At 31.1% G+C, this 72,089-nt stretch overlaps 3 protein-coding genes and 1 pseudogene across 3 annotated transcripts; all 4 read right to left on the bottom strand.

The window, feature by feature from the left end:
- Positions 1-3,309: 3,309 nt before the first annotated feature.
- On the bottom strand, positions 3,310-12,380 carry LOC148202532 (uncharacterized; annotated as a pseudogene).
- A 17,955-nt stretch (positions 12,381-30,335) lies between these two features.
- On the bottom strand, positions 30,336-39,250 carry LOC148202531 (uncharacterized). The gene is made up of 12 exons (XM_088109644.1): positions 39,056-39,250; positions 34,010-34,113; positions 33,793-33,895; positions 33,493-33,616; positions 33,350-33,399; positions 33,130-33,204; positions 32,141-33,035; positions 31,831-32,024; positions 31,451-31,732; positions 31,129-31,329; positions 30,955-31,043; positions 30,336-30,753 (listed from the first exon to the last, which is right to left on the bottom strand). The coding sequence occupies exons 1-12, from the start codon at positions 39,248-39,250 to the stop codon at positions 30,537-30,539; spliced, it is 2,529 nt and encodes an 842-aa protein (XP_087965770.1). The 3' UTR covers positions 30,336-30,536.
- A 6,682-nt stretch (positions 39,251-45,932) lies between these two features.
- Positions 45,933-57,244, bottom strand: LOC148202530 (uncharacterized). The gene is made up of 13 exons (XM_088109643.1): positions 57,135-57,244; positions 49,720-49,771; positions 49,519-49,622; positions 49,302-49,404; positions 48,991-49,114; positions 48,848-48,897; positions 48,628-48,702; positions 47,640-48,534; positions 47,330-47,523; positions 46,983-47,231; positions 46,575-46,775; positions 46,401-46,489; positions 45,933-46,199 (listed from the first exon to the last, which is right to left on the bottom strand). The coding sequence occupies exons 1-13, from the start codon at positions 57,242-57,244 to the stop codon at positions 45,983-45,985; spliced, it is 2,463 nt and encodes an 820-aa protein (XP_087965769.1). The 3' UTR covers positions 45,933-45,982.
- Positions 57,245-59,865: 2,621 nt separating this feature from the next.
- LOC148202529 (uncharacterized) lies at positions 59,866-63,816 on the bottom strand. Its single transcript, XM_088109642.1, has 12 exons — positions 63,805-63,816; positions 63,604-63,707; positions 63,387-63,489; positions 63,076-63,199; positions 62,933-62,982; positions 62,713-62,787; positions 61,725-62,619; positions 61,415-61,608; positions 61,035-61,316; positions 60,659-60,859; positions 60,485-60,573; positions 59,866-60,283 (listed from the first exon to the last, which is right to left on the bottom strand). Exons 1-12 carry the CDS (start codon positions 63,814-63,816, stop codon positions 60,067-60,069), a joined length of 2,346 nt encoding a protein of 781 aa, XP_087965768.1. The 3' UTR covers positions 59,866-60,066.
- Positions 63,817-72,089: the final 8,273 nt, after the last annotated feature.

Genomic DNA, 72,089 nt, shown 5'->3' with positions numbered 1-72,089 from the left:
TAAATTTAAAAAGTTTAAATATATCAAAATATTACTTCATTTAAATATATAAAACTTAAACAATTCATTTCAAAAATAAAAATAGAAAACTTTATAAAATAATAAATTAATAAACTAAACGTTAAAATATATTTTATGAATAACTGTAAAAAAATTAAAATAATTAAGGAAAATATTCGTTGAGCCTTCAAGGGATACCCATATCCGTCGACAGATGTTGATATTAAAATATTTTTTAAAGATAACATTGTGATAATAGATCCAGACCCTATAATGGACAATACGTTAGATACATTAACGATATTATCTATCTCAACGGATTTAGGACCTAACAATATCCAAGAATCTCACATTGTTTAAGAATAAAGACCAACTACAATTTAATCCTTTTCGAGGTTACAAGTTTTACAAATTTGAAAGTAAACAATGTTTTCAAAAAGATAATTTGCTATTTCATTATACTTGAAATCAAAAGAATCTGATGTTCTTAATTCATTTAACGAATGTGATGAGAAAATTGTCTTTCTCTAACTATCATGGTGCATATTCCTTTATTTTGTGAAGGAATCAGATTTTTCTAAATAAATTTGCAATTTTGATTTTAGGGCTTCTTACCGTGAGAATTTGAATGTTTTCCCTAAATTTACTTGCGTGTTGATTCCTTAATCATTTTCTTAACTTAAGTTCTTTTTGTAAAATAAAACAATAAAGGATAAAGATGGAATACATTACACATTTTAATTACAAAGTTTTGTATTAAACTAAGGTAAAAAAAAATCTTAAATAATTCCATTCGATTTTCTTAATCATGATTTATACCATGAACTTTTATAATATATAGATATCATAATTTAAAGTATTATGTAATAGTTTAAATATTTTCACTTTTGATCCTAGTATATTTGACGTAAACATCTTTATTGACATTGACAGTTTACATGAGTCAATGAAAGTATGAATGTTTATGGTTAAAAAATATGTCACCAAATTAACCAATGTCTGGATAAAATTTACAAACTGAATATAAAAAAGAAAACTCCTTTTGAAAAATATTATTTTTAGCGGAAGAAATTAAAGTGACAATGTTTTAAATATTAAGTAGACATGTATAAAGAGTATAATTATGTGAAGTTATTTGTTTATATTATTTTGGACATTAATGCATTTTTATGTATCTTTTAAGTTTAATTAATCAACACAAAATACCATTACATGATACTTACATTAAGATTAATAATATACCCGTTACAAGAATTTCCATAATTATTGATGGAATTGTTATAAGAATTTTTATAATTATTGATGAAATTTTATAAAAAAAGATCATTAATAAAACTAAAATTATTAATAATTTTTATTATTAACAAAAATATTCGTGAATAACATGTTCAATAAATTAAAATTTGAATTTTTGATGAATAATTTATCTATTGGTAAATTTTATAAATAATTTATATCTTTTATTACGGATAGATTTGTCTATTGGATAACATTTGTCTTAAAATTCATTAATAAAATTTGTTGAAAATTTATAATTATTATTATGGATGAATTTTCTATCAATAAATGAGTTGGTAAAAGAACATCAAATTATTTGCCCATTTATTTTCAAATTATTTTCGATATTTCTCATATAATTCATACTTTATAGTTTCATATCAATATCAAATTTCCAGACTTTATACAAATCATATTAATCCTTCATAATCATACGTATCAAACATGATCATACATCACAGCCAACATATACTCTTATTCATTCAATTCATCATCAATCATACATTTACACTCATACTATACACATACATTCATTCGTTTATCAACAGGCATGCATTATCTTCAATCATACAACAAAAGATGAATTAAATACATAAGCTTCCCTTACCCGGATCAGTATGTGAAACGTCCTAAAGCAAGGGTATGGTGCGTCCTCTAACAGCGTTCTACTCCAAGATTCACTTACTAACTTTCACTTAATCTATACACCAAAAATCAAAAATAACTCAGATTTCACCCATGCATGAACCCAGAACCTGGTTTCCAGAAAAACCTAAGGACGAGCTACTGAAGGAGAACTTACCAGTTTCAGTTCTTGAAACTGTTCGGTCCAATGTGTAGCTCTCAGTTCAGCGCACGCTCCTACGGTGCTGAAACGTGATCGGAGAAAGACTTGGTGAGTTTACAGTAGAGAGAAGTCGGGAGATTCTAGAGAGAAGGTGGAGAAAATGGAGGTTTGAGCTCAGAGGAAGATGAAGAGTGCGTGCAGGTGAGAGAGAGTTTTTCGAAAAATCCATTTTTGTTCAATCCACGTTCGTTTGGACGAACGTCTCCCAAGCCGACACCTGCACACCCACTTCTGAATTGGAAGCTTCTCAAGTGACACGTGGCGTGCGTGCATGCGGTGCAAAGTGCGCTTTTAAGGTTTCTGAACCGTGAACGTGGGTGCATTAACGTGATGTGACAGAGGTTATTATTACTAATTATTTAGGGTTTCACATAAAACTAAAATTATTAATAATTTTTATTATTAACAAAAATATTCGTGAATAACATCTTCAATAAATTAAAATTTGAATTTTTGATGAATAATTTATCTATTGGTAAATTTTATAAATAATTTATATCTTTTATTACGGATAGATTTGTCTATTGGTTATTATATGTCTTAAAATTCATTAATAAAATTTGTTGAAAATTTATAATTATTATTATGGATGAATTTTCTATCAATAAATGAGTTGGTAAAAGAACATCAAATTATTTGCCCATTTATTTTCAATTTGTTAGTAAAATTTATTAACAATCCTTTTACTTACATATGTTTAACTTGAAGTAATTTGTGAAAAAAAATTGCTAGGTTTCTTGAACAGGAAAACTATCTAACTCTTCTCACATAGAGTAAAAGAAGAAAGAAAACTGTATATTTCTTCTGTAACAATGTACACACCAAACCTCCAAGGGAGTACTCCCCTCCAAAGGATATAAAATGTCCTGTCTATGTAAATGAATTAACAAAAACCAAACTCTTACAAGAGTTCCTCACCCTCTTATATAGACTCCCATCCCTACTAACTAACTATTATTAGAATGTTAACAAATTTTTTAAAATGTGTTGGTTTGCACACTGTCTTTGAAAGACATCCATAGGCAAATTATTTAAACTTTAAATCTTCTAATAAATGTTGGCAATTATAAACAACAAATATCTTCCATATATATACCAATTGATTTTTAGAAAATTTCTTTGAAAAGTTGTGTATTAGACTGAGTGGTACCGGACTGCATCTTATATTAAAGCAAGATTTTATGCTATTTGAATCTTGTGAATGCAAAAAAAGTAATTGAAGGAAGAGTTTATCAGAAATAATCAGTCAAAAAATTTGTATATATATATTATCAAATTCGGACAAAACTGATTGTTTTGTATCAACTTGACTCTAAAGCTATATTCTACTGTGGAGCTGTTGAAGACATGCCTTGCAAAAAAAAAAAGTATATGATTGATCTATTCAAGCCATGACTTCAGTTCGATAATTTTCCCACTCTCCATATATTGAGCTAAAAGTTTCTCCTCCAAAGGTTTTTGCACACTCAAGAACTGTTTCTCTGGCACAACGTTCCCATGACATTGCTATATCCTCAAGTGACCATGTCCGATCCAAGCATCTCAGAAAGCGAATCAGCTTTGATTTTGCTATTGTTGATAGGTCTTTATGGCATTCAGTACTGTTGAAGTTGAATAAAAGGAATCAAGGGAGATTTAAACTATCGAGATAAAATTCTTGTTGATGAAATATGAAACTTAATATTTATAGGATCCAATATTTCTGACATTCAAATAGTTTCATAGTCATAATTTTACAAACATGACTTAATGAATAACTGCTTAAGAATATAAACAGAAGAAAATCATCTTAATATCTAACCTGACTTCTGACAGCTCTTTGTCTACAATAACAGGCAAAGAAGTTGGATAATTTGTAGGAACGAACAACCTTAATGGTTTGATTATTGACTGCATCACAAATATTCATGGTTAATGTAACAGAACACAACAAATCAATGTGTGCAAAGTTCATAACAGAATATAAAGTATTCACCTTTTTATCTGCAAAAGTATGAGATTCTACGTTCATATTGAACGATACTGCATTGAAAAGGAATTCGATAACCAACCCTTCACTATCCTCAGCCGCTACTCCCGACGCTTTAAGAAAGCTGACATTTTCTCCAACAACAATCACACTGTCTACCAATCGATGGTTGATCTCCTTTAATTCTTCTAAAAGAGAAGAATTTTCCTGCTAGAGTTACCAATGCTAATGTTAAGGAATGCATAAATTAAGAAACAGATACCTAAGTAGTGCATTTAGAGTTGAAAAAAAAATTAGTGGAAAAAAACTAGAATGAAGGTATATTACCAAAATTCTTGGCTTCTTTTTTTTATATGCGACCGAAGTCCAGTCAGGTTCCTCAGCATCAGACAACTGGTTGAAACTGTGGCTTCGAGACCTTTTCCTACCAGGTTGTGAAAATGCCTCACTTTTCTCAGTTTGTGCAATGAGGTCCGGTTGGTTTTGTTGTTGAACCATCTCTCGTGGTTCATCTAAGAACTCTGAAGTTGCCATCACATCATTCAAATAGACTGCGTCTCTCATTTCATTAACTGATGCGCTCAATGCTTCAGGTGATATGACGGCTAACTAGAAGTATATCACAATAATAGAATTTAGGACAACCACTTTTTATGATTTAAAGAAATGCAAATAAGAAGCATGGAAACCACAAGTTTTAGACCAACCACTTTAAGAATGCGCTTCACTTCATCACTTGGCTCATCAAAATTCAGCGTAGATTTATCAGAAAATTCTTTAAGCTCATTGTAGTTTTCGGTCAAGGGTGAAGCTGATGTCTCCAGACTGTTTACACTGACCCTCAATGCTTCACTTGCTTTCTCTGAACCTTGGGCTTGCTTCTGTACGGCATTGTCAGGACCTGAGTTTGAAAAATTGTAAAAAACATTTTCCAGTAAGCACAGATAACATGGAAAACATAGCATAAAAATGTACAACCCTAACTGATTAAAAAAAAACCTGAATTAATAGATGTACCTTTCATGATAGACACTTGATCTACATGCTGTGGGAAATTGCTATATTGTTTTTCCACTTGCTGCTCTTTTAAGCATGGCTTGTTCTGCTGAGAAACAAGGTTCAATATACTAGAGTTCTGTGGTCCCAATTGTTGTGTTGATGGTTTCGCTTCTACTATTTTTAATTGCTGCTCCTTTAAGCATGGCTTGTTTTGATGAGAGACATCCTTCCATATACAGGAATTCTGTGTTCCCAATGGTTGGGGTAATGGATTCGTTTCTATTATTTTCTCTTGCTGCGGCTTGATTTGCTGAGAAACATCCTTCCATATTTGAAAATTCTGTGTTTCCAATACTTGAGTTGGTGGATTCGTTTCTATTATTTTTTCTTGCTGCGGCTTGGTTTGCTGAGAAACATCCTTCCATATATAAAAATTCTGTGCTCCAATACTTGAGCTGATGATTTCGTTTCTGTTATTTTCGCTTGCTGCGGCTTGGTTTGCTGAGAAACATCCTTCCATATATGAAAATTCTGTGTTCCCAATACTTGAGTTGATGGTTTCGTTTCCATTATTTTCACTTGCTTCTCTTTTAAGCAGGGCTTGTTTTCCCCAGAAACATCCTTCCTCATATAGTAGTTCTGTGTTCCCCATGCTTGTTGTGATGGTTTCGTTTCAATTATTTTCAATGGAGAAATACTAGAACGTGATGGACCTTGATGATGGGAAGAAACATTCTTTGGGAAAAATTAGATTCTACAAACTTTTCTGCTTCATCTAGAATCTTCTTGGTATCGGTGGTTATTTGGCATTTCTTCAATTTGAAGAGTGCCAAAACACATCCTGTTTGTTTCATTTTCTTCATCAGTTTTTCCAAAAGATCTGTATTTGATCCTTGAGGAAAAGACGCAAGCTGAAGAAATTTAACATAAATATAAAAGATTAGTGGTAACAAGAAAAAAAATGTGTAAATCTAGGATCATAGTTTGCTTGAATCAATCACCAACCTGTTGAAGCGCCTTATTCATCTCTAGATAAGAGACATAAACTTTTGAAAAATAGGCACTATTCATCTTTTGAATCTGCAATTAAAAGGACCAATATACAGTTACAAAAAATGTATATCTTTTGCCGTGCACGTTAGAAAATTTAAAAAAAATGATGGAATATGCATTCAATATCAAGATAGAAGGAAAAGAAAGTGAAGAGAAACAACTTCTTCATTACCTCTTGGTAAACCTGCTCCTTCCAATCCGTATCTGCAGATTTTCCAGTTTCTGAAATAGAATAGGTAAACATGATCATTAAAGCTAGAAAAAATCACACATGCTGGGAGCATCAAAGAGAACAAGCCTTGCACATCTCAATACCTTGAGCAGGGAAGACTTCCCCTGAGGCATTAGAGTTTGAGAGACAAGGTTTGGATTCAGCATTCATTGGTGGTTGTGAAAATAGTTCCTTTGTCTTTTTAGATAACCAATGACAGTACTCAGCCTGCAAATAGATGCAGATCACGAACTCGATAAGACTATTATAGTTTTCAAAACGAATTCTTCACATGGAATTAGAATACGACAATGAGATGCAATGAAGAAATTATCAATTTGAAAGTGAATTCTTTCCGGATAACAAAAATTGTAACTTTGTTCCCACAATCCCAAAATATACCTCATTGTCCGCAGCACCATTCAGTTTCAGCTCAAATCTTTGCAGTTGTCGAACAAGCCCAGATGTCGAAGGTCCATCACTTTGATTCACTACACCTTCCAAGCTACAACAATTAACAACTTGATAATCAGTTAACGTGACACACAAGACAGGGCTAAAATAATTGAATGTAACACGAGAAATTACAATAATATTCTGGTATTGGTATGCATCTTACCATTGTTTCATAAAACGTTTACGAAACTCTGGCAATTTCCATCTTAGAGTTTTCATCTTGGTGTTGGTGTCCCATAATAACACAGGCAAAAGGTACTCTATATCCCTGAAAAGCCATAAAATAAAATGCATTAGAAAACAGGAATGGGTGGAACATTTATAATGTGAAATGTCTAGTATTTTCTACAACAGTCTTAGCATACGCAATTACTCATGGCATCAGCATTCATCAAAAGCAATATGGTATTTGGATGGCTAAGCCAATCCAACCCAATACTCACTTACAAATACCAGATAAACTTCTGGATCACGTCTCACTAGTGCAAATACCCACTGAAATTTCCCAACCACGCTTCAATTCTTAACCCCTCTAAGCATGGGTTTAAATACTGTTTATGCCGATATTTCGGCCAAAACAAAAGGCGGCAACTGCTACTACATCATCCATCACATTTATTCACAGAAGTTTCTTTTATAAGTCTTAACAGTAATCATCACCCAGCAAAATCTTGAAAAACCAATTATATCACCTAGAAAAATTAAATTCAAGACCTTAACAAATCAACAACATAACAAATCAACGTAACAAATTACCTTAGCCAATACTAAGGCTTTATCTACACTCTCAAGGATCACAAGAAATCTCCCTTTGCACTAAGTTTTTTGTACGGTCAATCCTTTTCTTCTTTCTAAGAACGTTTCTCTCTCTCTCTTTATTTTCCTAATAGCCAGAATTTCTATATATTTAGGAGGTGTCTAATATAATGACAACTATATATGATATTAATTTTTCTTATGTGGAATATACACATAACTCTATTTATAATAAAGGCCCATAACTCTACTTATAATAAAGGCCCATAAGGAGTATATATTTATATAATATCTTTTTATTATATTCCCACATTGATATTTAGGAGGTGTTTAATATAATGACAACTATATATGAGATTAATTTTTCTTATGTGGAATATACACATAACTCTATTTATAATAAAGGCCCATAACTCTATTTATAATAAAGGCCCATAAGGAGTAATATATTTATATAATATCTTTTTATTATATTCCCACATTGTTTAATTTGTATTCTTTTTCTCTTTACACCCCCTATTTTAACTTGTTGCAGCTAATTAATAAAAGGTAAAAGGCATTTTTTTTTTCTATAACTTAGCAATCATGTTCTAAAATAAAAGGTGTGCACTAAATAACACTAACCTCTGAACAAAAACACCAAAGTTACAAGACTACCTTATTTCTAAGATCTCTTCTCTAAAGAATTTTTTACCCCGAAAATTGCACTTATAAGGAAACATACACCATTCAAAACTTGAAATACTCTCCAAAAAAATTACAAATTTTCATGATACAATAACAACAATAATTTTTTAAAAAAACTACAATCTATTCACAACTATAGATAGCAAAAAGACTCTACATATATTCTCATCGTGCAAACAACAAACTACCTAGATTCAAAATAAATTGAATTAGTTCTAGAACAATTCACACATGGATTACCAAATCGTATACAACATTAGATTCCTTCACAAAAGTCTTAAAACCAATCCACACATTCATATATACACATGCAATCCACACAGTCATACATATACATACACATGCATTCCATACAATCATACACTTATGCATGCCTTAAAGTCTTACAACAAAAGTTAGACGAACTCACTCATCAAAAGTCCTAAAAGTTTTTTCAAAAATCTTACTCTGATACAAAAAAGTCACATCCAAGGATGCCACAATTACGATTGAAAAGTAAAAATTTTTAAAATCATAATATCGTTACGAAAATCCAAAATCAATAAGTATGTACAATTCAAGAAAAATGAACCAAAACTCCAAATTAATTATAAAGTAAAACTCTACATAAAATAGTTTTTTCAAACAATCATAAATTCTCCAATTCTCTTATTCCATTTTTCGCACTATACAACATCTGAACCGACTACATCATTCATTCTTAACCCTTCTAAGCATGGGTTTAAACACTGTTTATGCTGATATTTCGGCCAAAACAAAAAGCTATGTGATGGCAACTGCTATTACATCATCAATCACATTTATTCACCAAAATTTCTTAGGATGTCAACCATTACAAACAGAATATAACTGTGACATAAAACCTAAAATACAACCATGCCAAAGTACCCTATTCTATGATCACAACACATAATACCAATCCACTTGTAACCCTTAACATTAATTATCACCCAGCAAAATCTTGAAAAATCAAGAACTTACATCACCTAGTAAAATTAAATTCAAAAACCATACCTTTGTTAATGGACTATTGACATAGAGTGAAATAACAGTTATGTAATTTGTAAAGCATGCAATATGGTGTGTCACGTCTCTTATGCAACCGTGCCCCCCAAAGCGATATATTACATAACATATCTTTTGTGAAAATATTTATTATTATTAAAATATAGAGTATTATTAAATTATAAAATATCTTTTGTGAAAAGATAATTTTAAAGATAAATCAATTTTATCATTTTAATATAGATAATTATTTAATGACGCAGATGATTTTTTTTTATTATGACTAGTTATTTATGTAACATCCCAATATCTCACACTGGATAATTCATAATATATGATTTTTTTTTATTATGACTAGTTATTTAAGTTTAAGAAGTAGATACTTAAATGATAAAATTAAAGGAAACAAATTTATATACACTTACAAAATAAGAATGTCTTTATTTTATTATATAATATTAAATCCAAATATAAAAGTAAAATTATTTACATCCAAGCTCATTTAAAATATTATACATGTATGAATTGTAGGGATAGTAATAAACTTTAACGTGAGATTGTAGAAATTTTAATAATTTAGAGAAATATATAAATTTGGTTAAATATTTTAATTAAAAGATAAAATGGTTTGTTACTTATATTTAAATGGTTTAATTTATTTTAAAAGATATATTTGAATATTGTTATATACTATATATATTTACAAATTTAAAAATTATCTCAAGATATCACCAGATATAATGAGTTTTGGCACTTGCTTAGTGAGTTGTTAGCTCACCCAATGAGAATACATAATGAAAAAGTCATGATAGATTGATGAGAAACACAATCACACAACCAAACAAAGACAAAAGGGTAATTTAATTTTACCAAAGAATCATCCATAAAATTGAGTTATAAATATCACAATTAAACACAAATAAAATCAAACAAATTCTAAGCATATCAACATTATCTTTGGACTTCACTATCCGGATACATGTATTGATGTCTGACTCTAGGAGTCCAACACTTGTGTGTGGTGGGACAACTTGTTTACTCAAGCTGCCATAGACAAGGTTAATCCGTCAAACATCTATGGCCAAGGAAAAACAACTAAACTAAGGATCTCCTGCTACTGTTCAAGACATACCCCACCCTTCTTTACTTGAGACTAGATGGTTATTAAAGTGACAGGATGGTCCCGAATACGGAATCCCTACATACACTAAATAAAACCATTACAATAACTTTTCCTTGAAATCCTTCTCACATCGCAAGTCATACATATTCACAGTCATATTACAATAAATCATTCCCAATTCCAAATAAACATGCATTGAATTCATTTTAAATTATTTCAAACAACACAAAAAAATTGAACACAACAAATTTGCACTAGCTTTGAGAGAACACATAGAGAAGATATGTTTTAGATAATAAAATTCGCAAACTAAACTTTTATTTATATTTTTTAACTTTTAATATTAGAATAAGAAAGTCTCATTATTTAGAACATCCTATCAATGTTCTATTTTCTAGACCTTCCCAATATCAAAATATAATTGCAAGACACCAATAATACACATAATTATTAAAATTTATTAACATAATTAATTATGAATCTCTTGATGATTAAATTTCAAATTCCTCTAATAATAACTTATTTCTCAATAATTATGAAAAAGAACTCCATTTACAAAAAATAATATAACAATTAATTATTCAAATTCTATATCTAGAGACATTTCTGATTAAGCAATCTAAATCAACACTAAAAATCAATTTTCGGTTTTCTTTAAAATCTAAAATTGAAGTTACTATTTTCCAAACATCAATTGTTTTTCAGTTGGTACATTTTAACAATGTGTATCGGGTTTTAGTAGACAAAAATACCCTCATATATATCATGTATTCTAAGTTTTTATAAGGTTAAAGGTATTTAAATAATTTTCATTCTAAAAAAAAAACCCTCAAACCCTTACCTACCTACCGCTCTCATTCCTGTGAATAATTTCTCCTTCATCTCTCTCACTCCAACCTTTTCTTTATCATCCATACTCTAACTCCAATTTAAAAAATCGGAAACACTTGCCTAACCCTAATCCACCTTTCTCACTTATCCAATTTGTTTCTCTCTCATCTTCATACTCTCCCTCACCCACACACAACCCGCGACATTGCAATGTGTTGTTCTTGCTCTATTCGTTCATTTATTTTTCACTTTAATAACAAAATAATTGATGATGTTGATGTTGATTTTTTATGGAGAGAGATGAAAGAGAAAGTGTTGAAAGGAATGAGAGACATGAGTAATGCGTTTTTTTTTAGTTTTTATAATGAAAATTATTAAAATACCCTTAACCTTAAAACTTAGAATCAATGATATATAAGGGTATTTTTGTCTACTAAAACCTGGTATACATTCTAAAATGTACCAACAGAAATATACATTCCAAAATGTACCAACTGATAGCAAAACCCATGATATATATAAGGGTATTTTTTTTTTTTTAATCATCCATGAAAGATATAATAAGTCAATATTACACATAAGAAAATGGAAAAGTATGAAAAAGTCTTCGATTGTTGCTGTCTAGCTTCCAATGCTCCTCGAATGATAGTCCCTCCAAAATGTAAATGGGCAAAATTCTACAAATATTTATAAAGATTTTTTGTTATTTGTAATCACCGATTAACTTTCAATCAGTTAATAAAATTTATTAACCGTCATTTTACTTACATATATTTGACGATCGAGCTTTAGTAATTTGTCAAAATAATGTAAATTATCAACTAATATTGGTTATTATCAATTAATTTTAAAGACATCCATAAGTAAAAACTTTAAATATTCTAATAAATTAGTCTTTGCTCCTAAGTCTTGGCAAGCCATTAAGAATAAATATCTTCTAATAAACATCGTCGTTAGAGACCTCAATGAACAGGAGTCTCATAGGCCTCATACGTCTGCTCCTCAAAGGCTCGCTCCTCAACAATATGATCATCCTCAATAGAAGCTACGTGCTTCTCCGAGCAAAAACGGTAAGTCTTCTCCTACCTTCGCGCTGCGCATAACTCTTTCCTCGAGAACTCGCATCTCGAGAACTAATTAATGATCCACCGCGTGTTCTTCCCATTTCTAAAAAGTCAAATTATTACATAAAGCAAAATCACATAAAATATTGTTTGAAATATAATTAGTAAACTATAAAAAAAATTTCAAATTAAAAAAATTAAACTAATAATAATTAATTTATTAACTTCAATAAAATTAAATAAAATAAACAATTACGCTAACTAATTCTAAAAAAATTTAAAAATTAATTTCATAATTTATTAACTATAAAAAAATTAAATTAAATGAAATTACGTAAATAATTACAAAAAGTTTTACTAACCGTTAACATTCAATATAATAATATTTAATTCAATAAATTTGAAAAGTTTAAATATATCAAATATGTACTTCATTTAAATATATAAAATTTAAACAATTCATTTCAAAAATAAAAATTGAAAACTTTATAAAATAATAAATTAATAAACTAAAACGTTAAAATATATTTTATGAATAACTATAAAAAAATTAAAATAATTAAGAAAAATATTCGTTGAGCCTTCAACGGACACCCATATCCATTGACAGATGTTGATATTAAAATATTTTTTAAAAACAAAATTGTGATAATAGATCTCACATTGTTTTAAGAGTAAAAACTAACGACAATTTAAATGCATATTTCTCCTTCTTGGATGTAGGTTACAAGTTTTACAAATTTCAAAGTAAACAATCTTTTCAAAAAGATAATTATAACTCTAAAAATGCTATTTCATTATACTTGAAATCAAAAGAATCTGATGTCTTAACTCATTTAACGAATGTGCTGAGAAAATTGTCTTTCTCATTTAACTTGGTAACCTATAAAAGAAAAAAAATCAACAATACAATTGCAAACATTTAGCTCTTGGAATTTGCTATGAAAATATGTTGGAAATAACATGTTAAATAGCTTAATTTGATTGTTAGTTAACTTGTAACAACATCCACATTCTACTAATAATCAACTCATTAAATAGAGAAACAAGAAAAAATTAGAACAACTTTATTATCAATTTTTTCTTATAAGCTAGCTCCATAAGTTTGTCTATGATAACTTGTTAAAAGGCTCAGCACACAACATATATTAGCTATTGTAATGGTGCATAATTTATAATTAACGAAAGAAGCTACATAATTTTGAATTTAATTAGTATTATTGTTCTATTTCTCTCTCTACTACTTGAATAAGTTTCATAAAGCATTATCTCTTTTGACTTGTGAAATTGATTCAAATAGATTATCCATAATTAAGGAAATAAATGAATCAAGAATAACTAAAGATCATAAGCAAATTCTTCTCTATAGACAACTAACTACCATATGATTTAGCAAACATATCAAGCATAAAACAAAATAATCAAAACATGTTGGAAGAATTCCTTCTACAATTGAATAATATCTTGATTGATAGCTTGACAATCTCTATTAGAGGCTTTATAAGACACCAATAAGGAGATTAATTAATAATTGAAGTAGTTGTGTCAATGACATGTGTTACTATAGGGCGAGAGCTGACGGATCAAATCCAGTAGTTGTGTCAATGAACGGTCAGCTTAGCATGTCCACATTCATACTTTACCAAATCCATTATTCATACAGGAGTCGTTCCTCCCTGGAACGCTCGTTCATATTCCACAACATTTTCAAATCACATTTTCTCCATCTTTCATAAATAAATATCTCAGTTAACTATCTCTTACAAAGATTCCAATAAACTTAAAAATAACGAACGTTCAACCTGAACTGAGAACAAGATCGAACACGTGGAGCGAACACGAGATATCTCAAATTTTGAACTAGATTAATATCAAGGGTTGATACCGAATTGAGAGATAACGAGTACAATAATATATTCCAAGAACGAATGAGCCGAACATCAATTTCAACGTTGAGTCAATTAGATGAACTGACTCTTGAGAACTCACTCAGAACATTAAAAGACTAAACCAAGAATATGGACTCTAGGGTGAAACCAATGAATAAAGATATTTCAAGGCATTCAAAAACTGGTACTTAGAGTGATTCACCGGAAGAAACCGAACACTTGTGTTTAATTGAGTTTAGTATCAAGAAATCAAAATGTCATTCAAAGACTGAACACTATAGAGAGCGAACCCTAGAGGGCTTAAACGAACGCTCGTATTAAAATTAGCTTAAGGAAATGGAACGAGTGCCTGGTGTAAGACCGAGCACCCATAAACTTAATTAACATACAAAGGCTTGATAACATAGTACGATAACATTGAAGTAGTGTTTACGAACAATAAAATATACAATTACATATATACTTAGATTTATAACCGAACGTTAATACCCAACTGTGCTTGGCCGAACGCTCATGCACAATATTATGAAGTGCAGACGCTCGTCCTCAACCAGGATTCTTCCCAAATGAAAGAATCCACTACAAATCCAAATTCACTAGAAAACCGAACGGTTAAGGACCGTTCAGTAACGTACGTACTCTTTCTTAGGGAAATTTCATATTCAAAATTCATATATATTCAAACTCATTTCTTGACATATAACTTCATAACTTTCCACATTCATATCATAATCACTTTCATATTTCATAACATCCAAACATAGAGATTTCATATATTTCATGCATCAGAACATAGCACAGCCATATTTCATTTCCAGTCATCAAATCAACGAACGTTCATACAGCACAATAAACATACAGATTAAATTAAATAAGCTTCCCTTACCTGATACGTGAATGAACGTCCTAAAGGTAGGTTTTGGTTCGTTCGACTACAAATCTTTCTACTCTCAACGATCAACATCTCTTCAAACTAAACCAAACAACATGAAACCAAAAACAACTTAGACTACATGCCCGCATGCAACCAGAGCTTGGTTTGCATGTAGCGGAAGACGAACGACTAAAGACAGATACACTTACCCGTTCAAACTTGAAACTTGTTCGGTTCAAAATGAAGCATGAGACGCCAGAAGTGCTTCCACGGTGCCTGAACAGAGATCGGAGTAGAGAAAGGGTGAGTTTTGGTAGAGAGAAGGGCGAAATTCTAGAGAGAAGAAGGAAAAATTGAAAGATCAGGTTCTGGGGAAGAAGGTGCATGCAGAGAGAGTGGGACGGATTTTCAGAAAATCAGTTTTGCTTCCCACGTCTAAACGAACGTCCGCTCGTCTGCTGACACCTGCATTCCACTATCTGATTTTCGAATCCTCGTTGATTGACACCTGGCGTCCGCGCAGAGGGGTTTTGGGTGCGTTTTTAATGATTCTGACATGAGGGGTTTGGGTGCGTTTTTTCGAGGCTGACAGAATGGCAGGACAACCAGCCTTAGTGGAGGAGATGTAGAGGCAGATGCAAGCCATGCAGGCAGAGATTGCAACCTTGCGAGCGGAGTGTGTTGTGGGGTAGAGAGAACAGTCAAATTAACAGCCGGTGGTGCTTGCTCATGCTCCTACAGTGGAGCTTGCTCAAACTGAACCCGAGGGAGCTGCTCAAGAGGAGAACAGTTCCAGGACTAGTTTGGTTCACCCGACTAATGCTGGTCGGGCCGGTGCGCTTCACCCGTTCACATTGGCCATTATGGAAGAGCCAGAGAAGATGCCTCCAACGATTATCAAGTACGACAAATCGGGGGATCCGAAGGAGCATCTGAGATCATTTGCGGATGCCATGGCGATATATTCGCCGAATGACTTAGTTTGGCGCATGGTATTCTCCCTATCACTTAAAGGAGAAGCCCTAACGTGGTTTCATTCCCTTCGCCCTCGTACCATAGACGGTTTTGGTATGCTAAGAAATTTGTTTGAACAATAGTTTGCTTCCAATCGAGCCCAAAACCTTACTTATATGGAGCTAACGAAAATTAAACAAAGAAAAGATGAAATCCTGATGGATTTATGGACCGATACAAACGGTTCATTTGACAAGTAAAGGACGTCGACAAAAAATTCATTATGAGCACTGTGGCATTATTGACCTAGGGAACGTTCTAAGCGAACTCCTAGAGTCCACCGCTCGGTGAGTAACGTTCTCGTAACTATCACCTTAGCATTCCTAACCTAGGGAACGTTCTAAGTGAACTCTTAGAGTCCACCGCTCGATGAGTAATGTTCTCGTAACTCTCACCTTAGCATTCCTATCCTAGGGAACATTCTCGTAACTTTCACCTTAGCATTCTTGACCTAGGGAATGTTTTAAGTGAACTCCTAAAGTCCACCGCTCGGTTAGGAACGTTCTCGTGACTCTCACCTTAACATTCCTCACCTAGGGTAAATTTAAATCTCTCTTGAGTATGACTATTGCCAACACTCTAAATATGAACCTCCCTTAACCTTCTCAACTAATTATTTTCATCTACATTATTCCAACAAATAGAGTTAGGATGATCTCAAGTTTTCTCATGTCGCCTATACATCACACTAAAACACATGTGTAGTTTTCCTCCTTACGAAAGACTACTCTTTCATTTACTACACTCATGTCATACCAAAAGTAAAATACAACCACAACAAAGCACATATGAATTTGATACATCGTTCATACATCACATCCTTATACAATCTTAAATCATCACGCATCCTTTAATTCAATTAACATTAACAATACATAATTCATTTTCTATTGCATTAGCATAATAATGACTTCCAACATTTCCATTAAGCACATCAAAAGAAGGAAAAACACAACTCAACCTATAGACCTCTAATCAAAGATCCCAACCGTGAAAAAGAAGATTTATATGTTTAAGACAACAAATTGTCAAAATTTCAGCTTGATCCAACGATTAACACAATGAAAATAAAAATTTTCCCGAGATGACTCGGACATGAAAAACTAACTTGCCCAACGAGAGATTGTCCTGCCCAACGAGAAGGCCTCTTTTACTCTCTACCATAATCAGTTTTGGCAATTGCTTAGGGAGTTGTTAGCTCACCCAATGAGAATGCATAATGAAAAAGTCATGATAGATTGATGAGAAATACAATCACACAAACAAAGACAAAAGGGTAATATAATTTTATCAAAGAATCATCCATAAGATCGAGTTATAAATATCACAAATAAAATCAAACAAATTCTAAGCATATCAACATTATCTCTGGACTTGACTATCCGGATACATGTATTGATGTTAGACTCTAGGAGTCCTACACTTGTGTGGTGGGACACCTTGTTTACTCAAGCTGCCATAGACAAGGTTAATCCGTCAAACATCTATGGCCAAGGAAAAACAACTAAACTAAGGACCTCCTGCTACTCTTCAAGACATACCCCACCCTTCTTTACTTGAGACTAGATGGTTATTAAAGAGACAAGATGGTCCTGAATACGGAATCCCTACATACACTAAATAAAACCATTACAAGAACTTCTCCTTGAAATCCTTCTCACATCGCAAGTCATACATATACAGTCATATTACAATAAATCATTCCCAAATTCAAATAAACATGCATTGAATTTAAAATAAAAAAGTCTCATTATTTAGAACATCCTANAATACTCTCAAAAAAAATTACAAAATTTTCATGTGAACAATAACAACAATAATTTTTTAAAAAAACTACAATCTATTCACAACTATAGATAGCAAAAAGACTCTACATATATTCTCATCGTGCAAACAACAAACTACCTAGATTCAAATAAATTGAATTAGTTCTAGAACAATTCACACATGGATTACACAAATCGTATACAACATTAGATTCCTTCACAAAAGTCTTAAAAACCAATCCACACATTCATATATACACATGCAATCCACACAGTCATACATATACATACACATGCATTCCATACAATCATACACTTATGCATGCCTTAAAGTCTTACAACAAAAGTTAGACGAACTCACTCATCAAAAGTCCTAAAAGTTTTTTCAAAAATCTTACTCTGATACAAAAAAGTCACATCCAAGGATGCCACAATTACGATTGAAAAGTAAAATTTTTAAAATCATAATATCGTTACGAAAATCCAAAATCAATAAGTATGTACAATTCGAAAAATGAACCAAAACTCCAAATTAATTATAAAGTAAAACTCTACATAAAATAGTTTTTTCAAACAATCATAAATTCTCCAATTCTCTTATTCCATTTTTTTCGCACTATACAACATCTGAACCGACTACATCATTCATTCTTAACCCTTCTAAGCATGGGTTTAAACACTGTTTATATGCTGATATTTCGGCCAAAAAAAAAGCTATGTGATGGCAACTGCTATTACATCATCAATCACATTTATTCACCAAAATTTCTTAGGATGTCAACCATTACAAACAGAATATAACTGTGACATAAACCTAAAATACAACCATGCCAAAGTACCCTATTCTATGATCTCAAACACATAATACCAATCCACTTGTAACCCTTAACATTAATTATCACCCAGCAAAATCTTGAAAAATCAAGAACTTACATCACCTAGTAAAATTAAATTCAAAAACCATACCTTTGTTAATGGACTATTGACATAGAGTGAAATAACAGTTATGTAATTTGTAAAGCATGCATATGGTGTGTCACGTCTCTTATGCAACCGTGCCCCCCAAAGCGATATATTACATAACATATCTTTTGTGAAAATATTTATTTATTAAAATATAGAGTATTATTAAATTATAAAATATCTTTTGTGAAAATAATTTTTAAAGATAAATCAATTTTATCATTTTAATATAGATAATTATTTAATGACGCAGATGATTTTTTTTTATTATGACTAGTTATTTATGTAACATCCCAATATCTCACACTGGATAATTCATAATATATGATTTTTTTTTATTATGACTAGTTATTTTAAGTTTAAGAAGTAGATACTTAAATGATAAAATTAAAGGAAACAAATTTATATACACTTACAAAATAAGAATGTCTTTATTTTATTATATAATATTAAATCCAAATATAAAAGTAAAATTATTTACATCCAAGCTCATTTAAAATATTATACATGTATGAATTGTAGGGATAGTAATAAACTTTAACGTGAGATTGTAGAAATTTTAATAATTTAGAGAATATATAAATTTGGTTAAATATTTTAATTAAAAGATAAAATGGTTTGTTTACTTATATTTAAATGGTTTAATTTATTTAAAAGATATATTTGAATATTGTTATATACTATATATATTTACAAATTTAAAAATTATCTCAAGATATCACCAGATATAATGAGTTTTTGGCACTTGCTTAGTGAGTTGTTAGCTCACCCAATGAGAATACATAATGAAAAAGTCATGATAGATTGATGAGAAACACAATCACACACCAAACAAAGACAAAAGGGTAATTTAATTTACCAAAGAATCATCCATAAAATTGAGTTATAAATATCACAATTAAACACAAATAAAATCAAACAAATTCTAAGCATATCAACATTATCTTTGGACTTCACTATCCGGATACATGTATTGATGTCTGACTCTAGGAGTCCAACACTTGTGTGTGGTGGGACAACTTGTTTACTCAAGCTGCCATAGACAAGGTTAATCCGTCAAACATCTATGGCCAAGGAAAAACAACTAAACTAAGGATCTCCTGCTACTGTTCAAGACATACCCCACCTTCTTTACTTGAGACTAGATGGTTATTAAAGTGACAGGATGGTCCCGAATACGGAATCCCTACATACACTAAATAAAACCATTACAATAACTTTTCCTTGAAATCCTTCTCACATCGCAAGTCATACATATTCACAGTCATATTACAATAATCATTCCCAATTCCAAATAAACATGCATTGAATTCATTTTAAATTATTTCAAACAACACAAAAATAATTGAACACAACAAATTTGCACTAGCTTTGAGAGAACACATAGAGAAGATATTTTTAGATAATAAAATTCGCAAACTAAACTTTTATTATATTTTTTAACTTTTAATATTAAATAAGAAAGTCTCATTATTTAGAACATCCTATCAATGTTCTATTTTCTAGACCTTCCCAATATCAAAATATAATTGCAAGACACCAATAATACACATAATTATTAAAATTTATTAACATAATTAATTATGAATCTCTTGATGATTAAAATTTCAAATTCCTCTAATAATAACTTATTTCTCAATAATTATGAAAAAGAACTCCATTTACAAAAAATAATATAACAATTAATTATTCAAATTCTATATCTAGAGACATTTCTGATTAAGCAATCTAAATCAACACTAAAATCAATTTTCGGTTTTTCTTTAAAATCTAAAAATTGAAGTTACTATTTTCCAAACATCAATTGTTTTTCAGTTGGTACATTTTAACAATGTGTATCGGGTTTTAGTGACAAAAATACCCTCATATTATCATGTATTCTAAGTTTTTATAAGGTTAAAGGTATTTAAATAATTTTCATTCTAAAAAAAAAAACCCTCAAAACCCTTACCTACCTACCGCTCTCATTCCTGTGAATAATTTCTCCTTCATCTCTCTCACTCCAACCTTTTCTTTATCATCCATACTCTAACTCCAATTTAAAAAATCGGAAACACTTGCCTAACCCTAATCCACCTTTCTCACTTATCCAATTTGTTTCTCTCTCATCTTCATACTCTCCCTCACCCCACACACCCGCGACATTGCAATGTGTTGTTCTTGCTCTATTCGTTCATTTATTTTTCACTTTAATAACAAAATAATTGATGATGTTGATGTTTGATTTTTTATTGGAGAGAGATGAAAGAGAAAGTGTTGAAAGGAATGAGAGACATGAGTAATGCGTTTTTTTTTTAGTTTTTTATAATGAAAATTATTAAAATACCCTTAACCTTAAAAACTTAGAATCAATGATATATAAGGGTATTTTTGTGTCTACTAAAACCTGGTATACATTCTAAAATGTACCAACAGAAATATACATTCCAAAATGTACCAACTGATAGCAAAACCCATGATATATATAGGGTATTTTACATTTTTTTAATCATCCATGAAAGATATAATAAGTCAATATTACACATAAGAAAATGGAAAAGTATGAAAAAGTCTTCGATTGTTGCTGTCTAGCTTCCATGCTCCTCGAGAATGATAGTCCCTCCAAAATGTAAATGGGCAAAATTCTACAAATATTTATAAAGAGATTTTTTGTTATTTGTAATCACCGATTAACTTTCAATCAGTTAATAAAATTTATTAACCGTCATTTTACTTACATATATTTGGACGATCGAGCTTTAGTAATTTGTCAAAATAATGTAAATTATCAACTAATATTGGTTATTATCAATTAATTTTAAAGACATCCATAAGTAAAAACTTTAATATTCTAATAAATTAGTCTTTGCTCCTAAGTCTTGGCAAGCCATTAAGATAATATCTTCTAATAAACATCGTCGTTAGAGACCTCAATGAACAGAGTCTCATAGGCCTCATACGTTCTGCTCCTCAAAGGCTCGCTCCTCAACAATATGATCATCCTCAATAGACTACGTGCTTCTCCGAGCAAAAACGGTAAGTCTTCTCCTACCTTCGCGCTGCGCATAACTCTTTCCCGAGAACTCGCATCTCGAGAACTAATTAATGATCCACCGCGTGTTCTTCCCATTTCTAAAAAGTCAAATTATTACATAAACAAATCACATAAAATATTGTTTGAAATATAATTAGTAAACTATAAAAAAAATTTCAAATTAAAAAAATTAAACTAATAATAATTAATTTATTAACTTCAATAAAATTAAATAAAATAAAAATTACGCTAACTAATTCTAAAAATAATTTAAAAATTAATTTCATAATTTATTAACTATAAAAAAATTAAATTAAATGAAATTACGTAAGATAATTACAAAAAGTTTTACTATACCGTTAACATTCAATATAATAATATTTAATTCATAAATTTGAAAAGTTTAAATATATCAAATATGTACTTCATTTTAAATATTAAAATTTAAACAATTCATTTCAAAATAAAAATTAAAACTTTATAAAATAATAAATTAATAAACTAAAACGTTAAAATATTTTATGAATACTATAAAAAAATTAAAATAATTAAGAAAAATATTCGTTGAGCCCTTTCACGTACACCCATATCCATTGACAGATGTTTGATATTAAAATATTTTTTTAAAAACAAAATTGTGATAATAGATCAGATCTCACATTGGTTTTCTAAGTTTATAAACAATAAACATAATTGTTTTAAAACTAACGCAATTTAAATGCATATTTCTCCTTCTTGATGTAGGTTACAAGTTTTACAAATTTCAAAGTAAACAATCTTTTCAAAAAAGATAATTAACTCTAAAAATGCCTATTTCATTATACTTGAAATCAAAAGAATCTGATGTCTTAACGTCATTTAAACGAATGTGCTGAGAAAATTTGTCTTTCTCATTTAACTTGGTAACCTATAAAAGAAAAAAAAATCAACAATACAATTGCAAACATTTAGCTCTTGGAATTTGCTATGAAAATGATGTTGGAATAACATGTTAAATACTTTAATTTATTGTTAGTTGTTTTAACTTGTAACAACATCCACATTCTACTAATAATCAACTCATTAAATAGAGAAACAAAAAATTAGAACAACTTTATTATCATTTTTTCTTATAAGCTAGCTCCATAAGTTTTCTATGATAACTTGTTTAAAAGCTCAGCAACACAACATATATTAGCTATTGTAATGGTGCATATTTTAAATTAACGAAAGAAGCTAACATAATTTTGAATTTAATTAGTATGATTGTTCTATTTCTCTCTCTACTACTTGATAAGTTTCATTAAGCATTATCTCTTTTGACTTGTGAAATTGATTCAAATAGATTATCCATAATTAGGGAAATAAATGAATCAAGAATAACTAAAGATCATAAGCAAATTCTCTCTATAGACCTAACTACCATATGATTTAGCAAACATATCAAGCATAAAACACATAATCAAAAACATGTTGGAAGAATTCCTTCTACAATTGAATAATATCTTGATTGATGTAGCTTGACACATCTCTATTAGAGGCTTTATAAGACACCAATAAGGAGATTATAATAATTGAAGTAGTTGTGTCAATGACATGGTTACTATAGGGCGAGAGCTGACGGATCAATCCAGTAGTTGTGTCAATGAACGGTCAGCTTAGCATGTCCACATTCATACTTTACCAATCCATTATATTCATACAGGAGTCGTTCCTCCCTGGAACGCTCGTTCATATTCCACACATTTTCAAATCACATTTTCTCCATCTTTCATAAATAAATATCTCAGTTAACTATCTCTTACAAAGATTCCAATAAACTTAAAAAACGAACGTTCAACCTGAACTGAGAACAAGATCGAACACTGGAGCGAACACGAGATATCTCAAATTTTGAACTAGATTAATATCAAGGGTTGATACCGAATTGAGAGATACGAGTACAATAATATATTCCAGACGAATGAGCCGAACATCAATTTCAACGTTGAGTCATTCATAGATGAACTGACTCCGTGAGTATAACTCACTCAGAACATTAAAGGACTAAACCAAGAATATGGGACTCTAGGGTGAAACCAATGAATAAAGATATTTCAATCATTCAAAAATCGCCTGGTACTTAGAGTGATTCACCGAGGCGAAAACGAACACTTGTGTTTAATTGAGTTAGTATCAAGAAATCAACATATGTCATTCAAAGACTGAACACTATAGAGGAACCCTAGAGGGCTTAAACGAGACCGCTCGTATTAAAATGCTCGACTTAAGGAAATTAACGAGTGCCTGGTGTAAGACGAGGCACCCATAAACCTTAATTAACTACAAAGGCTTGATAACCATAGTACGATAACATCTGTGAAGTAGTGTTTACGAACATAAAAATACAATTACATATATACTTAGATTTAAACCGAACGTTTAATACCCCAACTGTGCTTGGCCGAACGCTCCATGCACCTAATTTATGAAGTGCAGACGCTCGTACCCCTCAACCAGGATTCTTCCCAAATGAAACGAATCCACTACAAATCCAAATTCACTGAGAAACCGAACGGTTAAGGACCGTTCAGTACAACGTACGTACTCTTTCTTAGGGAAATTTATATTCAAAATTCAAATATTTCAACTCATCTTGTGACATATAACTTCATCATACTTTCCACATTCATATCATAATTCACTCTATTTTCTAACATCCAACATAGAGAGTTTTCATATATGTCTGTCAGAACATAGCACAGCATATTTCATTCCTATCAAATCACTCGAACGGAGATCAACAACGTCATACAATAAAATACAGATTAAATTAAATAAGCTTCCCTAAGAAGTCTGATACTGAATAACGCCTAAAGGTAGGTTTTGGTTCGTTCGACTAACAACTCTTGACGACTCAATCTGTGTACAAACTAAAACCTAAAACAAACTGCACAGTGCGCAAAACAACAGAGACTACATGCCCGGCAGTGTGCAACCAGAGCTTGGTTTGCATGTAAGCGGAAGACGACGAACGTGAACGAACATACACTTACCCGTCAAAACTTGAACATCTGTTCGGTTCAAAATGAAGCATGAGGACGGAAAGGCTTCACGGTGCCGAACAGAGATCGGGAGTAGAGAAAGGGTGAGTTTTGGGGGAGAGAAGGCAAATTCAGAGAGAAGAAGGAAAAATTGAAAGATCAGGTTCTGGGGGAGAAGGTGCATGCAGAGAGAGTGGGACGAGTTTTCAGAAAATCAGTTTTGCTTCCCACGTCTAAACGAACGTCCGCTGTCTGCTGACACCTGCATTCCACTATCTGATTTTCGAATCCTCGTTGATTGACACCTGGCGTCCGTGCAGAGGGGTTTTGGGTGCGTTTTTAATGATTCTGACATGAGGGGTTTGGGTGCGTTTTTTCGAGGTCTAACAGAATGGCAGGACAACCAGACCCTTTGGCCTTAGTGGAGGATATGTAGAGGCAGATGCAAGCCATGCAGGCAGAGATTACAACCTTGCGAGCGGAGTGTGTTGTGGGGTAGAGAGAACAGTCAAATCAACAGCCGGTGGTGCTTGCTCATGCTCCTACAGTGGAGCTTGCTCAAACTAAACCCGAGGGAGCTGCTCAAGAGGAGAACAGTTCCAGGACTAGTTTGGTTCGTCCGACTAATGCTGGTCGGGCCGGTGCGCTTCACCCGTTCACAGTGGCCATTATGGAAGAGCCAGAGAAGATGCCTCCAACGATTATCAAGTACGACAAATCGGGGGATCCGAAGGAGCATCTGAGATCATTTGTGGATGCCATGGCGATATATTCGCCTAATGACTTAGTTTGACGCATGGTATTCTCCCTATCACTTAAAGGAGAAACCCTAACGTGGTTTCATTCCCTTCGCCCTCGTACCATAGACGGTTTTGGTATGCTAAGAAATTTGTTTGAACAACAGTTTGCTTCCAATCGAGCCCAAAACCTTACTTATATGGAGCTAACGAAAATTAAACAAAGAAAAGATGAAATCCTGATGGATTTATGGACCGATACAATCGGTCCATTCGACAAGTAAAGGACGTCGACAAAAAATTCATTATGAGCACCTTGGCATTATTGACCTAGAGAACGTTCTAAGCGAACTCCTAGAGTCCACCGCTCGGTGAGTAACGTTCTCGTAACTATCACCTTAGCATTCCTAACCTAGGGAACGTTCTAAGTGAACTCTTAGAGTCCACCGCTCGGTGAGTAATGTTCTCGTAACTCTCACCTTTGCATTCCTATCCTAGGGAACATTCTAAGTGAATTCCTAGAGTCTACCGCTTGGTGAGGAACATTCTCGTAACTTTCACCTTAGCATTCTTGACCTAGGAAATGTTTTAAGTGAACTCCTAAAGTCCACCGTTCGGTTAGGAACATTCTCGTGACTCTCACCTTAACATTCCTCACCTAGGGTAAATTTAAATCTCTCTTAAGTATGACTATTGCGATTACTCTAAATATGAACCTCCCTTAACCTTCTCAACTAATTATTTTCATCTACATGATTCCAACAAATAGAGTTAGGATGATCTCAAGTTTTCTCATGTCGCCTATACATCACACTAAAACACATGTGTAGTTTTCCTCCTTACGAAAGACTACTCTTTCATTTACTACACTGATGTCATACCAAAAGTAAAATACAACCACAACAAAGCACATATGAAGTTACTTGATGTTTAAATTTCAAATTCCTCTGATAATAACTTATTTCTCAATAATTATGAAAAAGAACTACATTTACATAAATAATATAACAATTAATTATTCAAATATCTAGAAATATTTCTGAGCAATCTAAATCAACATTAGAAATCAATTACCGGTTTTCTTTAAAATCTAAAATTGAAGTTACTATTTTCGAAACATCAATAATATATATATATATATATATATATATATATATATATATATATATATATATATATATGATTTATAATTTCAGAAATTTTTCTCAACTGTGCGGTTACATTTTTGAAAGATATAATAAGTCAATATTACACATAAAAAAATGGAAAAGTATGAAAAAATCTTCGATTGTTGCTTTCTAGCTTCCAATGCTCCTCGAATGATAGTCCCTCCAGAATGTAAATAACTTTATTTATAGGTTTCTGCTTTAGAATAAGGAGGGGCAAAATTTTACAAATTTTAATTAAAAGTCAAATTCTTTTACCAAAAAATTTACTAACAGTTAACATTCAATATAATAAAATTAATAATATTTAATTCAATAAATTTAAAAAGTTTAAATATATCAAAATATTACTTCATTTAAATATATAAAACTTAAACAATTCATTTCAAAAATAAAAATAGAAAACTTTATAAAATAATAAATTAATAAACTAAAACGTTAAAATATATTTTATGAATAACTGTAAAAAAATTAAAATAATTAAGGAAAATATTCGTTGAGCCTTCAAGGGATACCCATATCCGTCGACAGATGTTGATATTAAAATATTTTTTAAAGATAACATTGTGATAATAGATCCAGACCCTATAATGGACAATACGTTAGATACATTAACGATATTATCTATCTCAACGGATTTAGGACCTAACAATATCCAAGAATCTCACATTGTTTAAGAATAAAGACCAACTACAATTTAATCCTTTTCGAGGTTACAAGTTTTACAAATTTGAAAGTAAACAATGTTTTCAAAAAGATAATTTGCTATTTCATTATACTTGAAATCAAAAGAATCTGATGTTCTTAATTCATTTAACGAATGTGATGAGAAAATTGTCTTTCTCTAACTATCATGGTGCATATTCCTTTATTTTGTGAAGGAATCAGATTTTTCTAAATAAATTTGCAATTTTGATTTTAGGGCTTCTTACCGTGAGAATTTGAATGTTTTCCCTAAATTTACTTGCGTGTTGATTCCTTAATCATTTTCTTAACTTAAGTTCTTTTTGTAAAATAAAACAATAAAGGATAAAGATGGAATACATTACACATTTTAATTACAAAGTTTTGTATTAAACTAAGGTAAAAAAAAAATCTTAAATAATTCCATTCGATTTTCTTAATCATGATTTATACCATGAACTTTTATAAATATATAGATATCATAATTTAAAGTATTATGTAATAGTTTAAATATTTTCACTTTTGATCCTAGTATATTTGACGTAAACATCTTTATTGACATTGACAGTTTACATGAGTCAATGAAAGTATGAATGTTTATGGTTAAAAAATATGTCACCAAATTAACCAATGTCTGGATAAAATTTACAAACTGAATATAAAAAAGAAAACTCCTTTTGAAAAATATTATTTTTAGCGGAAGAAATTAAAGTGACAATGTTTTAAATATTAAGTAGACATGTATAAAGAGTATAATTATGTGAAGTTATTTGTTTATATTATTTTGGACATTAATGCATTTTTATGTATCTTTTAAGTTTAATTAATCAACACAAAATACCATTACATGATACTTACATTAAGATTAATAATATACCCGTTACAAGAATTTCCATAATTATTGATGGAATTGTTATAAGAATTTTTATAATTATTGATGAAATTTTATAAAAAAAGATCATTAATAAAACTAAAATTATTAATAATTTTTATTATTAACAAAAATATTCGTGAATAACATGTTCAATAAATTAAAATTTGAATTTTTGATGAATAATTTATCTATTGGTAAATTTTATAAATAATTTATATCTTTTATTACGGATAGATTTGTCTATTGGATAACATTTGTCTTAAAATTCATTAATAAAATTTGTTGAAAATTTATAATTATTATTATGGATGAATTTTCTATCAATAAATGAGTTGGTAAAAAGAACATCAAATTATTTGCCCATTTATTTTCAAATTATTTTCGATATTTCTCATATAATTCATACTTTATAGTTTCATATCAATATCAAATTTCCAGACTTTATACAAATCATATTAATCCTTCATAATCATACGTATCAAACATGATCATACATCACAGCCAACATATACTCTTATTCATTCAATTCATCATCAATCATACATTTACACTCATACTATACACATACATTCATTCGTTTATCAACAGGCATGCATTATCTTCAATCATACAACAAAAGATGAATTAAATACATAAGCTTCCCTTACCCGGATCAGTATGTGAAACGTCCTAAAGCAAGGGTATGGTGCGTCCTCTAACAGCGTTCTACTCCAAGATTCACTTACTAACTTTCACTTAATCTATACACCAAAAATCAAAAATAACTCAGATTTCACCCATGCATGAACCCAGAACCTGGTTTCCAGAAAAACCTAAGGACGAGCTACTGAAGGAGAACTTACCAGTTTCAGTTCTTGAAACTGTTCGGTCCAATGTGTAGCTCTCAGTTCAGCGCACGCTCCTACGGTGCTGAAACGTGATCGGAGAAAGACTTGGTGAGTTTACAGTAGAGAGAAGTCGGGAGATTCTAGAGAGAAGGTGGAGAAAATGGAGGTTTGAGCTCAGAGGAAGATGAAGAGTGCGTGCAGGTGAGAGAGAGTTTTTCGAAAAATCCATTTTTGTTCAATCCACGTTCGTTTGGACGAACGTCTCCCAAGCCGACACCTGCACACCCACTTCTGAATTGGAAGCTTCTCAAGTGACACGTGGCGTGCGTGCATGCGGTGCAAAGTGCGCTTTTAAGGTTTCTGAACCGTGAACGTGGGTGCATTAACGTGATGTGACAGAGGTTATTATTACTAATTATTTAGGGTTTCACATAAAACTAAAATTATTAATAATTTTTATTATTAACAAAAATATTCGTGAATAACATCTTCAATAAATTAAAATTTGAATTTTTGATGAATAATTTATCTATTGGTAAATTTTATAAATAATTTATATCTTTTATTACGGATAGATTTGTCTATTGGTTATTATATGTCTTAAAATTCATTAATAAAATTTGTTGAAAATTTATAATTATTATTATGGATGAATTTTCTATCAATAAATGAGTTGGTAAAAAGAACATCAAATTATTTGCCCATTTATTTTCAATTTGTTAGTAAAATTTATTAACAATCCTTTTACTTACATATGTTTAACTTGAAGTAATTTGTGAAAAAAAATTGCTAGGTTTCTTGAACAGGAAAACTATCTAACTCTTCTCACATAGAGTAAAAGAAGAAAGAAAACTGTATATTTCTTCTGTAACAATGTACACACCAAACCTCCAAGGGAGTACTCCCCTCCAAAGGATATAAAATGTCCTGTCTATGTAAATGAATTAACAAAAACCAAACTCTTACAAGAGTTCCTCACCCTCTTATATAGACTCCCATCCCTACTAACTAACTATTATTAGAATGTTAACAAAATTATTTTAAAATGTGTTGGTTTGCACACTGTCTTTGAAAGACATCCATAGGCAAATTATTTAAACTTTAAATCTTCTAATAAATGTTGGCAATTATAAACAACAAATATCTTCCATATATATACCAATTGATTTTTAGAAAATTTCTTTGAAAAGTTGTGTATTAGACTGAGTGGTACCGGACTGCATCTTATATTAAAGCAAGATTTTATGCTATTTGAATCTTGTGAATGCAAAAAAAGTAATTGAAGGAAGAGTTTATCAGAAATAATCAGTCAAAAAATTTGTATATATATATTATCAAATTCGGACAAAACTGATTGTTTTGTATCAACTTGACTCTAAAGCTATATTCTACTGTGGAGCTGTTGAAGACATGCCTTGCAAAAAAAAAAAAGTATATGATTGATCTATTCAAGCCATGACTTCAGTTCGATAATTTTCCCACTCTCCATATATTGAGCTAAAAGTTTCTCCTCCAAAGGTTTTTGCACACTCAAGAACTGTTTCTCTGGCACAACGTTCCCATGACATTGCTATATCCTCAAGTGACCATGTCCGATCCAAGCATCTCAGAAAGCGAATCAGCTTTGATTTTGCTATTGTTGATAGGTCTTTATGGCATTCAGTACTGTTGAAGTTGAATAAAAAGGAATCAAGGGAGATTTAAACTATCGAGATAAAATTCTTGTTGATGAAATATGAAACTTAATATTTATAGGATCCAATATTTCTGACATTCAAATAGTTTCATAGTCATAATTTTACAAACATGACTTAATGAATAACTGCTTAAGAATATAAACAGAAGAAAATCATCTTAATATCTAACCTGACTTCTGACAGCTCTTTGTCTACAATAACAGGCAAAGAAGTTGGATAATTTGTAGGAACGAACAACCTTAATGGTTTGATTATTGACTGCATCACAAATATTCATGGTTAATGTAACAGAACACAACAAATCAATGTGTGCAAAGTTCATAACAGAATATAAAGTATTCACCTTTTTATCTGCAAAAGTATGAGATTCTACGTTCATATTGAACGATACTGCATTGAAAAGGAATTCGATAACCAACCCTTCACTATCCTCAGCCGCTACTCCCGACGCTTTAAGAAAGCTGACATTTTCTCCAACAACAATCACACTGTCTACCAATCGATGGTTGATCTCCTTTAATTCTTCTAAAAGAGAAGAATTTTCCTGCTAGAGTTACCAATGCTAATGTTAAGGAATGCATAAATTAAGAAACAGATACCTAAGTAGTGCATTTAGAGTTGAAAAAAAAAATTAGTGGAAAAAAACTAGAATGAAGGTATATTACCAAAATTCTTGGCTTCTTTTTTTTATATGCGACCGAAGTCCAGTCAGGTTCCTCAGCATCAGACAACTGGTTGAAACTGTGGCTTCGAGACCTTTTCCTACCAGGTTGTGAAAATGCCTCACTTTTCTCAGTTTGTGCAATGAGGTCCGGTTGGTTTTGTTGTTGAACCATCTCTCGTGGTTCATCTAAGAACTCTGAAGTTGCCATCACATCATTCAAATAGACTGCGTCTCTCATTTCATTAACTGATGCGCTCAATGCTTCAGGTGATATGACGGCTAACTAGAAGTATATCACAATAATAGAATTTAGGACAACCACTTTTTATGATTTAAAGAAATGCAAATAAGAAGCATGGAAACCACAAGTTTTAGACCAACCACTTTAAGAATGCGCTTCACTTCATCACTTGGCTCATCAAAATTCAGCGTAGATTTATCAGAAAATTCTTTAAGCTCATTGTAGTTTTCGGTCAAGGGTGAAGCTGATGTCTCCAGACTGTTTACACTGACCCTCAATGCTTCACTTGCTTTCTCTGAACCTTGGGCTTGCTTCTGTACGGCATTGTCAGGACCTGAGTTTGAAAAATTGTAAAAAACATTTTCCAGTAAGCACAGATAACATGGAAAACATAGCATAAAAATGTACAACCCTAACTGATTAAAAAAAAACCTGAATTAATAGATGTACCTTTCATGATAGACACTTGATCTACATGCTGTGGGAAATTGCTATATTGTTTTTCCACTTGCTGCTCTTTTAAGCATGGCTTGTTCTGCTGAGAAACAAGGTTCAATATACTAGAGTTCTGTGGTCCCAATTGTTGTGTTGATGGTTTCGCTTCTACTATTTTTAATTGCTGCTCCTTTAAGCATGGCTTGTTTTGATGAGAGACATCCTTCCATATACAGGAATTCTGTGTTCCCAATGGTTGGGGTAATGGATTCGTTTCTATTATTTTCTCTTGCTGCGGCTTGATTTGCTGAGAAACATCCTTCCATATTTGAAAATTCTGTGTTTCCAATACTTGAGTTGGTGGATTCGTTTCTATTATTTTTTCTTGCTGCGGCTTGGTTTGCTGAGAAACATCCTTCCATATATAAAAATTCTGTGCTCCCAATACTTGAGCTGATGATTTCGTTTCTGTTATTTTCGCTTGCTGCGGCTTGGTTTGCTGAGAAACATCCTTCCATATATGAAAATTCTGTGTTCCCAATACTTGAGTTGATGGTTTCGTTTCCATTATTTTCACTTGCTTCTCTTTTAAGCAGGGCTTGTTTTCCCCAGAAACATCCTTCCTCATATAGTAGTTCTGTGTTCCCCATGCTTGTTGTGATGGTTTCGTTTCAATTATTTTCAATGGAGAAATACTAGAACGTGATGGACCTTGATGATGGGAAGAAACATTCTTTGGGGAAAAATTAGATTCTACAAACTTTTCTGCTTCATCTAGAATCTTCTTGGTATCGGTGGTTATTTGGCATTTCTTCAATTTGAAGAGTGCCAAAACACATCCTGTTTGTTTCATTTTCTTCATCAGTTTTTCCAAAAGATCTGTATTTGATCCTTGAGGAAAAGACGCAAGCTGAAGAAATTTAACATAAATATAAAAGATTAGTGGTAACAAGAAAAAAAATGTGTAAATCTAGGATCATAGTTTGCTTGAATCAATCACCAACCTGTTGAAGCGCCTTATTCATCTCTAGATAAGAGACATAAACTTTTGAAAAATAGGCACTATTCATCTTTTGAATCTGCAATTAAAAGGACCAATATACAGTTACAAAAAATGTATATCTTTTGCCGTGCACGTTAGAAAATTTAAAAAAAATGATGGAATATGCATTCAATATCAAGATAGAAGGAAAAGAAAGTGAAGAGAAACAACTTCTTCATTACCTCTTGGTAAACCTGCTCCTTCCAATCCGTATCTGCAGATTTTCCAGTTTCTGAAATAGAATAGGTAAACATGATCATTAAAGCTAGAAAAAATCACACATGCTGGGAGCATCAAAGAGAACAAGCCTTGCACATCTCAATACCTTGAGCAGGGAAGACTTCCCCTGAGGCATTAGAGTTTGAGAGACAAGGTTTGGATTCAGCATTCATTGGTGGTTGTGAAAATAGTTCCTTTGTCTTTTTAGATAACCAATGACAGTACTCAGCCTGCAAATAGATGCAGATCACGAACTCGATAAGACTATTATAGTTTTCAAAACGAATTCTTCACATGGAATTAGAATACGACAATGAGATGCAATGAAGAAATTATCAATTTGAAAGTGAATTCTTTCCGGATAACAAAAATTGTAACTTTGTTCCCACAATCCCAAAATATATACCTCATTGTCCGCAGCACCATTCAGTTTCAGCTCAAATCTTTGCAGTTGTCGAACAAGCCCAGATGTCGAAGGTCCATCACTTTGATTCACTACACCTTCCAAGCTACAACAATTAACAACTTGATAATCAGTTAACGTGACACACAAGACAGGGCTAAAATAATTGAATGTAACACGAGAAATTACAATAATATTCTGGTATTGGTATGCATCTTACCATTGTTTCATAAAACGTTTACGAAACTCTGGCAATTTCCATCTTAGAGTTTTCATCTTGGTGTTGGTGTCCATAATAACACAGGCAAAAGGTACTCTATATCCCTGAAAAGCCATAAAATAAAATGCATTAGAAAACAGGAATGGGTGGAACATTTATAATGTGAAATGTCTAGTATTTTCTACAACAGTCTTAGCATACGCAATTACTCATGGCATCAGCATTCATCAAAAGCAATATGGTATTTGGATGGCTAAGCCAATCCAACCCAATACTCACTTACAAATACCAGATAAACTTCTGGATCACGTCTCACTAGTGCAAATACCCACTGAAATTTCCCAACCACGCTTCAATTCTTAACCCCTCTAAGCATGGGTTTAAATACTGTTTATGCCGATATTTCGGCCAAAACAAAAGGCGGCAACTGCTACTACATCATCCATCACATTTATTCACAGAAGTTTCTTTTATAAGTCTTAACAGTAATCATCACCCAGCAAAATCTTGAAAAACCAATTATATCACCTAGAAAAATTAAATTCAAGACCTTAACAAATCAACAACATAACAAATCAACGTAACAAATTACCTTAGCCAATACTAAGGCTTTATCTACACTCTCAAGGATCACAAGAAATCTCCCTTTGCACTAAGGTTTTTTGTACGGTCAATCCTTTTCTTCTTTCTAAGAACGTTTCTCTCTCTCTCTTTATTTTCCTAATAGCCAGAATTTCTATATATTTAGGAGGTGTCTAATATAATGACAACTATATATGATATTAATTTTTCTTATGTGGAATATACACATAACTCTATTTATAATAAAGGCCCATAACTCTATTTATAATAAAGGCCCATAAGGAGTAATATATTTATATAATATCTTTTTATTATATTCCCACATTGTTTAATTTGTATTCTTTTTCTCTTTACACCCCCTATTTTAACTTGTTGCAGCTAATTAATAAAAGGTAAAAGGCATTTTTTTTTCTATAACTTAGCAATCATGTTCTAAAATAAAAGGTGTGCACTAAATAACACTAACCTCTGAACAAAAACACCAAAGTTACAAGACTACCTTATTTCTAAGATCTCTTCTCTAAAGAATTTTTTACCCCGAAAATTGCACTTATAAGGAAACATACACCATTCAAAACTTGAAATACTCTCCAAAAAAAATTACAAATTTTCATGATACAATAACAACAATAATTTTTTAAAAAAACTACAATCTATTCACAACTATAGATAGCAAAAAGACTCTACATATATTCTCATCGTGCAAACAACAAACTACCTAGATTCAAAATAAATTGAATTAGTTCTAGAACAATTCACACATGGATTACCAAATCGTATACAACATTAGATTCCTTCACAAAAGTCTTAAAACCAATCCACACATTCATATATACACATGCAATCCACACAGTCATACATATACATACACATGCATTCCATACAATCATACACTTATGCATGCCTTAAAGTCTTACAACAAAAGTTAGACGAACTCACTCATCAAAAGTCCTAAAAGTTTTTTCAAAAATCTTACTCTGATACAAAAAAGTCACATCCAAGGATGCCACAATTACGATTGAAAAGTAAAAATTTTTAAAATCATAATATCGTTACGAAAATCCAAAATCAATAAGTATGTACAATTCAAGAAAAATGAACCAAAACTCCAAATTAATTATAAAGTAAAACTCTACATAAAATAGTTTTTTCAAACAATCATAAATTCTCCAATTCTCTTATTCCATTTTTCGCACTATACAACATCTGAACCGACTACATCATTCATTCTTAACCCTTCTAAGCATGGGTTTAAACACTGTTTATGCTGATATTTCGGCCAAAACAAAAAGCTATGTGATGGCAACTGCTATTACATCATCAATCACATTTATTCACCAAAATTTCTTAGGATGTCAACCATTACAAACAGAATATAACTGTGACATAAAACCTAAAATACAACCATGCCAAAGTACCCTATTCTATGATCACAACACATAATACCAATCCACTTGTAACCCTTAACATTAATTATCACCCAGCAAAATCTTGAAAAATCAAGAACTTACATCACCTAGTAAAATTAAATTCAAAAACCATACCTTTGTTAATGGACTATTGACATAGAGTGAAATAACAGTTATGTAATTTGTAAAGCATGCAATATGGTGTGTCACGTCTCTTATGCAACCGTGCCCCCCAAAGCGATATATTACATAACATATCTTTTGTGAAAATATTTATTATTATTAAAATATAGAGTATTATTAAATTATAAAATATCTTTTGTGAAAAGATAATTTTAAAGATAAATCAATTTTATCATTTTAATATAGATAATTATTTAATGACGCAGATGATTTTTTTTTATTATGACTAGTTATTTATGTAACATCCCAATATCTCACACTGGATAATTCATAATATATGATTTTTTTTTATTATGACTAGTTATTTAAGTTTAAGAAGTAGATACTTAAATGATAAAATTAAAGGAAACAAATTTATATACACTTACAAAATAAGAATGTCTTTATTTTATTATATAATATTAAATCCAAATATAAAAGTAAAATTATTTACATCCAAGCTCATTTAAAATATTATACATGTATGAATTGTAGGGATAGTAATAAACTTTAACGTGAGATTGTAGAAATTTTAATAATTTAGAGAAATATATAAATTTGGTTAAATATTTTAATTAAAAGATAAAATGGTTTGTTACTTATATTTAAATGGTTTAATTTATTTTAAAAGATATATTTGAATATTGTTATATACTATATATATTTACAAATTTAAAAATTATCTCAAGATATCACCAGATATAATGAGTTTTGGCACTTGCTTAGTGAGTTGTTAGCTCACCCAATGAGAATACATAATGAAAAAGTCATGATAGATTGATGAGAAACACAATCACACAACCAAACAAAGACAAAAGGGTAATTTAATTTTACCAAAGAATCATCCATAAAATTGAGTTATAAATATCACAATTAAACACAAATAAAATCAAACAAATTCTAAGCATATCAACATTATCTTTGGACTTCACTATCCGGATACATGTATTGATGTCTGACTCTAGGAGTCCAACACTTGTGTGTGGTGGGACAACTTGTTTACTCAAGCTGCCATAGACAAGGTTAATCCGTCAAACATCTATGGCCAAGGAAAAACAACTAAACTAAGGATCTCCTGCTACTGTTCAAGACATACCCCACCCTTCTTTACTTGAGACTAGATGGTTATTAAAGTGACAGGATGGTCCCGAATACGGAATCCCTACATACACTAAATAAAACCATTACAATAACTTTTCCTTGAAATCCTTCTCACATCGCAAGTCATACATATTCACAGTCATATTACAATAAATCATTCCCAATTCCAAATAAACATGCATTGAATTCATTTTAAATTATTTCAAACAACACAAAAATAATTGAACACAACAAATTTGCACTAGCTTTGAGAGAACACATAGAGAAGATATGTTTTAGATAATAAAATTCGCAAACTAAACTTTTATTTATATTTTTTAACTTTTAATATTAGAATAAGAAAGTCTCATTATTTAGAACATCCTATCAATGTTCTATTTTCTAGACCTTCCCAATATCAAAATATAATTGCAAGACACCAATAATACACATAATTATTAAAATTTATTAACATAATTAATTATGAATCTCTTGATGATTAAATTTCAAATTCCTCTAATAATAACTTATTTCTCAATAATTATGAAAAAGAACTCCATTTACAAAAAATAATATAACAATTAATTATTCAAATTCTATATCTAGAGACATTTCTGATTAAGCAATCTAAATCAACACTAAAAATCAATTTTCGGTTTTCTTTAAAATCTAAAATTGAAGTTTACTATTTTCCAAACATCAATTGTTTTTCAGTTGGTACATTTTAACAATGTGTATCGGGTTTTAGTAGACAAAAATACCCTCATATATATCATGTATTCTAAGTTTTTATAAGGTTAAAGGTATTTAAATAATTTTCATTCTAAAAAAAAAACCCTCAAACCCTTACCTACCTACCGCTCTCATTCCTGTGAATAATTTCTCCTTCATCTCTCTCACTCCAACCTTTTCTTTATCATCCATACTCTAACTCCAATTTAAAAAATCGGAAACACTTGCCTAACCCTAATCCACCTTTCTCACTTATCCAATTTGTTTCTCTCTCATCTTCATACTCTCCCTCACCCACACACAACCCGCGACATTGCAATGTGTTGTTCTTGCTCTATTCGTTCATTTATTTTTCACTTTAATAACAAAATAATTGATGATGTTGATGTTGATTTTTTATTGGAGAGAGATGAAAGAGAAAGTGTTGAAAGGAATGAGAGACATGAGTAATGCGTTTTTTTTTAGTTTTTATAATGAAAATTATTAAAATACCCTTAACCTTAAAACTTAGAATCAATGATATATAAGGGTATTTTTGTCTACTAAAACCTGGTATACATTCTAAAATGTACCAACAGAAATATACATTCCAAAATGTACCAACTGATAGCAAAACCCATGATATATATAAGGGTATTTTACATTTTTTTTAATCATCCATGAAAGATATAATAAGTCAATATTACACATAAGAAAATGGAAAAGTATGAAAAAGTCTTCGATTGTTGCTGTCTAGCTTCCAATGCTCCTCGAATGATAGTCCCTCCAAAATGTAAATGGGCAAAATTCTACAAATATTTATAAAGATTTTTGTTATTTGTAATCACCGATTAACTTTCAATCAGTTAATAAAATTTATTAACCGTCATTTTACTTACATATATTTGACGATCGAGCTTTAGTAATTTGTCAAAATAATGTAAATTATCAACTAATATTGGTTATTATCAATTAATTTTAAAGACATCCATAAGTAAAAACTTTAAATATTCTAATAAATTAGTCTTTGCTCCTAAGTCTTGGCAAGCCATTAAGAATAAATATCTTCTAATAAACATCGTCGTTAGAGACCTCAATGAACAGGAGTCTCATAGGCCTCATACGTCTGCTCCTCAAAGGCTCGCTCCTCAACAATATGATCATCCTCAATAGAAGCTACGTGCTTCTCCGAGCAAAAAACGGTAAGTCTTCTCCTACCTTCGCGCTGCGCATAACTCTTTCCTCGAGAACTCGCATCTCGAGAACTAATTAATGATCCACCGCGTGTTCTTCCCATTTCTAAAAAGTCAAATTATTACATAAAGCAAAATCACATAAAATATTGTTTGAAATATAATTAGTAAACTATAAAAAAAATTTCAAATTAAAAAAATTAAACTAATAATAATTAATTTATTAACTTCAATAAAATTAAATAAAATAAACAATTACGCTAACTAATTCTAAAAAAATTTAAAAATTAATTTCATAATTTATTAACTATAAAAAAATTAAATTAAATGAAATTACGTAAATAATTACAAAAAGTTTTACTAACCGTTAACATTCAATATAATAATATTTAATTCAATAAATTTGAAAAGTTTAAATATATCAAATATGTACTTCATTTAAATATATAAAATTTAAACAATTCATTTCAAAAATAAAAATTGAAAACTTTATAAAATAATAAATTAATAAACTAAAACGTTAAAATATATTTTATGAATAACTATAAAAAAATTAAAATAATTAAGAAAAATATTCGTTGAGCCTTCAACGGACACCCATATCCATTGACAGATGTTGATATTAAAATATTTTTTAAAAACAAAATTGTGATAATAGATCTCACATTGTTTTAAGAGTAAAAACTAACGACAATTTAAATGCATATTTCTCCTTCTTGGATGTAGGTTACAAGTTTTACAAATTTCAAAGTAAACAATCTTTTCAAAAAGATAATTATAACTCTAAAAATGCTATTTCATTATACTTGAAATCAAAAGAATCTGATGTCTTAACTCATTTAACGAATGTGCTGAGAAAATTGTCTTTCTCATTTAACTTGGTAACCTATAAAAGAAAAAAAATCAACAATACAATTGCAAACATTTAGCTCTTGGAATTTGCTATGAAAATATGTTGGAAATAACATGTTAAATAGCTTAATTTGATTGTTAGTTAACTTGTAACAACATCCACATTCTACTAATAATCAACTCATTAAATAGAGAAACAAGAAAAAATTAGAACAACTTTATTATCAATTTTTTCTTATAAGCTAGCTCCATAAGTTTGTCTATGATAACTTGTTAAAAGGCTCAGCACACAACATATATTAGCTATTGTAATGGTGCATAATTTATAATTAACGAAAGAAGCTACATAATTTTGAATTTAATTAGTATTATTGTTCTATTTCTCTCTCTACTACTTGAATAAGTTTCATAAAGCATTATCTCTTTTGACTTGTGAAATTGATTCAAATAGATTATCCATAATTAAGGAAATAAATGAATCAAGAATAACTAAAGATCATAAGCAAATTCTTCTCTATAGACAACTAACTACCATATGATTTAGCAAACATATCAAGCATAAAACAAAATAATCAAAACATGTTGGAAGAATTCCTTCTACAATTGAATAATATCTTGATTGATAGCTTGACAATCTCTATTAGAGGCTTTATAAGACACCAATAAGGAGATTAATTAATAATTGAAGTAGTTGTGTCAATGACATGTGTTACTATAGGGCGAGAGCTGACGGATCAAATCCAGTAGTTGTGTCAATGAACGGTCAGCTTAGCATGTCCACATTCATACTTTACCAAATCCATTATTCATACAGGAGTCGTTCCTCCCTGGAACGCTCGTTCATATTCCACAACATTTTCAAATCACATTTTCTCCATCTTTCATAAATAAATATCTCAGTTAACTATCTCTTACAAAGATTCCAATAAACTTAAAAATAACGAACGTTCAACCTGAACTGAGAACAAGATCGAACACGTGGAGCGAACACGAGATATCTCAAATTTTGAACTAGATTAATATCAAGGGTTGATACCGAATTGAGAGATAACGAGTACAATAATATATTCCAAGAACGAATGAGCCGAACATCAATTTCAACGTTGAGTCAATTAGATGAACTGACTCTTGAGAACTCACTCAGAACATTAAAAGACTAAACCAAGAATATGGACTCTAGGGTGAAACCAATGAATAAAGATATTTCAAGGCATTCAAAAACTGGTACTTAGAGTGATTCACCGGAAGAAACCGAACACTTGTGTTTAATTGAGTTTAGTATCAAGAAATCAAAATGTCATTCAAAGACTGAACACTATAGAGAGCGAACCCTAGAGGGCTTAAACGAACGCTCGTATTAAAATTAGCTTAAGGAAATGGAACGAGTGCCTGGTGTAAGACCGAGCACCCATAAACTTAATTAACATACAAAGGCTTGATAACATAGTACGATAACATTGAAGTAGTGTTTACGAACAATAAAATATACAATTACATATATACTTAGATTTATAACCGAACGTTAATACCCAACTGTGCTTGGCCGAACGCTCATGCACAATATTATGAAGTGCAGACGCTCGTCCTCAACCAGGATTCTTCCCAAATGAAAGAATCCACTACAAATCCAAATTCACTAGAAAACCGAACGGTTAAGGACCGTTCAGTAACGTACGTACTCTTTCTTAGGGAAATTTCATATTCAAAATTCATATATATTCAAACTCATTTCTTGACATATAACTTCATAACTTTCCACATTCATATCATAATCACTTTCATATTTCATAACATCCAAACATAGAGATTTCATATATTTCATGCATCAGAACATAGCACAGCCATATTTCATTTCCAGTCATCAAATCAACGAACGTTCATACAGCACAATAAACATACAGATTAAATTAAATAAGCTTCCCTTACCTGATACGTGAATGAACGTCCTAAAGGTAGGTTTTGGTTCGTTCGACTACAAATCTTTCTACTCTCAACGATCAACATCTCTTCAAACTAAACCAAACAACATGAAACCAAAAACAACTTAGACTACATGCCCGCATGCAACCAGAGCTTGGTTTGCATGTAGCGGAAGACGAACGACTAAAGACAGATACACTTACCCGTTCAAACTTGAAACTTGTTCGGTTCAAAATGAAGCATGAGACGCCAGAAGTGCTTCCACGGTGCCTGAACAGAGATCGGAGTAGAGAAAGGGTGAGTTTTGGTAGAGAGAAGGGCGAAATTCTAGAGAGAAGAAGGAAAAATTGAAAGATCAGGTTCTGGGGAAGAAGGTGCATGCAGAGAGAGTGGGACGGATTTTCAGAAAATCAGTTTTGCTTCCCACGTCTAAACGAACGTCCGCTCGTCTGCTGACACCTGCATTCCACTATCTGATTTTCGAATCCTCGTTGATTGACACCTGGCGTCCGCGCAGAGGGGTTTTGGGTGCGTTTTTAATGATTCTGACATGAGGGGTTTGGGTGCGTTTTTTCGAGGCTGACAGAATGGCAGGACAACCAGCCTTAGTGGAGGAGATGTAGAGGCAGATGCAAGCCATGCAGGCAGAGATTGCAACCTTGCGAGCGGAGTGTGTTGTGGGGTAGAGAGAACAGTCAAATTAACAGCCGGTGGTGCTTGCTCATGCTCCTACAGTGGAGCTTGCTCAAACTGAACCCGAGGGAGCTGCTCAAGAGGAGAACAGTTCCAGGACTAGTTTGGTTCACCCGACTAATGCTGGTCGGGCCGGTGCGCTTCACCCGTTCACATTGGCCATTATGGAAGAGCCAGAGAAGATGCCTCCAACGATTATCAAGTACGACAAATCGGGGGATCCGAAGGAGCATCTGAGATCATTTGCGGATGCCATGGCGATATATTCGCCGAATGACTTAGTTTGGCGCATGGTATTCTCCCTATCACTTAAAGGAGAAGCCCTAACGTGGTTTCATTCCCTTCGCCCTCGTACCATAGACGGTTTTGGTATGCTAAGAAATTTGTTTGAACAATAGTTTGCTTCCAATCGAGCCCAAAACCTTACTTATATGGAGCTAACGAAAATTAAACAAAGAAAAGATGAAATCCTGATGGATTTATGGACCGATACAAACGGTTCATTTGACAAGTAAAGGACGTCGACAAAAAATTCATTATGAGCACTGTGGCATTATTGACCTAGGGAACGTTCTAAGCGAACTCCTAGAGTCCACCGCTCGGTGAGTAACGTTCTCGTAACTATCACCTTAGCATTCCTAACCTAGGGAACGTTCTAAGTGAACTCTTAGAGTCCACCGCTCGATGAGTAATGTTCTCGTAACTCTCACCTTAGCATTCCTATCCTAGGGAACATTCTCGTAACTTTCACCTTAGCATTCTTGACCTAGGGAATGTTTTAAGTGAACTCCTAAAGTCCACCGCTCGGTTAGGAACGTTCTCGTGACTCTCACCTTAACATTCCTCACCTAGGGTAAATTTAAATCTCTCTTGAGTATGACTATTGCCAACACTCTAAATATGAACCTCCCTTAACCTTCTCAACTAATTATTTTCATCTACATTATTCCAACAAATAGAGTTAGGATGATCTCAAGTTTTCTCATGTCGCCTATACATCACACTAAAACACATGTGTAGTTTTCCTCCTTACGAAAGACTACTCTTTCATTTACTACACTCATGTCATACCAAAAGTAAAATACAACCACAACAAAGCACATATGAATTTGATACATCGTTCATACATCACATCCTTATACAATCTTAAATCATCACGCATCCTTTAATTCAATTAACATTAACAATACATAATTCATTTTCTATTGCATTAGCATAATAATGACTTCCAACATTTCCATTAAGCACATCAAAAGAAGGAAAAACACAACTCAACCTATAGACCTCTAATCAAAGATCCCAACCGTGAAAAAGAAGATTTATATGTTTAAGACAACAAATTGTCAAAATTTCAGCTTGATCCAACGATTAACACAATGAAAATAAAAATTTTCCCGAGATGACTCGGACATGAAAAACTAACTTGCCCAACGAGAGATTGTCCTGCCCAACGAGAAGGCCTCTTTTACTCTCTACCATAATCAGTTTTGGCAATTGCTTAGGGAGTTGTTAGCTCACCCAATGAGAATGCATAATGAAAAAGTCATGATAGATTGATGAGAAATACAATCACACAAACAAAGACAAAAGGGTAATATAATTTTATCAAAGAATCATCCATAAGATTGAGTTATAAATATCACAAATAAAATCAAACAAATTCTAAGCATATCAACATTATCTCTGGACTTGACTATCCGGATACATGTATTGATGTTAGACTCTAGGAGTCCTACACTTGTGTGGTGGGACACCTTGTTTACTCAAGCTGCCATAGACAAGGTTAATCCGTCAAACATCTATGGCCAAGGAAAAACAACTAAACTAAGGACCTCCTGCTACTCTTCAAGACATACCCCACCCTTCTTTACTTGAGACTAGATGGTTATTAAAGAGACAAGATGGTCCTGAATACGGAATCCCTACATACACTAAATAAAACCATTACAAGAACTTCTCCTTGAAATCCTTCTCACATCGCAAGTCATACATATTACACAGTCATATTACAATAAATCATTCCTAAATTCAAATAAACATGCATTGAATTTAAAATAAAAAAGTCTCATTATTTAGAACATCCTATCACTTATAATATTATATTTTCTAGACCTTAAAAATATCAAAATATAATTGCAAGACACCAATAATACACATAATTATTAAAATTTATGTCATACCAAAAGTAAAATACAACCACAACAAAGCACATATGAAGTTACTTAGATGTTTAAATTTCAAATATCTTGATGTTTAAATTTCTTGATGTTTAAATTTCAAATTCCTCTGATAATAAGTTATTTCTCAATAATTATGAAAAAGAACTACATTTACAGAAATAATATAACAATTAATTATTCAAATATCTAGAAATATTTCTGAGCAATCTAAATCAACATTAGAAATCAATTTTCGGTTTTTGATGAATAATTTATCTATTGGTAAATTTTATAAATAATTTATATCTTTTATTACGGATAGATTTGTCTATTGGATAACATTTGTCTTAAAATTCATTAATAAAATTGGTTGAAAATTTATAATTATTATTATGGATGAATTTTCTATCAATAAATGAGTTGGTAAAAAGAACATAAAATTATTTGCCCATTTATTTTCAATTTGTTAGTAAAATTTATTAACAATCCTTTTACTTACATATGTTTAACTTGAAGTAATTTGTGAAAAAAAATTGCTAGGTTTCTTGAACAGGAAACTATCTAACTCTTCTCACATAGAGTAAAAGAAGAAAGAAAACTGTATATTTCTTCTGTAATACACACAAAACCTCCAAGGGAGTACTCCCCTCCAAAGGATATAAAATGTCCTGTCTATGTAAATGAAATAACAAAAACCAAACTCTTACAAGAGTTCCTCACCCTCTTATATAGACTCCCATCCCTACTAACTAACTATTATTAGAATGTTAACAAAATTATTTTAAAATGTGTTGGTTTGCACACTGTCTTTGAAAGACATGCATAGGCAAATTATTTAAACTTTAAATCTTCTAATAAATTAGTCTTGGCTCCTAAGTCTTGTTGGCAATTATAAACAACAAATATCTTCCATATATATACCAATTGATTTTTAGAAAATTTCTTTGAAAAGTTGTGTATTAGACTGAGTGGTACCCGGACTGCATCTTATATTAAAGCAAGATTTTATGCTATTTGAATCTTGTGAATGCAAAAAAAGTAATTGAAGGAAGAGTTTATCAGAAATAATCAGTCAAAAAATTTGTATATATATATATTATCAAATTCGGACAAAACTGATTGTTTTGTATCAACTTGACTCTAAAGCTATATTCTACTGTGGAGCTGTTGAAGACATGCCTTGCAAAAAAAAAAAGTATATGATTGATCTATTCAAGCCATGACTTCAGTTTGATAATTTTCCCACTCTCCATATATTGAGCTAAAAGTTTCTCCTCCAAAGGTTTTTGCACACTCAAGAACTGTTTCTCTGGCACAACGTTCCCATGACATTGCTATATCCTCAAGTGACCATGTCCGATCCAAGCATCTCAGAAAGCGAATCAGCTTTGATTTTGCTATTGTTGATAGGTCTTTATGGCATTCAGTACTGTTGAAGTTGAATAAAAAGGAATCAAGGGAGATTTAAACTATCGAGATAAAATTCTTGTTGGTGAAATATGAAACTTAATATTTATAGGATCCAATATTTCTGACATTCAAATAGTTTCATAGTCATAATTTTACAAACATGACTTAATGAATAACTGCTTAAGAATATAAACAGAAGAAAATCATCTTAATATCTAACCTGACTTCTGACAGCTCTTTGTCTACAATAACAGGCAAAGAAGTTGGATAATTTGTAGGAACGAACAACCTTAATGGTTTGATTATTGACTGCATCACAAATATTCATGGTTAATGTAACAGAACACAAAAAATCAATGTGTGCAAAGTTCATAACAGAATATAAAGTATTCACCTTTTTATCTGCAAAAGTATGAGATTCTACGTTCATATTGAACGATACTGCATTGAAAAGGAATTCGATAACCAACCCTTCACTATCCTCAGCCGCTACTCCCGGCGCTTTAAGAAAGCTGACATTTTCTCCAACAACAATCACACTGTCTACCAATCGATGGTTGATCTCCTTTAATTCTTCTAAAAGAGAAGAATTTTCCTGCTAGAGTTACCAATGTTAATGTTAAGGAATGCAGAAATTAAGAAACAGATACCTAAGTAGTGCATTTAGAGTTGCAGAATTTACTAAACAAAATAATGATATATTATTATTCAGTAGAGTGCATTTGTGAAAAAAAAATTAGTGGAAAAAAACTAGAATGAAGGTATATTACCAAAATTCTTGGCTTCTTTTTTTATATGCGACTGAAGTCCAGTCAGGTTCCTCAGCATCAGACAACTGCTTGAAACTGTGGCTTCGAGACCTTTTCCTACCAGGTTGTGAAAATGCCTCACTTTTCTCAGTTTGTGCAATGAGGTCCGGTTGGTTTTGTTGTTGAACCATCTCTCGTGGTTCATCTAAGAACTCTGAAGTTGCCATCACATCATTCAAATAGACTGCGTCTCTCATTTCATTAACTGATGCGCTCAATGCTTCAGGTGATATGACGGCTAACTAGAAGTATATCACAATAATAGAATTTAGGACAACCACTTTTTATGATTTAAAGAAATGCAAATAAGAAGCATGGAAACCACAAGTTTTAGACCAACCACTTTAAGAATGCGCTTCACTTCATCACTTGGCTCATCAAAATTCAGCGTCGATTTATCAGAAAATTCTTTAAGCTCATTGCAGTTTTCGGTCAAGGGTGAAGCTGAAGTCTCCAGACTGTTTACACTGACCCTCAATGCTTCACTTGCTTTCTCTGAACCTTGGGCTTGCTTCTGTACGGCATTGTCAGGACCTGAGTTTGAAAAATTGTAAAAAACATTTGCCAGTAAGCACAGATAACATGGAAAATATAGCATAAAAATGTACAACCCTAACCGATTAAAAAAAAACCTGAATTAATAGATGTACCTTTCATGATAGACACTTGATCTACATGCTGTGGGAAATTGCTATATTGTTTTTCCACTTGCTGCTCTTTTAAGCATGGCTTGTTCTGCTGAGAAACAAGGTTCAATATACTAGAGTTCTGTGGTCCCAATTGTTGTGTTGATGGTTTCGCTTCTACTATTTTTAATTGCTGCTCCTTTAAGCATGGCTTGTTTTGATGAGAGACATCCTTCCATATACAGGAATTCTGTGTTCCCAATGGTTGGGGTAATGGATTCGTTTCTATTATTTTCTCTTGCTGCGGCTTGATTTGCTGAGAAACATCCTTCCATATTTGAAAATTCTGTGTTTCCAATACTTGAGTTGGTGGATTCGTTTCTATTATTTTTTCTTGCTGCGGCTTGGTTTGCTGAGAAACACCCTTCCATATATAAAAATTCTGTGCTCCCAATACTTGAGCTGATGATTTCGTTTTTGTTATTTTCGCTTGCTGCGGCTTGGTTTGCTGAGAAACATCCTTCCATATATGAAAATTCTGTGTTCCCAATACTTGAGTTGATGGTTTCGTTTCCATTATTTTCACTTGCTTCTCTTTTAAGCAGGGCTTGTTTTCCCCAGAAACATCCTTCCTCATATAGTAGTTCTGTGTTCCCCATGCTTGTTGTGATGGTTTCGTTTCAATTATTTTCAATGGAGAAATACTAGAACGTGATGGACCTTGATGATGGGAAGAAACATTCTTTGGGGAAAAATTAGATTCTACAAACTTTTCTGCTTCATCTAGAATCTTCTTGGTATCGGTGGTTATTTGGCATTTCTTCAATTTGAAGAGTGCCAAAACACATCCTGTTTGTTTCATTTTCTTCATCAGTTTTTCCAAAAGATCTGTATTTGATCCTTGAAGAAAAGACGCAAGCTGAAGAAATTTAACATAAATATAAAAGATTAGTGGTAACAAGAAAAAAATGTGTAAATCTAGGATCATAGTTTGCTTGAATCAATCACCAACCTGTTGAAGCGCCTTATTCATCTCTAGATAAGAGACATAAACTTTTGAAAAATAGGCACTATTCATCTTTTGAATCTGCAATTAAAAGGACCAATATACAGTTACAAAAAATGTATATCTTTTGCAGTGCACGTTAGAAAATTTTAAAAAAATGATGGAATATGCATTCAATATCAAGGTAGAAGGAAAAGAAAGTGAAGAGAAACAACTTCTTCATTACCTCTTGGTAAACCTGCTCCTTCCAATCCGTATCTGCAGATTTTCCAGTTTCTGAAATAGAATAGGTAAACATGATCATTAAAGCTAGAAAAAATCACACATGTTGGGAGCATCAAAGAGAACAAGCCTTGCACATCTCAATACCTTGAGCAGGGAAGACTTCCCCTGAGGCATTAGAGTTTGAGAGACAAGGTTTGGATTCAGCATTCATTGGTGGTTGTGAAAATAGTTCCTTTGTCTTTTTAGATAACCAATGACAGTACTCAGCCTGCAAATAGATGCAGATCACGAACTCGATAAGACTATTATAGTTTTCAAAACGAATTCTTCACATGGAATTACAATACATAAATTTGTTGACAATGAGATGCAATGAAGAAATTATCAATTTGAAAGTGAATTCTTTCCGGATAACAAAAATTGTAACTTTGTTCCCACAATCCCAAAATATATACCTCATTGTCAGCAGCACCATTCAGTTTCAGCTCAAATCTTTGCAGTTGTCGAACAAGCCCAGATGTCGAAGGTCCATCACTTTGATTCACTACACCTTCCAAGCTACAACAATTAACAACTTGATAATCAGTTAACGTGACACACAAGACAGGGCTAAAATAATTGAATGTAACACGAGAAATTACAATAATATTCTGGTATTGGTATGCATCTTACCATTGTTTCATAAAACGTTTACGAAACTCTGGCAATTTCCATCTTAGAGTTTTCATCTTGGTGTTGGTGTCCATAATAACACAGGCAAAAGGTACTCTATATCCCTGAAAAGCCATAAAATAAAATGCATTAGAAAACAGGAATGGGTGGAACATTTATAATGTGAAATGTCTAGTATTTTCTACAACAGTCTTAGCATACGCAATTACTCATGGCATCAGCATTCATCAAAAGCAATATGGTATTTGGATGGCTAAGCCAATCCAACCCAATACTCACTTACAAATACCAGATAAACTTCTGGATCACGTCTCACTAGTGCAAATACCCACTGAAATTTCCCAACCACGCTTCAATTCTTAACCCCTCTAAGCATGGGTTTAAATACTGTTTATGCCGATATTTCGGCCAAAACAAAAGGCGGCAACTGCTACTACATCATCCATCACATTTATTCACAGAAGTTTCTTTTATAAGTCTTAACAGTAATCATCACCCAGCAAAATCTTGAAAAACCAATTATATCACCTAGAAAAATTAAATTCAAGACCTTAACAAATCAACAACATAACAAATCAACGTAACAAATTACCTTAGCCAATACTAAGGCTTTATCTACACTCTCAAGGATCACAAAAAATCTCCCTTTGCACTAAGGTTTTTTGTACGGTCAATCCTTTTCTTCTTTCTAAGAACGTTTCTCTCTCTCTCTCTTTATTTTCCTAATAGCCAGAATTTCTATATATTTAGGAGGTGTCTAATATAATGACAACTATATATGATATTAATTTTTCTTATGTGGAATATACACGTAACTCTATTTATAATAAAGGCCCATAACTCTATTTATAATAAAGGCCCATAAGGAGTAATATATTTATATAATATTTTTTTATTATATTCCCACATTGTTTAATTTGTATTCTTTTTCTCTTTACACCCCCTATTTTAACTTGTTGCACCTAATTAATAAAAGGTAAAAGACATTTTTTTTTCTATAACATAGCAATCATGTTCTAAAAAAAAGGTGTGCCCTAAATAACACTAACCTCTGAACAAAAACACCAAAGTTACAAGACTACCTTATTTTTAAGACCTCTTCTCTAAAGAATTTTTGACCCCGAAAATTGCACTTATAAGGAAACATATACCATTCAAAACTTGAAATACTCTCCAAAAAAAATTACAATTTTCATAATACAATAACAACATTAATTTTTTAACAGATCAAAAGAACATCACAACAAATTGCCCAATGTATCATACAAAACAAAAACTACAATCTATTCACAACTATAGATAGCAAGAAAGACTCTACATATATTCTCATCGTGCAAACAACAAACTACATAGGTTCACAATAAATTGAATTAGTTCTAGAACAATTCACACATGGATTACCAAATCGTATACAACATTAGATTCCTTCACAAAAGTCTTAAAACCAATCCACACGTTCATATATACACATGCAATCCACACAGTCATACATATACATACACATGCATTCCATACAATCATACACTTATGCATGCCTTAAAGTCTTACAACAAAAGTTAGACGAACTCACTCATCAAAAGTCCTAAAAGTTTTTTCAAAAATCTGACTCTGATACAAAAAAGTCACATCCAAGGATGCCACAATTACGATTGAAAATTAAAAATTTTTAAAATCATAATATCGTTGCGAAAATCCAAAATCAATAAGTATGTACAATTCAAGAAAAATGAACCAAAACTCCAAATTAATTATAAAGTAAAACTCTATATAAAATAGTTTTTTCAAACAATCATAAATTCTCCAATTCTCTTATTCCATTTTTCGCACTATACAACATCTGAACCGACTACATCATTCATTCTTAACCCTTCTAAGCATGGGTTTAAACACTGTTTATGCTGATATTTCGGCCAAAACAAAAAGCTATGTGATGGCAACTGCTATTACATCATCAATCACATTTATTCACAAAAATTTCTTAGGATGTCAACCATTACAAACAGAGTATAACTGTGACATAAAACCTAAAATACAACCATGCCAAAGTACCCTATTCTATGATCACAACACATAATACCAATCCACTTATAACCCTTAACATTAATTATCACCCAGCAAAATCTTGAAAAATCAAGAACTTATATCACCTAGTAAAATTAAATTCAAAAACCATACCTTTGTTAATGGACTATTGACACAGAGTGAAATAACAGTTCTGTAATTTGTAAAGCATGCAATATGGTGTGTCACGTCTCTTATGCAACCGTGCCCCCAAAGCGATATATTACATAACATATCTTTTGTGAAAATATTTATTATTATTAAAATATAGAGTATTATTAAATTATAAAATATCTTTTGTGAAAAGATAATTTTAAAGATAAATCAATTTTATCATTTTAATATAGATAATTATTTAATGATGCAGATGATTTTTTTTATTATGACTAGTTATTTAAGTTTAAGAAGTAGATACTTAAATGATAAAATTAAAGGAAACAAATTTATATACACTTACAAAATACGAATGTCTTTATTTTATTATATAATATTAGATCCAAATATAAAAAAATAGTTTGTAAAATTATTTACATCCAAGCTCATTTAAAATATTATACATGTATGAATTGTAGGGATAGTAATAAACTTTAACGTGAGATTGTAGAAATTTTAATAATTTAGAGAAATATATAAATTTGGTTAAATATTTTAATTAAAAGATAAAATGGTTTGTTACTTATATTTAAATGGTTTAATTTATTTTAAAAGATATGTTTGAATATTGTTATATACTATATATATTTACAAATTTAAAAATTATCTCAAGATATCACCAGATATAATGAGTTTTGGCACTTGCTTAGTGAGTTGTTAGCTCACCCAATGAGAATACATAATGAAAAAGTCATGATAGATTGATGAGAAACACAATCACACAACCAAACAAAGACAAAAGGGTAATTTAATTTTACCAAAGAATCATCCATAAAATTGAGTTATAAATATCACAATTAAACACAAATAAAATCAAACAAATTCTAAGCATATCAACATTATCTTTGGACTTCACTATCCGGATACATGTATTGATGTCTGACTCTAGGAGTCCAACACTTGTGTGTGGTGGGACAACTTGTTTACTCAAGCTGCCATAGACAAGGTTAATCCGTCAAACATCTATGGCCAAGGAAAAACAACTAAACTAAGGATCTCCTGCTACTGTTCAAGACATACCCCACCCTTCTTTACTTGAGACTAGATGGTTATTAAAGTGACAGGATGGTCCCGAATACGGAATCCCTACATACACTAAATAAAACCATTACAATAACTTTTCCTTGAAATCCTTCTCACATCGCAAGTCATACATATTCACAGTCATATTACAATAAATCATTCCCAATTCCAAATAAACATGCATTGAATTCATTTTAAATTATTTCAAACAACACAAAAATAATTTAACACAACAAATTTGCATTAGCTTTGAGAGAACACAGAGAGATGATATGTTTTAGATAATAAAATTTGCAAACTAAACTTTTATTAATATTTTTTAACTTTTAATATTAGAATAAGAAAGTCTCATTATTTAGAACATCCTATCACTTCTAATGTTCTATTTTCTAGACCTTCACAATATCAAAATATAATTGCAACACACCAATAATACACATAATTATTAAAATTTATTAATATAACTAATTATGAATCTCTTGATGATTAAATTTCAAATTCCTCTAATAATAACTTATTTCTCAATAATTATGAAAAAGAACACCATTTACAAAAAATAATATAACAATTAATTATTCAAATTCTATATCTAGAGATATTTCTGATTAAGCAATCTAAATCAACACTAAAAATCAATTTTCGATTTTCTTTAAAATCTAAAATTGAAGTTACTATTTTCCAAACATATTGTTTTTCAGTTGGTATATTTTAACAATGTGTATCGGGTTTTAGTAGACAAAAACACCCTTATATATATATATATATATATATATATATATCATGTATTCTAAGTTTTTATAAGGTTAAGGGTATTTTAATAATTTTCATTCTAAAAAAACAATCCTGAAACCCTTACCCACCTCTCTCATTCCTGTGAACCCTTTCTCTTTCATCTCTCTCACTCCAACCTTTTCTTTATCATCCCTACTGTAACTCCAATTGAAAAAATCAGAAACACTTGCCTAACCCTAATCCACCTTTCTCACTTATCCAATTTGTTTCTCTCTCATCTCCATACTCTCCCTCACCCACACACAACCCGCGGCATCGCAATGTGTTGTTCTTGCACTGTCCGTTCATTTATTTTTCACTTTAATAACAAAATAATTGATGATGTTGATGTTGATTTTTTATTGGAGAACTGTATCATATATTTTCCCTTATTATTATTAAATTTCATTTTTAAATTAAGTCACGGTAGAGATGACAGAGAAAAGGTTGGAGTGAGAGAGATGAAAGAGAAAGTGTTGAAAGGAATGAGAGACATGAGTAATGCGGTTTTTTTTTTTAGTTTTTATAATGAAAATTATTAAAATACCCTTAACCTTAAAACTTAGAATCAATGATATATAAGGGTATTTTTGTCTACTAAAACCTGGTATACATTCTAAAATGTACCAACGGAAATATACATTCTAAAATGTACCAACTAATAGCAAAACCCATGATATATAAGGGTATTTTACATTTTTTTTAATCATCCATGAAAGATATAATAAGTCAATATTACACATAAAAAAATGGAAAAGTATGAAAAAGTCTTCGATTGTTGCTGTCTAGCTTCCAATGCTCCTCGAATGATAGTCCCTCCAAAATGTAAATGGACAAAATTCTACAAATATTTATAAAGAGATTTTTTGTTATTTGTAATCACCGATTAACTTTCAATCAGTTAATAAAATTTATTAACCGTCATTTTACTTACATATATTTGACGATCGAGCTTTAGTAATTTGTCAAAATAATGTAAATTATCAACTAATATTGGTTATTATCAATGAATTTTAAAGACATCCATAAGTAAAAACTTTAAATATTCTAATAAATTAGTCTTTGCTCCTAAGTCTTGGCAAGCCATTAAGAATAAATATCTTCTAATAAACATCGTCGTCAGAGACCTCAATGAACAGGAGTCTCATAGGCCTCATATGTCTGCTCCTCAAAGGCTCGCTCCTCAGCAATATGATCATCTCAATAGAAACTACATGCTTCTCCGAGCAAAAACGGTAAGTCTTCTCCTAGCTTCGCCTTGCGCATAACTCTTTCCTCGAGAACTCGCATCTCGAGAACTAATTTATGATGCACCGCGTGTTCTTGCCATGTCTAAAAAGTCAAATTATTACATAAAGCAAAATCACATAAAATATTGTTTAAAATATAATTAGTAAACTATAAAAAAAAATTCAAATTAAAAAAATTAAACTAATAATAATTAATTTATTAACTTCAATAAAATTAAATAAAATAAACAATTACGCTAATTAATTCTAAAAAAATTTAAAAATTAATTTCATAATTTATTAACTATAAAAAAAATTAAATTAAATAAAATTACATAAGTAATTTAAAAAAGGTTTACTAACAGTTAACATTCAATATAATAATATTTAATTCAATAAATTTGAAAAGTTTAAATATATCAAATATGTACTTCATTTAAATATATAAAACTTAAACAATTCATTTCAAAAATAAAAATTGAAAACTTTATAAAATAATAAATTAATTAACTAAAACGTTAAAATATATTTTATGAATAACTATAAAAAAATTAAAATGATTAAGGAAAATATTCGTTGAGCCTTCAACGGATACCCATATCCGTTGACGGATGTTGATATTAAAATATTTTTTAAAAACAAAATATTGATAATAGATCCAGACCTTATAATGGACAATACGTTAGATACATTAATGATATTATCTCAACGGATTTAGGACCTAAAAAATATCCAATAATCTCACATTGTTTTAAGAGTAAAAACTAATGACAATTTAAATGCATATTTCTCCTTCTTGGATGTAGGTTACAAGTTTTACAAATTTCAAAGTAAACAATCTTTTGAAAAAGATAATTATAACTCTAAAACTGCTATTTCATTATACTTGAAATCAAAAGAATCTGATGTCTTAATTCATTTAACGAATGTGCTGAGAAAATTGTCTTTCTCATTTAACTTGGTATCCTATAAAAGAAAAAAAATCAACAATACAATTGCAAACATTTAGCTCTTGGAATTTTCTATGAAAATATGTTGGAAATAATATGTTAAATAGCTTAATTTTATTGTTAGTTAACTTGTAACAACATCCACATTCTACTAATAATCAACTCATTGAATAGAGAAACAAGAAAAAATTAGAACAACTTTATTTTCAATTTTTTCTTATAAGCTAGCTCCATAACTTTGTCTATGATAACTTGTGAAAAGGCTCAGCACACAACATATATTAGCTATTGTAATGGTGCATAATTTATAATTAACGAAAGAAGCTACATAATTTTGAATTTAATTAGTATTATTGTTCTATTTCTCTCTCTACTACTTGAATAAGTTTCATAAAGCATTATCTCTTTTGACTTGTGAAATTGATTCAAATAGATTATCCATAATTAAGGAAATAAATGAATCAAGAATAACTAAAGATCATAAGCAAATTCTTCTCTATAGACAACTAACTACCATATGATTTAGCAAACATATCAAGCATAAAACAAAATAATCAAAACATGTTGGAAGAATTCCTTCTACAATTGAATAATATCTTGATTGATAGCTTGACAATCTCTATTAGAGGCTTTATAAGACACCAATAAGGAGATTAATTAATAATTGAAGTAGTTGTGTCAATGACATGTGTTACTATAGGGTGAGAGCTGACGGATCAAATGTTACTACGTGTTTGAGTCGAATGAACCGACCGATTAAGGTACGAAAAAGAACTTCGGAACCGATCGGGCACAAAAGCAGTTGAGTATAGTTAAAACGTAATTAATATGGTAATTGTTATTGATGAGTGATTAATGTGACATTAAGAGGTAAATTAATAGGTCTTATTTTTGTAAACAAGTAGAGGTCTAATTTCGAGTAAGATACACTTTCTATAATTTGATTACTTTAGACCTTCAGAAAATAGATATCTGACTTGAGCGTCAAAGTACCTTCTGCAGGTCACCCCCCTTAAACCGATCGATCATCCAGAACGGAAGAAATGAGCAAACGTTCGTCCATATAGGAGAGTTGACTAGGATCCGTCCTTGTCCCAATCCAACAGAAACATTTTGACGCCCACCGTGGGGCCGAGGATAGCAGAAGAAACCTAGTTGAGACCATAAGGATGGCAGGACAACCAGACCCTTTGGCCTTAGTGGAGGAGATGTAGAGGCAAATGTAAGCCATGCAGGCAGAGATTGCAACCTTGCGAGCGGAGTGTGTTGTGGGGTAGAGGGAACAATCAAATCAACAGCCGGTGGTGCTTGCTCATGTTCCTACAGTGGAGCTTGCTCAAACTGAACCCGAGGGAGCTGCTCAAGAGGAGAACAGTTCCAGGACTAGTTTCGTTCGCCCAACTAATGCTGGTCGGGCCGGTTGCTTCACCCGTTCACAGTGGCCATTATGGAAGAGCCAGAGAAGATGCCTCCAACGATTGACAAGTACGACAAATTGGGGGATCCGAAGGAGCATCTAAGATCATTTGTGGACGCCATGGCGATATATTCGCCTAATGACTTTGTTTGGCGCATGGTATTCTCCCTATCACTTAAAGGAGAAGCCCTAACGTGGTTTCATTCCCTTCGCCCTCGTACCATAGACGGTTTTGGTATGCTAAGAAATTTGTTTGAACAACAGTTTGCTTCCAATCGAGCCCAAAACCTTACTTATATGGAGCTAACGAAAATTAAACAAAGAAAAGATGAAATCCTGATGGATTTATGGATCGATACAATCAGTCCATTCGACAAGTAAAGGACGTCGACAAAAAATTCATTATGAGCACCTTGGCATTATTGACCTAGAGAACGTTCTAAGCGAACTCCTAGAGTCCACCGCTCGGTGAGTAACGTTCTCGTAACTATCACCTTAGCATTCCTAACCTAGGGAACGTTCTAAGTGAACTCTTAGAGTCCACCGCTCGGTGAGTAATGTTCTCGTAACTCTCACCTTTGCATTCCTATCCTAGGGAACATTCTAAGTGAATTCCTAGAGTCTACCGCTTGGTGAGGAACATTCTCGTAACTTTCACCTTAGCATTCTTGACCTAGGAAATGTTTTAAGTGAACTCCTAAAGTCCACCGTTCGGTTAGGAACATTCTCGTGACTCTCACCTTAACATTCCTCACCTAGGGTAAATTTAAATCTCTCTTAAGTATGACTATTGCGATTACTCTAAATATGAACCTCCCTTAACCTTCTCAACTAATTATTTTCATCTACATGATTCCAACAAATAGAGTTAGGATGATCTCAAGTTTTCTCATGTCGCCTATACATCACACTAAAACACATGTGTAGTTTTCCTCCTTACGAAAGACTACTCTTTCATTTACTACACTCATGTCATACCAAAAGTAAAATACAACCACAACAAAGCACATATGAAGTTACTTGATGTTTAAATTTCAAATATCTTGATGTTTAAATTTCTTGATGTTTAAATTTCAAATTCCTCTGATAATAACTTATTTCTCAATAATTATGAAAAAGAACTACATTTACAGAAATAATATAACAATTAATTATTCAAATATCTAGAAATATTTCTGAGCAATCTAAATCAACATTAGAAATCAATTTTCGGTTTTCTTTAAAATCTAAAATTGAAGTTACTATTTTCCAAACATCAATAATATATATATATATATATATATATATGATTTATAATTTCAGAAATTTTATTCTCACTGTGCGGTTACATTTTTTTTAATCATCTATGAAAGATATAATAAGTCAATATTACACATAAAAAAATGGAAAAGTATGAAAAAATCTTCGATTGTTGCTTTCTAGCTTCCAATGCTCCTCGAATGATAGTCCCTCCAGAATGTAAATAACTTTATTTATAGGTTTCTGCTTTAGAATAAGGAGGGGCAAAATTTTACAAATTTTAATTAAAAGTCAAATTCTGATCATCTCTTACCAAAAAATTTACTAACAGTTAACATTCAATATAATAAAATTAATAATATTTAATTCAATAAATTTAAAAAGTTTAAATATATCAAAATATTACTTCATTTAAATATATAAAACTTAAACAATTCATTTCAAAAATAAAAATAGAAAACTTTATAAAATAATAAATTAATAAACTAAAACGTTAAAATATATTTTATGAATAACTGTAAAAAAATTAAAATAATTAAGGAAAATATTCGTTGAGCCTTCAACGGATACCCATATCCGTCGACAGATGTTGATATTAAAATATTTTTTAAAGATAACATTGTGATAATAGATCCAGACCCTATAATGGACAATACGTTAGATACATGAATGATATTATCTCAACAGATTTAGGACCTAAACAATATCCAAGAATCTCACATTGTTTAAGAATAAAGACCAACTACAATTTAAATGCATATTTCTCCTTCTTGAGGTTACAAGTTTTACAAATTTGAAAGTAAACAATGTTTTCAAAAAGATAATTTGCTAATCCACCTTTCTCACTTATCCAATTTGTTTCTCTCTCATCTGAAAAACAGATTACTCGTGTTAGCAAACCCCACTATATATAAGGGTATTTTACCTTTTTTTTAATCATCTATGAAAGATATAATAAGTCAATATTACACATAAAAAAATGGAAAAGTATGAAAAAGTCCAAAATGTAAATAACGTTTATTTATAGGTTCTTAGAATAAGGAGGGCCAAAATTTTACAAATATTTATACAGAGATTTTTTGTTATTTGTAATTACCGATTAATTTTCAATCAGTTAAAAAAATTTATTAACCATCATTTTACTTACATATATTTGACGATCGAGCTTTAGTAATTTGTCAAAATAATGTAAATTATCAACTAATATTGGTTATTATCAATGAATTTTGTGATTTTCTTATAATAACTTACAAAAACATGAAAACATGTATAATATTAGAATGTTAACAAAATTATTTTAAAATGTGTTGGTTTGCACACTGTCTTTGAAAGACATCCATAGGCAAATTATTTAAACTTTAAATCTTCTAATAAATGTTGGCAATTATAAACAACAAATATCTTCCATATATATACCAATTGATTTTTAGAAAATTTCTTTGAAAAGTTGTGTATTAGACTGAGTGGTACCGGACTGCATCTTATATTAAAGCAAGATTTTATGCTATTTGAATCTTGTGAATGCAAAAAAAGTAATTGAAGGAAGAGTTTATCAGAAATAATCAGTCAAAAAATTTGTATATATATATTATCAAATTCGGACAAAACTGATTGTTTTGTATCAACTTGACTCTAAAGCTATATTCTACTGTGGAGCTGTTGAAGACATGCCTTGCAAAAAAAAAAAAGTATATGATTGATCTATTCAAGCCATGACTTCAGTTCGATAATTTTCCCACTCTCCATATATTGAGCTAAAAGTTTCTCCTCCAAAGGTTTTTGCACACTCAAGAACTGTTTCTCTGGCACAACGTTCCCATGACATTGCTATATCCTCAAGTGACCATGTCCGATCGAAGCATCTCAGAAAGCGAATCAGCTTTGATTTTGCTATTGTTGATAGGTCTTTATGGCATTCAGTACTGTTGAAGTTGAATAAAAAGGAATCAAGGGAGATTTAAACTATCGAGATAAAATTCTTGTTGGTGAAATATGAAACTTAATATTTATAGGATCCAATATTTCTGACATTCAAATAGTTTCATAGTCATAATTTTACAAACATGACTTAATGAATAACTGCTTAAGAATATAAACAGAAGAAAATCATCTTAATATCTAACCTGACTTCTGACAGCTCTTTGTCTACAATAACAGGCAAAGAAGTTGGATAATTTGTAGGAACGAACAACCTTAATGGTTTGATTATTGACTGCATCACAAATATTCATGGTTAATGTAACAGAACACAACAAATCAATGTGTGCAAAGTTCATAACAGAATATAAAGTATTCACCTTTTTATCTGCAAAAGTATGAGATTCTACGTTCATATTGAACGATACTGCATTGAAAAGGAATTCGATAACCAACCCTTCACTATCCTCAGCCGCTACTCCCGGCGCTTTAAGAAAGCTGACATTTTCTCCAACAACAATCACACTGTCTACCAATCGATGGTTGATCTCCTTTAATTCTTCTAAAAGACAAGAATTTTCCTGCTAGAGTTACCAATGCTAATGTTAGGGAATGCAGAAATTAAGAAACAGATACCTAAGTAGTGCATTTAGAGTTGCAGAATTTACTAAACAAAATAATGATATATTATTATTCAGTAGAGTGCATTTGTGAAAAAAAAATTAGTGGAAAAAAACTAGAATGAAGGTATATTACCAAAATTCTTGGCTTCTTTTTTTTATATGCGACTGAAGTCCAGTCAGGTTCCTCAGCATCAGACAACTGCTTGAAACTGTGGCTTCGAGACCTTTTCCTACCAGGTTGTGAAAATGCCTCACTTTTCTCAGTTTGTGCAATGAGGTCCGGTTGGTTTTGTTGTTGAACCATCTCTCGTGGTTCATCTAAGAACTCTGAAGTTGCCATCACATCATTCAAATAGACTGCGTCTCTCATTTCATTAACTGATGCGCTCAATGCTTCAGGTGATATGACGGCTAACTAGAAGTATATCACAATAATAGAATTTAGGACAACCACTTTTTATGATTTAAAGAAATGCAAATAAGAAGCATGGAAACCACAAGTTTTAGACCAACCACTCTAAGAATGCGCTTCACTTCATCACTTGGCTCATCAAAATTCAGCGTAGATTTATCAGAAAATTCTTTAAGCTCATTGCAGTTTTCGGTCAAGGGTGAAGCTGAAGTCTCCAGACTGTTTACACTCACCCTCAATGCTTCACTTGCTTTCTCTGAACCTTGGGCTTGCTTCTGTACGGCATTGTCAGGACCTGAGTTTGAAAAATTGTAAAAAACATTTTCCAGTAAGCACAGATAACATGGAAAACATAGCATAAAAATGTACAACCCTAACTGATTAAAAAAAAACCTGAATTAATAGATGTACCTTTCATGATAGACACTTGATCTACATGCTGTGGGAAATTGCTATATTGTTTTTCCACTTGCTGCTCTTTTAAGCATGGCTTGTTCTGCTGAGAAACAAGATTCAATATACTAGAGTTCTGTGGTCCCAATTGTTGTGTTGATGGTTTCGCTTCTACTATTTTTAATTGCTGCTCCTTTAAGCATGGCTTGTTTTGATGAGAGACATCCTTCCATATACAGGAATTCTGTGTTCCCAATGGTTGGGGTAATGGATTCGTTTCTATTATTTTCTCTTGCTGCGGCTTGATTTGCTGAGAAACATCCTTCCATATTTGAAAATTCTGTGTTTCCAATACTTGAGTTGGTGGATTCGTTTCTATTATTTTTTCTTGCTGCGGCTTGGTTTGCTGAGAAACATCCTTCCATATATAAAAATTCTGTGCTCCCAATACTTGAGCTGATGATTTCGTTTCTGTTATTTTCGCTTGCTGCGGCTTGGTTTGCTGAGAAACATCCTTCCATATATGAAAATTCTGTGTTCCCAATACTTGAGTTGATGGTTTCGTTTCCATTATTTTCACTTGCTTCTCTTTTAAGCAGGGCTTGTTTTCCCCAGAAACATCCTTCCTCATATAGTAGTTCTGTGTTCCCCATGCTTGTTGTGATGGTTTCGTTTCAATTATTTTCAATGGAGAAATACTAGAATGTGATGGACCTTGATGATGGGAAGAAACATTCTTTGGGGAAAAATTAGATTCTACAAACTTTTCTGCTTCATCTAGAATCTTCTTGGTATCGGTGGTTATTTGGCATTTCTTCAATTTGAAGAGTGCCAAAACACATCCTGTTTGTTTCATTTTCTTCATCAGTTTTTCCAAAAGATCTGTATTTGATCCTTGAAGAAAAGACGCAAGCTGAAGAAATTTAACATAAATATAAAAGATTAGTGGTAACAAGAAAAAAATGTGTAAATCTAGGATCATAGTTTGCTTGAATCAATCACCAACCTGTTGAAGCGCCTTATTCATCTCTAGATAAGAGACATAAACTTTTGAAAAATAGGCACTATTCATCTTTTGAATCTGCAATTAAAAGGACCAATATACAGTTACAAAAAATGTATATCTTTTGCAGTGCACGTTAGAAAATTTTAAAAAAATGATGGAATATGCATTCAATATCAAGGTAGAAGGAAAAGAAAGTGAAGAGAAACAACTTCTTCATTACCTCTTGGTAAACCTGCTCCTTCCAATCCGTATCTGCAGATTTTCCAGTTTCTGAAATAGAATAGGTAAACATGATCATTAAAGCTAGAAAAAATCACACATGTTGGGAGCATCAAAGAGAACAAGCCTTGCACATCTCAATACCTTGAGCAGGGAAGACTTCCCCTGAGGCATTAGAGTTTGAGAGACAAGGTTTGGATTCAGCATTCATTGGTGGTTGTGAAAATAGTTCCTTTGTCTTTTTAGATAACCAATGACAGTACTCAGCCTGCAAATAGATGCAGATCACGAACTCGATAAGACTATTATAGTTTTCAAAACGAATTCTTCACATGGAATTACAATACATAAATTTGTTGACAATGAGATGCAATGAAGAAATTATCAATTTGAAAGTGAATTCTTTCCGGATAACAAAAATTGTAACTTTGTTCCCACAATCCCAAAATATATACCTCATTGTCAGCAGCACCATTCAGTTTCAGCTCAAATCTTTGCAGTTGTCGAACAAGCCCAGATGTCGAAGGTCCATCACTTTGATTCACTACACCTTCCAAGCTACAACAATTAACAACTTGATAATCAGTTAACGTGACACACAAGACAGGGCTAAAATAATTGAATGTAACACGAGAAATTACAATAATATTCTGGTATTGGTATGCATCTTACCATTGTTTCATAAAACGTTTACGAAACTCTGGCAATTTCCATCTTAGAGTTTTCATCTTGGTGTTGGTGTCCATAATAACACAGGCAAAAGGTACTCTATATCCCTGAAAAGCCATAAAATAAAATGCATTAGAAAACAGGAATGGGTGGAACATTTATAATGTGAAATGTCTAGTATTTTCTACAACAGTCTTAGCATACGCAATTACTCATGGCATCAGCATTCATCAAAAGCAATATGGTATTTGGATGGCTAAGCCAATCCAACCCAATACTCACTTACAAATACCAGATAAACTTCTGGATCACGTCTCACTAGTGCAAATACCCACTGAAATTTCCCAACCACGCTTCAATTCTTAACCCCTCTAAGCATGGGTTTAAATACTGTTTATGCCGATATTTCGGCCAAAACAAAAGGCGGCAACTGCTACTACATCATCCATCACATTTATTCACAGAAGTTTCTTTTATAAGTCTTAACAGTAATCATCACCCAGCAAAATCTTGAAAAACCAATTATATCACCTAGAAAAATTAAATTCAAGACCTTAACAAATCAACAACATAACAAATCAACGTAACAAATTACCTTAGCCAATACTAAGGCTTTATCTACACTCTCAAGGATCACAAAAAATCTCCCTTTGCACTAAGGTTTTTTGTACGGTCAATCCTTTTCTTCTTTCTAAGAACGTTTCTCTCTCTCTCTTTATTTTCCTAATAGCCAGAATTTCTATATATTTAGGAGGTGTCTAATATAATGACAACTATATATGATATTAATTTTTCTTATGTGGAATATACACATAACTCTATTTATAATAAAGGCCCATAACTCTATTTATAATAAAGGCCCATAAGGAGTAATATATTTATATAATATCTTTTTATTATATTCCCACATTGTTTAATTTGTATTCTTTTTCTCTTTACACCCCCTATTTTAACTTGTTGCACCTAATTAATAAAAGGTAAAAGACATTTTTTTTTCTATAACATAGCAATCATGTTCTAAAAAAAAGGTGTGCCCTAAATAACACTAACCTCTGAACAAAAACACCAAAGTTACAAGACTACCTTATTTTTAAGACCTCTTCTCTAAAGAATTTTTGACCCCGAAAATTGCACTTATAAGGAAACATATACCATTCAAAACTTGAAATACTCTCCAAAAAAAATTACAATTTTCATAATACAATAACAACATTAATTTTTTAACAGATCAAAAGAACATCACAACAAATTGCCCAATGTATCATACAAAACAAAAACTACAATCTATTCACAACTATAGATAGCAAGAAAGACTCTACATATATTCTCATCGTGCAAACAACAAACTACATAGGTTCACAATAAATTGAATTAGTTCTAGAACAATTCACACATGGATTACCAAATCGTATACAACATTAGATTCCTTCACAAAAGTCTTAAAACCAATCCACACGTTCATATATACACATGCAATCCACACAGTCATACATATACATACACATGCATTCCATACAATCATACACTTATGCATGCGTTAAAGTCTTACAACAAAAGTTAGACGAACTCACTCATCAAAAGTCCTAAAAGTTTTTTCAAAAATCTTACTCTGATACAAAAAAGTCACATCCAAGGATGCCACAATTACGATTGAAAAGTAAAAATTTTTAAAATCATAATATCGTTGCGAAAATCCAAAATCAATAAGTATGTACAATTCAAGAAAAATGAACCAAAACTCCAAATTAATTATAAAGTAAAACTCTACATAAAATGTTTTTTCAAACAATCATAAATTCTCCAATTCTCTTATTCCATTTTTCGCACTATACAACATCTGAACCGACTACATCATTCATTCTTAACCCTTCTAAGCATGGGTTTAAACACTGTTTATGCTGATATTTCGGCCAAAACAAAAAGCTATGTGATGGCAACTGCTATTACATCATCAATCACATTTATTCACCAAAATTTCTTAGGATGTCAACCATTACAAACAGAATATAACTGTGACATAAAACCTAAAATACAACCATGCCAAAGTACCCTATTCTATGATCACAACACATAATACCAATCCACTTGTAACCCTTAACATTAATTATCACCCAGCAAAATCTTGAAAAATCAAGAACTTATATCACCTAGTAAAATTAAATTCAAAAACCATACCTTTGTTAATGGACTATTGACATAGAGTGAAATAACAGTTATGTAATTTGTAAAGCATGCAATATGGTGTGTCACGTCTCTTATGCAACCGTGCCCCCCAAAGCGATATATTACATAACATATCTTTTGTGAAAATATTTATTATTATTAAAATATAGAGTATTATTAAATTATAAAATATCTTTTGTGAAAAGATAATTTTAAAGATAAATCAATTTTATCATTTTAATATAGATAATTATTTAATGACGCAGATGATTTTTTTTTTTTATGACTAGTTATTTATGTAACATCCCAATATCTCACACTGGATAATTCATAATATATATATTGTAACATTACATTTACGGTAACATCCCGTAATCTCACACTTAAAAATTCATAGTTGATATATGTCTATACATATTTTAAACTCAGATTTCAACTATAAACTCCTAAATATAACTCGAATTCTTCTAACTTATTCTTCGATCTCTTTCTTCATTGGTACTGGATCATACGACATTCCTTCATCTACTCCCGTATAACGAATTATACGATCATCGTACATACCCAAACACAAACAAGTAGGGTGAGCTAACATGCAACAAATCATTTATAAAACATGCATAATTGCTTTGATACTAACATCATATAATAATTATGTCATACACCCTCAAACCATCATATCGCAATTCCTATTAGACACTCGTTCCACAATACCCAATGAACACCACAATACCCAAAAGACACTCATCCGGATGGTACGTTGATGAGCGGTCACGGGAGGTTATGCACTTGTGATGACTTCTACTTTATCTTACAAATATACTTCCAAAATACTCCATACCATTCACAAGGTAAATCCTCAACACTATGTCCAAAACCGGCACATAGACTAGGACCTCCTGCTCCTCTCACCACATAATTCATCCCTCTCTACTTGAGACTAGATGATTATTAGAGTATCAGGATAACCTCCAACTACAGGACCCTCAATATCAACATATACACAATTACCACATCATTACATAATCTCTCCACGAGACTCATACAATGCTCACATTCCTCAACTCATATTATACCCTTACGAAATCTCCCCATAATACTCATATCATGTTCAGACGCATAAATTCAAATCCAATATAAGAAATTACAATCATCACAATTAAAATTCATAATTTTGTATCTACCACAATAACATGAATTTATTCCAACGAGATATATTGCACAATAGTTTAACAGTACATAATCTGTTCAACAAGATTTAAGTTAAAAGTTTGTCGAGTAAACTTCCAGGAAAGAGAGGTGCGTCACAATGGACAACTTAAGTACCAAGTCTTTCCTTAGCCAAAGTGTTCCTCAACTAGTTTTAACAAATTTCTTATTTACAGATTCAAAATAACAGCATATAATATTGACACAGAAATTCAATATAAAAATATACAGTAAGCATTCACACATAATTTCAAGACATGAATAAAACAATAATAAATCAGAATATAAAAGCTTAGAAAGGTTAGCTCCCCTACCTCTATTCCAGATTTCTCTTGCTCCGAATTTGTTTCCCCGAAAACTCTTCAGAACCTCTACTCTAAAATTTCTTCCTACTCCAAAAACTTCCTAATTTCTTCTTTTCTCATAATTCTCTCTACTTCTTGGTGCAAAAACTCCATTCCTCTGATCTCTATTTATAGGTAAAAAATTTTACTATTCATTAATTTTTTAATATTATTTATTATTTTAATATTATTTTAAAAAATAATATTTTAATCAACAACTTGATCAAATCTGATCCCAACTCCTTCCATGCTACGTAGGAATTCTTATCCTTTCAATTTTTTTTCTTCTTACTATTCACTTTTTACTATTCACTATTCACTTTTCTAAAAAAAAAATCCTGAATAAGTTATCAAAAAATTTGAACCTCTTCTTCAAAAATTACAATAATTTTATATCCAAAAAATTTAATTTTTTTCTATCCATAAAATTATTATTACAAATAAAATGTTAAAATTTACTATTATAAATACTTTTCACGAGTCTTACAATTTAAGTTTAAGAAGTAGATACTTAAATGATAAAATTAAAGGAAACAAATTTATATACACTTACAAAACAAGAATGTCTTTATTTTATTATATAATATTAAATCCAAATATAAAAAAATAGTTTGTAAAATTATTTCAAGCTCATTTAAAATATTATACATGTATGAATTGTAGGGATAGTAATAAACTTTAACGTGAGATTGTAGAAATTTTACTAATTTAGAGAAATATATAAATTTGGTTAAATATTTTAATTAAAAGATAAAATGGTTTGTTACTTATATTTAAATGGTTTAATTTATTTTAAAAGATATATTTGAATATTGTTATATACTATATATATTTACAAATTTAAAAATTATCTCAAGATATCACCAGATATAATGAGTTTTGGCACTTGCTTAGTGAGTTGTTAGCTCACCCAATGAGAATACATAATGAGGATGGTCCCGAATACGGAATCCCTACATACACTAAATAAAACCATTACAATAACTTTTCCTTGAAATCCTTCTCACATCGCAAGTCATACATATTCACAGTCATATTACAATAAATCATTCCCAATTCCAAATAAACATGCATTGAATTCATTTTAAATTATTTCAAACAACACAAAAATAATTTAACACAACAAATTTGCATTAGCTTTGAGAGAACACAAAGAGATGATATGTTTTAGATAATAAAATTCGCAAACTAAACTTTTATTTATATTTTTTAACTTTTAATGTTAGAATAAGAAAGTCTCATTATTTAGAACATCCTATCACTTCTAATGTTCTATTTTCTAGACCTTCACAATATCAAAATATAATTGCAAGACACCAATAATACACATAATTATTAAAATTTATTAATATAACTAATTATGAATCTCTTGATGGTTAAATTTCAAATTCCTCTAATAATAACTTATTTCTCAATAATTATGAAAAAGAACACCATTTACAAAAAATAATATAACAATTAATTATTCAAATTCTATATCTAGAGATATTTCTGATTAAGCAATCTAAATCAACACTAAAAATCAATTTTCGATTTTCTTTAAAATCTAAAATTGAAGTTACTATTTTCCAAACATCAATTGTTTTTCAGTTGGTATATTTTAACAATTTGTATCGGGTTTTAGTAGACAAAAATACCCTTATATATATCATGTATTCTAAGTTTTTATAAGGTTAAGGGTATTTTAATAATTTTCATTCTAAAAAAAAAACCCTCAAACCCTTACCCACCTCTCTCATTCCTGTGAACCCTTTCTCTTTCATCTCTCTCACTCTAACCTTTTCTTTATCATCCCTACTGTAACCCCAATTGAAAAAATCAGAAACACTTGCCTAACCCTAATCCACCTTTCTCACTTATCCAATTTGTTTCTCTCTCATCTCCATACTCTCCCTCACCCACACACAACCCGCGACATCGCAATGTGTTGTTCTTGCGCTGTTCGTTCATTTATTTTTCACTTTAATAACAAAATAATTGATGATGTTGATGTTGATTTTTTATTGGAGAACTGTATCATATATTTTCCCTTCTTATTATTATTAAATTTCATTTTTAAATTAAGTCACGGTAGAGATGACAGAGAAAAGGTTGGAGTGAGAGAGATGAAAGCGAAAGTGTTGAAAGGAATGAGAGACATGAGTAATGCGTTTTTTTTTAGTTTTTATAATGAAAATTATTAAAATACCCTTAACCTTAAAACTTAGAATCAATGATATATAAGGGTATTTTTGTCTACTAAAACCTGGTATACATTCTAAAATGTACCAACTGAAATATACATTCTAAAATGTACCAACTGATAGCAAAACCCATGATATATAAGGGTATTTTACATTTTTTTTAATCATCTATGAAAGATATAATAAGTCAATATTACACATAAAAAAATGGAAAAGTATGAAAAAGTCTTCGATTGTTGCTGTCTAGCTTCCAATGCTCCTCGAATGATAGTCCCTCCAAAATGTAAATGGGCAAAATTCTACAAATATTTATAAAGAGATTTTTTGTTATTTGTAATCACCGATTAACTTTCAATCAGTTAATAAAATTTATTAACCGTCATTTTACTTACATATATTTGACGATCGAGCTTTAGTAATTTGTCAAAATAATGTAAATTATCAACTAATATTGGTTATTATCAATGAATTTTAAAGACATCCATAAGTAAAAACTTTAAATATTCTAATAAATTAGTCTTTGCTCCTAAGTCTTGGCAAGCCATTAAGAATAAATATCTTCTAATAAACATCGTCGTCAGAGACCTTAATGAACAAGAGTCTCATAGGCCTCATATGTCTGCTCCTCAAAGGCTCGCTCCTCAACAATATGATCATCCTCAATAGAAACTACATGCTTCTCCGAGCAAAAACGATAAGTCTTCTAGCTTCGCCCTGCGCATAACTCTTTTCTCGAGAACTCGCATCTCGAGAACTAATTAATGATGCACCGCGTGTTCTTGCCATATCTAAAAAGTCAAATTATTACATAAAACAAAATCACATAAAATATTGTTTGAAATATTATTAGTAAACTATAAATTAAAAAAATTAAACTAATAATAATTAATTTATTAACTTCAATAAAATTAAATAAAATAAACAATTACGCTAATTAATTCTAAAAAAATTTAAAAATTAATTTCATAATTTATTAACTATAAAAAAATTAAATAAAATAAAATTACATAAATAATTTCAAAAAGGTTTACTAACGGTTAACATTCAATATAATAATATTTAATTCAATAAATTTGAAAAGTTTAAATATATCAAATATGTACTTCATTTAAATATATAAAACTTAAACAATTCATTTCAAAAATAAAAGTTGAAAACTTTATAAAATAATAAATTAATTAACTAAAACGTTAAAATATATTTTATGAATAACTATAAAAAAATTAAAATAATTAAGGAAAATATTCGTTGAGCCTTCAACGGATACCCATATCCGTTGACGGATGTTGATATTAAAATATTTTTTAAAAACAAAATTGTGATAATAGATCCAGACCTTATAATGGACAATACGTTAGATACATTAATGATATTATCTCAACGGGACCTAAACAATATCCAATATTCTCACATTGTTTTAAGAGTAAAAACTAATGACAATTTAAATGCATATTTCTCCTTCTTGGATGTAGGTTACAAGTTTTACAAATTTCAAAGTAAACAATCTTTTGAAAAAGATAACTATAACTCTAAAACTGCTATTTCATTATACTTGAAATCAAAAGAATCTGATATCTTAATTCATTTAACGAATGTGCTGAGAAAATTGTCTTTCTCATTTAACTTGGTATCCTATAAAAGAAAATATGTTGGAAATAATATGTTAAATAGCTTATTTTTATTGTTAGTTAACTTGTAACAACATCCACATTCTACTAATAATCAACTCATTGAATAGAGAAACAAGAAAAAATTAGAACAACTTATTATCAATTTTTTCTTATAAGCTAGCTCCATAAGTTTGTCTATGATAACTTGTTAAAAGGCTCAGCACACAACATATATTAGCTATTGTAATGGTGCATAATTTATAATTAACGAAAGAAGCTACATAATTTTGAATTTAATTAGTATTATTGTTCTATTTCTCTCTCTACTACTTGAATAAGTTTCATAAAGCATTATCTCTTTTGACTTGTGAAATTGATTCAAATAGATTATCCATAATTAAGGAAATAAATGAATCAAGAATAACTAAAGATCATAAGCAAATTCTTCTCTATAGACAACTAACTACCATATGATTTAGCAAACATATCAAGCATAAAACAAAATAATCAAAACATGTTGGAAGAATTCCTTCTACAATTGAATAATATCTTGATTGATAGCTTGACAATCTCTATTAGAGGCTTTATAAGACACCAATAAGGAGATTAATTAATAATTGAAGTAGTTGTGTCAATGACATGTGTTACTATAGGGTGAGAGCTGACGAATCAAATGTTACTACGTGTTTGAGTCGAATGAACCGACCGATTGAGGTACGAAAAAGAACTTCAGAACCGATCGGGCACAACAGCAGTTGAGTAGAGTTAAAACGTAATTAATACGGTAATTGCTATTGATGAGTGATTAATGTGACATTAAGAGGTAAATTAATAGGTCTTATTTTTGTAAACAAGTAGAGGTCTAATTTCGAGTAAGATACACTTTCTATAATTTGATTACTTTAGACCTTCAGAAAATAGATATCTGACTTGAGCGTCAAAGTACCTTCTGCAGGTCACCCCCCTTAAATCGATCGATC

Source organism: Vigna umbellata, chromosome 3 (genome assembly GCF_029865625.1).
Source record: "Vigna umbellata cultivar VRB3 chromosome 3, Vumbellata_1.0, whole genome shotgun sequence".
NCBI classification, from domain to species: domain Eukaryota; kingdom Viridiplantae; phylum Streptophyta; class Magnoliopsida; order Fabales; family Fabaceae; genus Vigna; species Vigna umbellata.
Note: the sequence above shows the minus strand (reverse complement) of the source record. Positions and strands in the feature narration are given on the sequence as shown.

Excerpts from the sequence above, each read along its gene's own strand:
- LOC148202531 (XM_088109644.1), bottom strand. The coding sequence starts at position 39,250 with ATGGGAAGAACACGCGGTGGATCATTAATTAGTTCTCGAGATGCGAGT. Across the intron at positions 33,896-34,009 it reads AAACGTTTTATGAAACAATG|CTTGGAAGGTGTAGTGAATC; the intron begins GTAAGATGCATA and ends TAATTGTTGTAG. Across the intron at positions 32,025-32,140 it reads TCAAGTGTCTATCATGAAAG|GTCCTGACAATGCCGTACAG; the intron begins GTACATCTATTA and ends TTTCAAACTCAG.
- LOC148202530 (XM_088109643.1), bottom strand. The coding sequence starts at position 57,244 with ATGGCGTCCACAAATGATCTTAGATGCTCCTTCGGATCCCCCAATTTG. Across the intron at positions 49,772-57,134 it reads ATAATGGCCACTGTGAACGG|CCATCCAAATACCATATTGC; the intron begins GTGAAGCAACCG and ends GGATTGGCTTAG. Across the intron at positions 46,200-46,400 it reads AAAGAGCTGTCAGAAGTCAG|TACTGAATGCCATAAAGACC; the intron begins GTTAGATATTAA and ends CAACTTCAACAG.
- LOC148202529 (XM_088109642.1), bottom strand. Across the intron at positions 63,200-63,386 it reads ATGGTGCTGCTGACAATGAG|GCTGAGTACTGTCATTGGTT; the intron begins GTATATATTTTG and ends ATCTATTTGCAG. Across the intron at positions 60,284-60,484 it reads AAAGAGCTGTCAGAAGTCAG|TACTGAATGCCATAAAGACC; the intron begins GTTAGATATTAA and ends CAACTTCAACAG.